Genomic DNA, 72,089 nt, shown 5'->3' with positions numbered 1-72,089 from the left:
GGGAGAGCATTGTTTTGCTGTTTTCTCTAAATAGAACAATTTATACTCTGTTTATATTTTATTATGCTAAGAATGTAGCTGGCATGAACCTTAACCCCAAAATTTGAGCAGGCAAGAAAAGTCACATAAAAATGTTTCTCTTTTGTAGTTGTAGTTCTGACTGAGCCCTCATTCTGCCTGATTTGATGGGTTGAGGGCAGGAAATTCAACCTCACACATCACAGGGGCTGTCTCCTCTTCTCTAGGGCTTGCACAAACATTGGGGGGAATGAGGAGTGGCTTCTGTGCTGCTAAGACACAGGAAAAGGCTTTTAGCTTTCAGTAGGTTCTATCTAGCTAATGCAGATCATCATCCAGGCCTCAGTGTTCATCTGAAGATGGAAGGCATGTGCTATTCACATCCTGAATGAAGTGGAAGAGGGTGGGGGTGAGGTGGGGTGGATCTGAAAATACAGAGAAAACAAACAGACATCATTATCTGAATAAATAACTTTTTGAAAACAATGTAACAAATAATTAAAAATTTGAACGGATAATCAGTTTATATATATATATATATATATATATCTTTGGCTATAAGCTAATATCTTCTAATTAGAGGATCTATGATAATGTATCTTTAAGAAGATGCATCATGCATCTATGATCCATGAATCTGCTCTTTAAAAACAACAGAATATTCAAGATGTCTTTAATTTTTTTTTTTTTTTTTTGAGACAGGGTCTTGCTCTGTTGCCCAGGCTGGACTATAGTGGCGCGATCATGTCTCACTGCAGCTTTGATCTCCTGGGCTCAGCCTCCTGGATGGCTGGAACCACAGGCGTGTGCCCCCATGTCCAGCTAATTTTTAAACTTTTTGTAGAGCTAGAGTCTCCCTATGTTGCCCAGGCTAGTCTTGAATTCCTGGGCTCAAGTGATCCTCTTGCCTCAGCCTCCCAAAGTACTGGGATTATACGCATGAGCCACCACACCTAGCCAAGGTGTTATTTTAATAATGGAGAATGTAGTGTATAAATGTTCATAAATCAAGAGCACAAACTGACTTAAAATATTTCAAGTATATTTTAAGCTACAAACATATTGGCATATAAGAGCAAACTATGCAGCTTTTATAAATGGAAGTGCATTGAAAAGCATAAAATGATGGAATATGTATTGGCAGTGCAATATAATGCTAAGAAAAAGTTGTGTCTATCATGAACATTGCCCTTGAAACTTGTTTGGAAGCTGAATCTGCTGCAAAAAGGGCATTTGGGAAATCTGTGCTTCAAAATCCATCCTGCCTACCTATTTGCAATTTTAAATGATTGAGTTTAATTTTTAGGAAACCCAACATCCTAGAGAAGTCCTTCTGCTTCTTTGTCCTTCACAAGATCAACTGAAGTTCTCTAGCTGTGTAAAAAGGCTGAATTTCAGGTAATTAAAGAAAGTTAAACTTTGGTTTTTTGAATTATTTTCTTGTTTAAATATAAGGTTTAAGTATAATGACAATTATTTTTAAATTTCTAAAATTAATTTTACTCAAAGATAGCATAACAATATTAAGGAAAAGGAAATAATACAGTCATCCATGATACTGTTGCCAGCACAATAATTTTTATTAATGCATATTATCCTCCCATGTATTTACATTCATATTTCACATATAATGATGACATTCATATAGCTTTTTTTTTATATTCCAGAAAATGTTATTTACTTGTTACTGACAAGTAACTCTTCTGTATCCCTATGTATAGAAAGGGGTATAGAAGAGTCATCCTGTTTTTTCTCCCACTGTTGTACTTTTTCTTTTCTTCTTCCACCTACTTAGATCCTTCACTTCCTCACCCTTACTTCTATATCACCATGTCAGGTAATGCATATTAACAACTTGGTAAATATCCTTCAGTTCCTTTCTTCAGCTCCTTTCCCAGGCACCCACAGGCATCCCTCACATACATCCTTCTCTGTATTCTGTTTTGTTCACTTTGCATGGGAATCCCTCTAAGTCAACCTTTAGACATCAAACTCATTTTTAAATGAATGCATAATGTTCTATATTATGCATGAATCATAATTTATTCAATTATTCTATTGATGGGCATGCACTCTGTTTTTCCTTCTAGAGTATGGCAATAAATAATCTTGTGTATATGTCCTTTCATTTCTTTGGTGTAGATATCAGTAGTAGAATTAAGGTCAAATATGCATATTTAATTTGAATAGATGTCAGCTCTACAATGCACATTTCCATCGGCAATAAATGATTCATTTCTTGCCTTTTACCTCTTCTGGGACTGTAGTGTTCACTGCAGTTTTAGTCCACGTGTTGGGTTTGTTGGTACTTTGATTTGTATTTCTCTGGCTACAGTTAGAGCATCTTTTTATGATGATGGGCCATTTGGATTTGTTCTTACCTGAATTGCCTAGTTATATATCTTTCAACCATTTTTCTTTTGAATAGTTTATCTTTTTTTTTTTTTTTTTTGAGATGGAGTCTTACTCTTGTTGCCTAGGCTGGAGTGCAGTGGCACGATCTTGGCTCCCTACAACTTCCGCCTCCTGGGTTCAAGCGATTCTCCGCCTCAGCCTCCTGAGTAGCTAGGATTACAGGCATGTGCGACCACACCCAGCTAATTTTGTATTTTTAGTAGAGATGGGGTTTTTCCACGTTGGCCAGGCTGGTCTCAAACTCCTGACCTCAGGTGATCCACCCATCTTGGCCTCCCAAAGTGTTGGGATTACAGGCGTGAGCCACTGCGCCCAGCTGTGAATAGTTTTTTTATCTGTGTTATACTTTCGCAAATTTGACTTTGCAATATATTTTGTCCAATTTTAAATTTATATATACAGTCCCTGACTTACTTTTTCAGCTTTGTGATGGATTTATCAGGGTATTAAATGTGTTTTCGACTTACATTTTTTACTTATGATGGGCTTATTGGGACATAACCCCATTGTAAGCTGAGAAGCATCTGTATGTACACACACACACATACATTTGTTATTTACTTGAAGTATATATTTTAAATATAGCTTGAGTTTTAAAAATTGACTAGGAAGGTCTGCCCTATCTCTAGATTTCCAGTCTCTTAGATTTTCTTCTAAGATTTGTATTGTTTTACTTTATAGGTTGAAAAAATTTCAATATATCTGGAAAGTGCTTTTTGCATGATATAGGGGTTGAACTTTTATTTTTATTGTCTTTAGACGGATAGTTAGTTGTGCTAGCATTTTACTGATATTATTTTCCACCGAAATATATTTTTGTCAGCTGGGCATGGTGGCTCACACTTGTAATCCCAGTACTTTGGGAGGCCAAAGCAGGCAGATGACCTGAGGTTGGGAGTTCACAACCAGTCTGACCAACATGGAGAAACCCCATCTCTACTAAAAATACAAAATTAGCCCAGGCGTGGTGATGCATGCCTGTAATCCCAGCTACTTGGGAGGCTGAGGCAGGAGAATCACTTGAACCCGGGAGGCGGAGGTTGTGGTGAGCCAAGATCATGCCATTACACTCCAGCTTAGGCAACAAGAGTGAAACTCTGTCTCAAAAATAAAGTAAAATAAAATAAAATGAAAAAATATATTTTTGTCATATATAAATTTGTCATATACTGGAATCTAGTTCTGGACTCAGTTCTACTCTACTGGCTAATCATTGTCATTTCTTCTTTCACTTGAAGATCATTTTGCTTAATTTCTTTTTTTTCTTTTTCTTTTTCTTGAGATGGAGATTTGCTCATGTTGGCCAGGCTGGTCTCAAACTCCTGATCTTAGTCCACTCGCCTCAGCCTCCCAAAGTGCTGGGATTACAGGCGTGAGCCACCGCGCCCGGCCCATTTTGCTTAATTTCAATTTCAGAACCTCACCCAAGCCTGGCATGGTGGCTCATGCTTATAATCCCAGCACTTTGGGAGGCCAAGGTGGGAGGATTGCTTGAGCCCAGGAGTTCAAGACCAATATCCAGTCTATTAAAAAAACAAAAACAAAAACAAAACCTCACCCAGTTGAAATTTAAATTGTAATCATTATACATTAACACGCTAATTTGGGGGAATTGATATTTTTATGATATTATCTTCCCATTCAACGTATTTATTCAGATCTTGACTTATGTCCTTCAATAAGATTTTATAATAGTTCTTTCTTAACCCTATACCTTAAGGCATTTAGTTTTTGTCTGTCATGTTTACTATCATATCAACTTCTCGGTATTTTTTATAAATACAAAGAAACGCTATTGATTTTTGGCATGCTTATCTTATATCCAGCTACTTCCCTAAGCTCCTGAATACTTCTAATAGATTTTTTTGAGCTTTCAAGGTATTCATTTATAATACATCAAAAATAATTTTATTTTCCAGTATCTGTATTTAAAATTTCATTCTTGTGATATAATGCATTCATTAACTTTATTAGGAGACTCAGCCCCTGTTTCATAGCATTGTTGTGAGGGTTAAAAAACACATGTAACGTGCTTAGAGCAATGGTGGCACATCTTAGGGTGTCCAAGACATAACTAGTATTATTATTTCTCAACTATCAGAACTTATCAGTTCTTTAATCTAGAAATGTCACTTTCAAGCTGTATCAAGCCAAATAACTGAATAAGTAAGCTATCATTTGCTGGTTTTTTCTTATTCTTTCATCATTCCCCATTTTAATTGAATTTGGGGAGCCTACATGACAGCTTTCTTAAACTTCTATTTGTGATTCATAGGATGGCAGAAAAGAAGAGCCGAGAAAGTCTGCATAGGGATGATTTCAGATTGTTAAGGTCATTTCTCTTTGGAAAAGAAGTTAATATCAAACTAGATTTAAGGTTAGACATTAAATCTGTTTTGGTTTAACTCATGTAGAGTTTATTTTGTGCAGGTCAGGGAGACCTGGTCACAAAATATCTTTTGCTTACTAGAATTTGTAACTTTTCTTTTTCAAAGTGAGATAAAGCAGTTGAACCAATTGTGACAAATTCCACTTGCTCCTCTGAGTGAGTTTTAGTAGTAACTGGGCTAAGAAAAAAACCCTTCCTTGTTATAATAGTCTTAGGGAGATCAACACTGTGCAACTGGCTCCTCTGACAGTATGGAGGTAGGTAGTGGTACTGTAAAATGTCTTAACTTGCCAGGGCTAACCTGGTTGGCATTCTGTATCCATCCTGTTTGGATGACATCCTGAGACCTGTCCTCTTTACCCTCCCTTGAACAAAAGCCTTGGCAGGGGGCCTAGGGCAACCAAGTCATTAATTCTGCATATGTCATCAACTACATCCTGCCAAGGAGAGAATGCCCTGACCATGAGAATATCTTGTACTGGTTCAGAGTGGAAGGATGGGGGTGGGGTAGTGGGCGCCACTTCTTTCTTTGCTGACATCCTCTGTGAAAGCATTGGTGGAATAAAATTAGTGGTATGATAGTGGCCAATGATGTCCTCTTATTTCTGAAAAATTAAGAGCTAGCTGTTAGCTATTTGCTAAATAGTAATTACCAGATAGTTCAGCTTCTACAAGGAGCCCAAGATGTATTTCAGGAAGTATTATTGCTTTTTATTCTAACAAAATAGACTATAAATCTCCAGTTGAAATCCTGTATGATCCAAGGCATGAAGTCATGCTTTACTAAAGTTGGAAAATGCAAAGGAATGAGTAAGTGAAGCGAGAACTTTTTCCACAACAGCTCTGATAGAGAATGACTGAATCGACTTCTGGGAACTGTAAGTTTGTATCTTAAACATGTAAAGCACACAAATGGTTACAATTTCCTTATACCGTTACTTGAAATAATAAATGAATAAAAAGGCTATCTGGAGAAGCCCAAATTCATTTTTGAGAAGTGATTACAGAGACAAGAAACCCAACCCTAATGCTGAATGTACTAACACATAGAAAAACCCCAAAACCCGTTGGGTTGAATTAATCTCTAACTTCCTCAAATGTTCAATGTACTTCATTCCAACGAGATGAGTTTTTATCATTTAATTCTGTGCCTGTCCATTCCTCCCACTTTTTTTTCATGTACCTCTAGATATGACACTCCTCCCATTTCTTAAAAAACAAAAACAAAATAACCAAGCAGTCAAGAAAACATTGAATTCAGTGCAGAAGCAAAATCTTATAAACACCACTATTTGGTCTCAGAAACACTACTTTTCTCTCATATGAATCACATGTGTCTGATTAAAAGTGTAACGGGTGAGATGAAGAGAAAACCCTCTAGATATGTCTGAAAATGAAAAACAAAGAAAATACGTTTGTTATATTACTATTAGATCTAAGTAAAAGGGAGGACGTTTCTGTCATCATTGATAAAATGTGTAGAGTAGGCAGAATATATACTGACACAAGTAGAAGGTAATTCTGTGGGATGACAATGGTTAACAGTATTCCATGCCTAGTGTGTTGCTTCTGGAATTGTAGAACTAGTCCATACTGAACCTTTGATGGACTTATTAAAGTCTCACCTGATCCCAGACTTCCCTCGGAATCCTTGTAGAGTAGCTTAATTCTGGGGCTTTCCTAAGTCCTCAGGATCTCTCTAGGGAGACCCGAGGGTCTGCTGATTCAGTTCAGAATGTTTTGAGTTACCCTGGAGCAGACCCATACTAGTCTTTGGTACTGAAAAATTGTTACAATGTTTTGGTAGGTTATTAATGGCTCCCAAAGATATGTCCACATCCCAACCCCCAAACTTCTGTTAACTTGATTTGAAAAAAGTGTCTTTGCGGATGTGATTAAGCATTTTGAGATAAGATTATCCTGAAGTACGTGGGTAAACCCTAAATGTCAAATCAATTGTCCTTGTAAGAGAAAGATTAGACAGAGGAGGAGATACAAAGATGGAGGCACATGTGATGTGGCATAATGATGTGGCCTCTAGGAGTACATCCTAACATTTTGATTTTGGCCTTCGACCTTCAAAACTGTGAAAGAGTACATTTCTGTTGCTTTAAGCCACCAAATTTGTGATAATTTGTTACAGCAGCCCTAGGAAACTAATACATACTTTTAAACTAGGACACTTATTTTTTTTAGAAAACAATAGAAATAGATCAACATATGAGAATCCAATTAAAAAGAATTTTCTCCCTAATATGTTGGGTAAAGCAACAAAATACCACTTATGAAAATTGAGAGAAAATGAAGTTTACATTACTGGGGAAGTAGAGAAATACTGCAAAGCCATATATTTGAAAGATGACTTGCTGGGCATGGTGGCTCATGCCTGTAATCCCAGCACTTTGGGAGGCTGAGGCCGGTGGATCACGAGGTCAGGAGTTCAAGACCAGCCTGGCTAAGACGGTGAAACCCCGTCTCTACTAAAAATAGGAAAATCAGCTGGGCGTGGTGGAGGGTGCCTGTAATCCCAGCTACCCGGGAGGCTGAGGCAGAGAGTTGCTTGAACCTGGGAGGCGGAGGTTGCAGTGAGCTGAGATCACGACACTGCAGTCCAGCCTGGGCGAGAGAGCGAGACTCCGTCTCAAAAAAAAAAAAAAAAGGACTTATCTTGTTACAGCTGAATTTTAAAGTTTGCCAATACCGGCTCTGCAACAGACTTTATAGTTGCTGCAGATATACATAGACCTGGTACTAATTAGAGGATGGTATTTCCAAAAACTATCCCATCATCTCCTTACATTTGTAGCAAATTCACCACCAAGTATATACAGAGAGATAAAAATAATGAAGCATTTTAGAGCATAAAATTACTGCTGGTTTATAGCATATTAGAAGAGGAACAATAGTATTTTGCCCTTTGCCATAAAGGATGCTGTATTCTCAATTGCTGCTCAGCTATTTGCCTTGTTCTCTGCCCGTGTCTTTGTAATAGCAATCTTTTGTACTCCAACCCTTCTCTCCATCCCAAGCCTGTTTAGGCCAGGCTTTCCTTTTTATTACTATTTTTAACCCCATGTAATTCTTATGAAAATAATTTCATTCACACTCATGGTTTCAGTTGCCTCCAATATGTGAATAACTCCAAGGTCCAACCATTCAAATCTGACTGTGCACTGAAAATACATGTTCAGAGGTAGCTGACAAACTGGCCGTGTTAATCCTGGCTCTACCATTACCCCTCTCTGGGTTATCTTTCACACATCTGGCAAATCTGTTGCTTCAGTTATGTAACATTTACTATTAGTCTCATTTAGAACAGTAGAGGGCTCCCCACAACTACCTGCTGTACCATACCCATCCGATTCTATTCCATTTCCAGTAGGGAAAGATACTTTCTTCTTTTTTAAGGGACAGGGTCTCCCTGTGTTGGTCTCAAACCACTGGGGCTCAAGAGTTCCTCCTGCCTCAGCCTCCCAAGCAGCTGGGATTACAGGAAAGCACCACCACACGCACTTATTTTTTTCTGCCAGCCACAGTTTTTCATCATTTGTTGATTTGCTCAGGAAATCTGACACTGACCTGTTAATAATCAACTAGATGTAATAGTTGGGAATATAAATCAAACAGTCCATGTATTTTACAAAATACAATTTTTACTACGGGTCACTTGTTTTAGTATGGATAATGGAACAAGAGCCACCTATGGTTAGACAAGTTACCAGATTTGATAGTTTATTTGACTGGTCTTTCCCATCATTGACTTGCCAGCAGAGACTGGATTTTTTTTTTTTTTTGCAAAGAGTCTCTGTTGCCCATGCTGGAGTGCAGTGGTGTGTTCTCAGCTCACTGCAATCTTGGCCTCCCAGGTTCAAGTGATTCTCCTGCCTCAGCCTCCTGAGTAGCTGGGATTAATAGGCACACACCACCACACCCATCTAATTTTTGTATTTTTAGTAGAGACGGGGTTTCAACATGTTGGCCAGGCTTGTCTCGAACTCCTGGCTTCCAGTGGTCCATCCATCTCGGCCTCCTGAAGTGTTGGGATTCCAGGTGTGAGCCACCATGCCAGGCCAGAGACTGGATTTACTATATCGTTTACTCCTTCCTACTCCCCTCTGCTCCAAACTTACTGCACTGCACATTAAAGAGTTTGACAGTAATAGAATTTCCTGTTCTGAAATCAGTGCTCACAGGGGACATAACTACCAGACTATAAATAGAAATTTGAACGGGTAATAATGACAGATGACAAAAACATTAGAGGCTTTTGATCTCTGCCTATTTAAAAACTGAAACCTGACTTGTGATTATTCACATAAAAATCCTGTAATATATGTATGTGCTGTTTAGTTTTCAGAAAAAAACCCTGCATTTTGACCCAAATGTTGAATTTGGATAATTGTCTCATTTATGTGGGTCTGTAAGGAAAGTCAGGTTAAACTAGGTTCACAGTAAAACATAGCAAAAACTGTCTTCATACCCTTTTGGAGAAATCAGAAAAAATAGATTATCTATGAATAAAAAAATTTATGAAAAATGATAGCTCACTTTTCAATCATTACAATTTTCTCCAATGGAAAGCTCTTAGAAAGTTTAACAAACCGTTACCAATACAGCTTTGTTCATTTGCTGTGTGTTTTCCCCATGTGGGCAGAAAATCCCTGCTGTACCTCTGATATTGTAAACAGCACCTGAAACACGGTAGACAATACTGAATGGATTTATTGATTCTTAGATACAAAAATCAGGTAGATATCCCTAATTTTGGATAAAGGTCAGTAACCTGTAATTCCTAAGGTCAGTAACCTACAGGCCACCAACAGGGATGTTTTAAGGAAGCAAGTTTAAAATATGTGTAACATGGAATACTTTTTTAAAAAAATGGCAGCATTTAGAATATAGACCTATTTAGCAATAAGCACTTCCACTTTAGCAATAAGCACTTTCACTTGTACAAAAATACAAAGATAAACTAATGTCAAGCCTAAGGAATTAGTTGATTAATCTGTTTAGTAGTCTTGTTTCAACAGGTATCCCAACACAGACTCATCCATTTTCCTCCCAATAGTCAAGGAAACATATAAAAAGTTTAGTTCTGTTCTCAATCTACCTTTCTTCTCTCATGTATTCTTGAAATATCAAATGTATTGATTAGGCTGGGTGCGGTGGCTCACACCTGTAATCCCGGCACTTTGGGAGGCTGAGGCCAGCAGATCACCTGAGGTTGGGAGTTCGAGACCAGCCTAACCAACATGGAGAAACCCAATCTCTACCAAAAAATACAAAATTAGCCGGGTGTGGTAATGCATGCTTGTAATCCCAGCTATTCGGGAGGCTGAGGCAGGAGAATCGCTTGAACCCGGGAGGCAGAGGTTGTGGTTAGCCGAGATTGCACCATTGCACTCCAGCCTGGGCAACAAGAGCGAAACTCAGTCTCAAAAAAAAAAAAAAAAAAAAAGGAAAATCAAATGTATTGATGCACTGTAACAAATAGAACAGACTTACTTTTGTTTTTTTCTAAGACAGGGTCTCACTCTGTTGCCGTGGCGGGAGTGCAGTGGCGCAAACACAGTTCACTGTATCCTCCATCTCCTGAGATCAAACAATCCTCCTGAATAGCTGGGACTACAGGTACAGACATGCACCACCATGCCCAGCTAATTAAAAAAAATTTTTTTTTTTTTTAGAGATGGGGTCTATGTTGCCCAGGCTGTCAGATTTATTTTTTTGAAAAAAAAAAAAATTTTAGTCTTACAAATCACAATGTTAAGGCTCACTGATAGAGACAAGCCTGCAAACACTTGTAAGGTTTCTAAGGTAATAGTTAAGAGTATTAATTGTAAAACACTGTAACTCCCTTTTACATTTCCAAGATTTAAAAAGAGACAGAATAGACAGAGATTAAATTCAATGAAAACACAGATTAAGAGTTTACCTCAAAGAAAAGTTGGGCCGGGCGCGATGGCTCACGCCTGTAATCCCAGCACTTTGGGAGGCCGAGGCGGGTGGATCACGAGGTCAGGAGATCAAGACCATCCTGGCTAACACGGTGAAACTCTGTCTCCACTAAAAACACAAAAAATCAGCTGGGTGGGGTGGTGGGCGCCTGTAGTCCCAGCTACTTGGGAGGCTGAGGCAGGAGAATGGTATGAACCCGGGAGGCAGAGCTTGCAGTGAGCCGAGATTGTGCCACTGCACTCCAGCGTAAGCAACAGAGCTAGACTCTGTCTCAAAAAAAAAATAAACAATAAAAAATAAAATAAATTCACATTGAACCATCTCCAAACTGTCTCAGGCAGAAAGGGATCCACCTTAATCTTCAAATGAGACATTTTTGGCCGGGCACGGTGGCTCAAGCCTGTAATCCCAGCACTTTGGGAGGCCGAGACGGGCGGATCACGAGGTCAGGAGATCGAGACCATCCTGGCTAACACGGTGAAACCCCGTCTCTACTAAATAAAATACAAAAAACTAGCCAGGCGAGGTGGTGGATGCCTATAGTCCCAGCTACTCAGGAGGCTGAGGCAGGAGAATGGCGTGAACCCGGGAGGCAGGGCTTGCAGTGAGCTGAGATCGAGCCACTGCACTCCAGCCTGGGCGACAGAGTGAGACTCTGTCTCAAAAAAAAAAAAAAAAAAAAAAAAAGTTGTAGTGATGAGTTTTGATTCTGTTTGCTATCCCACAATTAAAGATGGAATGATTTATAAAAACAAGGCAAAACTTCATTTTATAAATGGAATTTTAAAAATTTCTATTTGTAATGCCCACATATGGTAAAGATGAGCTATTTACATTTAAGAAACAACTCAACAAGAAAGTCAATACAGGGTTTTTACACTTTAGAAAAATGTAAGTGAAAGACCACTTTTTCTCCTAAAACTCCAGTTTCTCCGAGTATCCTTGGGGACATGCAAAGGAATTCATGCCTTTTCTGACTCAATTATTTTAGTATTTTCCCATTAAGCACCAGAAAAGTCAGTCTACATGAGTTGTGTTCCTAAACTGCAGTTACTATTTTGTATAGGAGAAAATGGTGCTTTTTGCCAAACCACAGCCTTATTCCAATCAGCATAAAAAAAAATTATATATAATATATAATGTATATAATATAGTATCTAATATATAATATATATTGACCTAGAGGATAGCACTGGCATTCATTTCACTCTTCTATGAAGTAGGTATTATCATTCTCATTTTACAGATGAGGAAACCAAGAAACCCAACCAAAGGCATATAGTAGGAAGTGGAAGAGCTGGGATTAAAAACCCAGGAAGTCTGGCTCCAAAGTTTATATTCTTATTCACTATAGTAAACCATCCACCTTGTAACCCTAACATTCATCTGTAACTCATGTGTTGTTTCCCACCAGAGCAGTAGTTCTTAACCAGGGTGATTTTGCCCTCCAAGTTCACCTCCCCTGTCCCCCAACAATCCAACTGGGGGACACGTGGCAATGTCTGGAAACATTTTTGGTTGTCACAACTTGAAGGCTGGGGTAGTGTTACTGGCATCTAGTGGGCAGATATTAAAATTCCTATAATGCACAGGAGAGTTGCCAGAATACATTATCAAACATAAAACATCGATAGTGCTGAGATTGAGAAACTCTTCAATAGAATATAAATTCTAGGAGGGCAGCATTTTATAGTTGATCTTGGTTGCTGCTACATCCTTAGGCCTAGAACAATTTTTACACTTAAGTACTTAATTTGTCCAGTGAATATTTAGTTGTTCGAGCCTACAACTGTGCCTGGTACATAGCTGGTAGGCAGCAAACATTTATTAAAAGTAATTATTGAATTAATGGCAGTATCAACGGATGTAACAGGACATACTATATTGAAGTAATTTTAGTGTTTCACAGTCCCAGTTTTTTGGGCTTAATTTTTTCCCCAAATGAATATAAATAAAACCAGTTCTGCCAAAACAAGTCTCTTTTGTAAAGAATCAGACTTTTGGCCGGGCGCGGTGGCTCACGCCTGTAATCCCAGCACTTTGGGAGGCCCAGGAGGGCGGATCACAAGGTCAGGAGATCGAGACCATCCTGGCTAAGACGGTGAAACCCCGTCTCTGCTAAAAATACAAAAAATTAGCCGGGCGCGTTGGCAGGCGCCTGTAGTCCCCGCTACTCGGGAGGCTGAGACAGGAGAATGGCATGAACCCGGGAGGCGGAGCTTGCAGTGAGCCGAAGCCTGGGTGATGAGCAAGACTCCATCTCAAAAAAAAAAAAAAAAGAAAAAGAATCAGACTTTTTTCTTAACATGAAAGCCTTTAAAAATGTATCATTCAAACAGTGTGTATTTAGGGGATTAGCAGATACCCCGCTATTAGATATTATCACTAATTAATTGCTCCAGTAGCTGGAAAATACTTTGAAAAAGTTTGTGTGAAGAGCTTCTTTACAATTTTTTTACATTTTTAAAATAATTCTGTAAGAATTCAGTTCTTACAGAAGAATTCAATTATAGCATATTTAAGAAAAATATCGATTCTCTAAAAAGTGCTTAATCCACATCACTCAAAGATTTTTATAACCACAATATTCTAACTTCATCCTATATTTTAAAAAATTCATAGTATAACATCCATCAAAGTATTTTAAATCGTTCATCTTTTACCTACCTCCTCAAAGAGCTACTGAACATTACCCAAAGGCTCTGTTCATAAGTAATACTGCTTGATTTACAAAATTATTTCTCAAGGAAAAGTTCAAAAGGTGGTTATGTGGATATTCGAACAATACCAGAAAACCCCCTGCTTACTTATTCCTGTAATTAATGAGTCTGGTTTGCCCAAATGTTAAATTATGAAACCACGCTGTGTAAAATGCACCTATTACAATTAAAACCAGGGTAAACCCATATTTATTTACTAGCACTGTTAAAACATTACACAAAACACATTCAAGTGGCAAGTAATTATAATGCAAGCCCTTGCATGGCAATCCAAATTTATTGAACTACTGATGCTAAGTTATACAAAATTGCACCACTTTAATTAAGGCTTTTAGTTTACATTTGGCCACCTCAAAGTAGTTGTAACATTAGGTTGGTCAATTTAAATACTGTGGCTCCCTGTTGGATAGACACACAATCTTTACATCCAAACCTTAATGCATACAAAGCAACAAGGCATTGTTAAATAAAACAGCAATAGTTACTGCAAATTAGGCCTTGTGACCAATTACATATGATTAAAATTACTTCCCACATTCACATCCACAGTACTCGTCCACCATTTAACATCTCAACCAAAACGTTACACATGTGAAACGATCACTAACAGGCAAAAATACTAAACCTGTATATTTGGTATTGCAAATACACTTATGCATGAGCAAGCAAGGGATTCACAGTGAGAATCTACAGCTGCAGAAGCCTGAAAATGATTTACAAAAATTGTTAAATCATTAAAAAATTGTTTGAAAATATACACTTCTTGTTGTAGACCCCCACTGTACACACGACTATAAACATTGTTCCCTATGTAAACAAAAAAAGGAAACATATAATAAGAGATTTGAAAAGTCTGGACATTTCCTTCCCAACAGATATTAAAGGCAACGTCTTTAATCTAAGACATTATACTGAAAGGACTATCATATTTTAAAGACAAGATCACTGTCTCCACAGGTTTTTTAAAAATTAAAAAAACTATATAGCTGTGTTAATCAAAGCGCTTATTTTGTACAATAATAATGACCTTGAATTTCTTAAAAAAAATTACAATAAGCTACAAGTATCAAAGAAGCGAAGTTATCTGGAGTAGTCTATATAGGAGCTCTTTGGACTTTCTTTTATTATGCTAAAATAGTGGTGCTTTTAGGATTTACATTATTGTACTCTCCAATACAAAGTATGGGGCATGTTAAAGTATACAGTACACCATTTTCATACATGTACAACATTGGTGGATGAAGAATGTCTCTTAGCAGTAATACTGGATGTAGCCTCTGGTTTTACCAGCTGCGTACTCTAGGACTATTATATAAGTAAAAATCTCTCTTGTGATACTGGAAAGTGATTAGAATGTGCAAACTGATATAGTAGCTTTCATCCGCCTCTTAAAGGGTACCACCACAGGAAAGTCCATTTAAGATGTTGGTAGGTTTAACAAAGTTGGAATGCTGGCACTGTTGAATTGGGCAACAGTTCTTCAGACCTGTCAAAAGGAAAAAAATTAATTAAAAACATGGGCTGGAAAAAGTAAAGACCCAAAAGGAAACAGTTAAGAAAACAGTCTTAAAAGTGTTAGAAATGAATATAATCTAGGCTCTTGTTCTAGGCATTACATTAGTGGCAACGTACCACAATTAATGGCAGACCTTTTCATCTTTTCATTCCAAAAAGGTGAGGTCTATTCTGTTGCCCTCTTGAAAGTCAGTTAAATGCAAATCTTAGGAACAGAAAGGGAAAGTACCTTTGTGCACATTTTTGTGCATTACCTTCCAAGGATTAGAAAGGAAAAAATCACATTAAAATTGTTAGTCAAGTCAACCTTACTAGAAATAGGATTAAAAAGTCAGATAGCAATATTAACAAAATGAGTGATCCTGTGTTTACACAATTGTAGTGTAATCCTAGATTTAGATCATAAGTATAAAATGCACATCTAACCAGTTTCTTTCTAGTATCAGATAATCAAGTTCTTCCTTACTCTTTCAATGAGAGTGGCTAAAAAGCTTGTTCAGAGAAGCAGACAAATAGAATTTATTTCATGATGGTGTTTTACAGATTTACAATCACATTATATACTTTCTAATTCCACATTTAAACATTCTATTAAGACTGATGTCAGAAAAAGCTGGTATTATACTAAAATCACATGTAAAGTTTTTAAAAAAGTAAACTTAGAACTGTTACATATGTACTTTGAATAATTTTCTACATACATGCCTGCACTAAAAAAATGTTTCCTATTTTATTTTCCTGGTGATCACACTTGTTACAAGCTCTGAAGAGTTGTTAATATAGACGTGGCTGCTGAAATAATTTTCACAAACGCCTAGAACTTTAGGTCTTCATTCTGAGTCTGAATGAGGTTTGCAATCAAGTTTTCTAAATCCTAGCAGACTTGCAAATTAAAAAAGACAGATGGAAGTGTGTGAGCTCAAGCACATGTGTGCTGCTAAGAATGGGCATGTGGTCAGGAATTACAGGATATCAGAATGAGATGATATATCACTAAACAGAAAGCCCTAGATGGAAGGTGGGAATAAAAACTCTAAAAAGATACAGAATCAAAGTGCTATGGCAGCACTGAGTCAATTAACATAGGAAGAAACAAAAGTCAGGAATATCAAAGGTTTTAAGAATAAATAAACAGTTTAACAATAGACAGTTTAATGACAGCTGAAGAGGAAACCATTATCATTGGCAAACAGCAGCTAATAGTTGAGTGTTAAGTATGTGCCAGGCAATGAGAGAGATCTGTGCAGCAAACCCCCATGATACACGTTTTCCTATGTAACAAACCTGCACATCCCGCACATGTACCCTGGAACTTAAAAGTTGAAGGGGAAAAAAAAAGTGGCGCATGATGAACATCTCAGGGGTGGGGGTGGGGTGGGTGGGTGTGTGTGTGTGTGTGTGTGTGTTTTAGGGATGGGGTTGGCTGGGCATGCTGGCTCACATCTGTAATCCCAGCACTTTGGGGGGCCAAAGTGGGCAGATCAAGAGATTGAGACCATCCTGGCCAACAATGGTGAAACACCATCTCTACTAAAAATATACAAAAATTAGCCAGGCATGGTGGCACATGCCTGTAATCCCAGCCACTTGGGAGGCTGAGGCAGGAGAACTGCTTGAACCCAGGAGGCAGATGTTGCAGTGAGCCGAGATTGCATCACTGCACTCCAGCATGGCGACAGAGCAAGAGTCTTTCTCAAAAATAAATAAATACATATAAATAAATAAATAAAATTAAGGATGGGGTCTAGCTATGTTACCCAAACTGATCTTTGACTCCTTGCCTGTGGCAATCCTGCCTCAGCCTCCCAAAGTTCTAGGAATATAGGCATGAACCACTGTACCTGGCCACGTTAGGGATTTTTATTAGCAACACCACCCTGTATTTATCTTAATACAGAATTTATCATGTTTTGCAATTAACTGTCTTTCTCGTTCAGTATACCTGAATTAGCTTAAAGTAATTAAGAGTCAAGGAGAGAAGGCTGGTCTTGTTCACCACTGTATTGCCAGCACCAACCAGTATACAGAATGAACTTATTTAGAATATTCACTTAGTCAGGTGTGGTGGCTCATGCCTGTAATCCCAGCACTTTGGGAGGCCAAGGTGGGTGGATCACTTGAGGTCAGGAGTTCGAGACTAGCCTGACCAATACGGAGAAACCCCGTCTCTACTAAAAATACAAAAATTAGCCAGGCATGGTGGCACATGCCTGTGATCCCAGCTACTTGGGAGGCTCAGGCAGAAGAATTGCTTGAACCTGTGAGGCGGAGATTGCAGTGAGCTGAGATTGTGCCACTGCACTCCAGCCTGGTGACAGAGCGAAACTCCATCTCAAAAACAACAACAAAAAAGAATACTTTACTCATGATGATAGGTAAATAATTATTTTAATTAATAAGATAGCATACCAACTCATGGATATCTTATAAAAATAAACCATTTATTTTTCAGAACCAACAAAAAGAATTCTATACTTGCTTTCTTGACAGAGTGCCCTTAATAAGGTTGAGTGATTAAAAGTTAGAGGTAAGATAAGTGAACATACCTGGCTCAGAGCTACAATGCATTTAGTATATTAAAGCAGCTGACATGATGACTTTTTGCGAGCCTTCCCAGGCACTGGAGTTTTTCTGTTAATTTGCCGCACTAGGTCATAAAAGATCTGCAAATACATTAATTTGTTTTAATTTACAGGAGGAACACCTCCCCACCAAAATTAAAAAAGTAAATTGAAAAAACAGAAATTTCTATGGATATAAATTAATCCCCAGAATTGTTCAGCTAAGGAATTAATCAGGTGTTATAACTGCCAAGCTCAAATTTTTTGGGGGGTGTTAATATTGTGCTCCTTAAAATACTTAATTGAAGGAGCTGCAGAGACCTTAACTTAGTTCAATTAGAACATTTACCATCACACAATGAAAAAATCCTTTTAAAAACTAAGTTTTTGCTCTACAACATGACTTGGAGCCTTTCAAGAACCATGCATGCCTTCTGGCATTTTAGTCTCTATTTTTTTCATAACATCCTTCATATTCCCTATCCCTGTATTTTCTGTCCAGTCTTCCTTTTTCATGGTACATATCAATGTACAAATATTTAATAGAGACTGAAATAGTATTGTTGTTTACATACTACATGGATACATTTAACATAAGAGGTTTTTTTTTTTGTCCTGTAACATCATTATGTACCCTGAGTACATATTAAGTTGGGGTTAAGACATTTTCTGTTCATCTTCAATGTTGTACTTGAAATAAAGAGCCACTGTAAGTATATTTGACCATACCTCATTAACATTTATTTTTGATTTTGCAGAAGATTCTAAGAATGCACAGTTGTTCCATTGTCTTGCTAGATTTTGACCTTGTTCCTTTCCTACAACTCTTTCATCTTCCAAGTCACACTTATTACCAACAAGAATCATTGGAACCTAAAAATACATTTGTGAGAGTAAAAATAAATAAGTAAATATGCTATATGAATTGAAATAAAAAGAATTCTAAGAGTCATATCTAAGAATTACTTTTCATATAATGCCACAGAAAAAAATTAATAATGTATAATAAAATTTACAGCCTTAATTTTATCTGTAACATAAACATAAGTAGTAACTTTGATGTCAATTATCTCCACTGCCTTCTCTTTTCATGGAGATGTCAAACGGTAACTCCAAAGGGAAGAAAAGAGAGAAAGAAAGAAAACTCTCATATGTTAAGTAAAAAGAACACAACCTAGTCAATGTAGAAATAAATAAGACACTTTTACATAAAATTTTGAGAAAACAAGCTATGATCCTGTATGAGAGATGGGGGGAAAACCTTAAAATTTTATCATAATGGACTTATAACTAATTATAGTAAGCAAAACATAAAACTTTTTAAAAGGAAGTACAAAAGGGTGTTACTGTGAAAATCCAATATATTTTAGCATTTTAAAATGTTTCTCTAAAGGGTGTGAATCAACTTCAAGTTTTCTGGTTTCCTGACGTGCATTTATTAAACTTAGCATTCTCAGTTGCACAACACGAAAAGGAGAAATTTGGAAGGCCCCCAAAGCAGAATTTTTAATTTCTCAAAGTCTTGTATTAAAAAACCCAATCAAGGCCGGGCACAGTGGCTCACGCTTGTAATCCCAGCACTCTGGGAGGCTGAGGCGGGTGGATCACCTGAGGTCAGGAGCTGGAGACCAGCCGGGCCAACAGGGCAAAACCTTGTCTCTACTAAAAATACAAAAATTAGCCGGGTGTGGTGGCACACGTCTGTAATCCCAGCTACTTGGGAGGCTGACACAGGAGAATTGCTTGAACTTGGGAGGCAGAGGTTGCAGTGAGCTGAGATCGTGCCATTGCACTCCAGCCTGGGCGACAGGGCAAGACTCCGTCTCAAAAAAAACAAAACAAAACAAAACAAAAAAACCCACTCAAACTTAATTTACTAAACATCAAGACCACTTACTAAATGGATTTACAAATTAAAAAATGTTCCCTGAGGTTGCTGTAATTATGTAGGGTCCCCCCAAATTCCCTTGTTTCAGAAGTCCAGAAAATAACAGTAATAATAATAACTGTTATAATAATAATAACTGTTATAATAATAATAATAACAGTAAAAATAATAACAGAAAATAACAGACACCATGGGTGTCTCCCAGCTCTCACAATATTTGCTATAATTAAACTGCAGTACAACGAGTCTTATTTATTTATTTTGAGACAGGGTCTCACTCTGTCACCCTGGTTGGAGTGCAGTGATGTGATCTCGGCTCACTGCCAACCTCCACCTCCCAGGCTTAAGCAACTGTCCCATCTCAGCCTCCCAAGTAGCTGGGACCACAGGCACGCACCACCACGCCGGCTAATTTTTTTTTTTTTACATTTCTGGTAGAGGTGGGGGTCTTGCTGTGTTGCCCAGGGAGGTCTTGAACTCCTGAGCTCAGGGGATCTACCCGCCTTTGCCTCCCAAAGTGCTTAGAGGTGTGAGCTACCATGCCCAACCTAGTTCTTACGGTATCCAGATCAGCATCACCAACAACACCCTGAAACTTGTTAAAAATGCAATGACCTACTGAATCAGAAGTTCTGAGATCTCAGCCCAGCAATCTGTTTTAACTGGTCCTACAGGTGATTCTGACGCAAAATCGATTTTGAGAACCACTGCTGTATTTAGTGTGATGAGGAATTAAACTCCATTATGGTAGACTCTGAAGGGGCACCTAAATTAATAATGTTAGAATCTAATGTATTTGTTGCCTTTCTTTAAAAACTATTATTATTGGCCGGGCACAGTGGCTCATGCCTGTAATCTCAGCACTTTGGGAGGCCGAGGTGGGTGGATCACCTGAGGTCAGGAGACCATCCTGACCAACATGGTGAAACGCCGTCTCTACTAAAAACACAAAAATTAGCCAGGTATGGTGGCATGCGCCTTCATCCCAGCTACTCAGGAGGCTGAGGCAGGAGAACTGCTTGAACCCAGTAAGGTGGATGATGCAGTGAGCCCAGATTGCGCCACTGCACTCCAGCCTGGTGACAGAGTGAAACTCTGTCTCAAAAAATAAAAATAAAAAAAAAGGCCGGAGACAGTGGATCATGCCTGTAATCCCAGCACTTTGGGAGGTTGAGGCGGGTGGACCACAAGGTCAGGAAATCGAGACCATCCTGGCTAACATGGTGAAACCCCGCCTCTACTAAAATACAAAAAATTAGCCGGGCATGGTGGCGGGTGCCTGTAGTCCCAACTACTCCCAGGAGGCTGTGGCAGCAGAATGGCGGGAACCCGGGAGGCGGAGCTATCACGCCACCGCACTCCAGCCTGGGCAACAGAGTAAGACTATGTCTCAAAAGAAAAATTAAAAAAAAAAAAGAAAAAGGAAGGGTATAACATTTAATTTTCACAGGATAATGGCAAAGAAGGAAATTTCTCACTTTCCACATGACATATATTTGAAAACATGTATGGGTATTTTTGCCTTTCAAGGAAAAAGTATACAAAAACCAACACCCACCTCCCCACCAAAATACATGAGCTTTAAAATGAATTTAAATTTAGACTTATACAATTATAATCAGAGTTTTGAAATAAAATATATTTATTAGGAAGTCAGCTTACATCATCAGTGTCTTTAACTCGAAGAATCTGTTCTCTCAGGTCTTGTAAATCGTTAAATGTGGACTGTGCTGTGATGGAATAAACTAATGCAAATCCTTGTCCATTTTTCATGTACAAATCCCTCATTGCTGTAAATTGTTCCTACAATAGAAAGAAAGGAACGTTAAAAAACAAGAATGTTTTGACAGTTATTTTTACAATTTCGAAGTCTATAATTATAGCTCAATGAAGAATACTGTAGTATTATGCAACTTTGTTAAAATTACAATCTATGACAAGATACTATTTGAAAAATTGGCATTTTAGTTCCTGTTTTTTGAGATGGGAGTCTCGCTCTGTCACCAGGCTGGAGTGCAGTGGCGCGATCTCAGCTCACTGCAACCTCTGCCTCCCGGGTTCAAGTGATTCCCCTGCCTCAGCCTCTCGAGTAGCTGGGACTATAGGTGGGTGCCACCATGCCCGGCTATTGTATTTTGGTAGAGACGGGGTTTCACCATATTGGCCAGGATGGTCTCCATCTCCTGACCTCATGATCTGCCCATCTTGGCCTCCCAAAGTGCTAGGATTACAGGCGTGAGCCATCACACCCGGCCAGAAATAGGTTTCTTATTTAAACATCATACACCAAAGTAGATTTATATATAAAAAATATACTCAAATGGAACAGAAATATCCCATCCCCAAAAGTTACTAAAGGCAGCTTTTAAAATACATCATAATGTGTAAGAGCACCCCAACTGTATCAGCCAAGTTAATCTATACAGCTATGACTCAAATGCTGTAGTTCTGTAGAGCTCCATCAGCACGATCTAGACCATCCCATTTTCCCATACTACTTTTTCTTCGCTAGACTGAGAGCATTTGAAGGTAAGAACACAGTGCCTGACGTGTATCAGGTATTCAAACATTAGCTGAATGACTACCATACACCAAGAACAAATCTTCCCTTCCTCTTCACATACCTACAAATCTAGTTTGTCTATAAATACCTTGAAGGAGAACAGATACCAATCAAAATATTTCTTTTTCTTTTGAGATGGAGACTTGCTCTGTCACCCAAGCTGGAGTGAGTGGTGCGTTATCAGCTCACTGCAAGCAACCTCTACCTCCAGGGTTCAAGTGATTCTCCTGCCTCAGCCTCCCGAGTAGCTGGGACTACAGGCGCCTGCCACTGCATCTGGCTAATTTTTGTATTTTAATAGAGACAGGGTTTCACCATGTTGGCCAGGCTGGTCTTGGAACTCCTGACCTCAGGTGATCCGCCCACTTTGGCTTCCCAAAGTGCTGCGATTACAAGGTGTGAGCCATCGCACCCAGCTTCAATCAAAATATTTCACACAGCTGCTGAGGAATGAATGTATGCCTGTATTATTTGAAATATGGTAATATATTGTTTTAAAAGTACTAGTGAGACTGAAAATTTTCCTTCTAACACATTTTCTAAACTTTTAAATGACCCACTGCAATTACAAAAAGTGCAATATGCTTTTTTTTGTTTTGTTTTTGAGACGGAGTCTTGCTTTGTTGCCCAGGCTGCCCACTGCAGTGGCGCGATCTTGGCTTACTGTAACCTCCATCTCCTGGGTTCAAGCTATTCTCCTGCCTCAGCCTCCCGAGTAACTGGGATTACAGGTGTGTACCACCACACCCGGCTAATTTTTTTATATTTTTAGTAGATACGGGGTTTCACTGTGTTGGCCAGGCTGGTCTCGAACTCCTCACCTTAAGTGATCCACCCACCTTGGCCTCCCAAAGTGCTGGGATTGCAGGCGTGAGCTACTGCGTCCGGCCAATATAAAACTAAGGATTCAACACAACAACAACAACAACAAAAAGATTTAAAGTTTAGCAACTAGTACTCTTATTTTTTTTTTTGAGACACAGTCTTGCTCTGTCACCCAGGCTGGAGTGCAGTGGCACAGTCTTCATAGTCTTGCTTCACTGCAACCTCTTGTCTCCTGGGTTCGAGGGATTCTCCTGCCTCAGCCTCCTGAGTAGCTGGGATTACAGGAATGTTCCACCATGCCCGGCTGATTTTTATATTTTTAGTAAAGACGGGGTTTAGCCATGTTGGCCAGGCTGGTCTCGAACTCCTGACCTCAAGTGATCTGGCAACCTTGGCGTCCCAAAGTGCTGGGATCAGAGGTGTGAGCCACTATGACCAGCTCCAAGCAGTACTTTTAAATAAGCTTAACTAATATTTGTCTATAGAGTACTAGCGTTTATGAAGTCAATACTGTACAAACGGTGCATATACTTTGATATTTAGTTTTACCTACCGTTCCTGCAGTATCCAAGATTTCAAGCATACACTGTTGTGCATCTACTTCAACTTGCTGGTAGAAAAATTAAAATACATGTTCATTTTTTAAATGTAAGACTACCTTAATATACACAAAAAAGCTAATATATCAAAAATAAGATACACAGATTATAACAACTTTACAAACTAATATCAAGCAATACTTCAACAAAGCAGGAGGAAAAATAGCTAAGTAATCAAGATTCAAAGACTCCCAAATTGTAATCGGGTTCAAAAGCCATGTGTTCTCAAGTCAACACAGGGAAACCTACAAGATCCAGTCTCAATATGATCTCTCAGCACTTAATTCTAGAGAAAAAATAGTTTCAAAATAGCTCAAATAAACAAACAAAACCAGCAACAGTTCCAACAATATCATAAGTAATTCTGTCTATCTCAATTCTCCCATGATACTTTCGATATACCTCATTTCTCTAGGTAACTATATGCCCTCACCATACTGGAACAAGATTTCTGGTATTAAGGAAGCAGAGCCACAGCTATTAAATAAATTGCACATATATCCCTGTTACCCCTTTCCATCTAATATTTCCTAGGGAAAAATAGGTATTTAGAATTAGATGTAGAAAGAAAAGAGTATTACTGTCTCACAGCTGGGGTGCAAAACAGTTTCCAGTTTTTTTGGTAGACTGTGGACATAGAGGGAGGAACGGAAACACAGTATTTGTACAACAGCAGGGCCAAGTTAGTTGCTTCATAAAAGCTGGGAAATACCTCTTTCCCTACTATGTTAAAAATGTCTACACATTGTTTTATTGTCACATAATGTTAGTGGACACAGGAATTCACCTTACTATAGGCTGAGCATTCCTAATCTAAAAATCCAAAAATTGCAATGTTCCAAATCCAAAATTTTTAAGCCATGTGTGGAACATCACGCTACAAGTGGAAAATTCCACAAATGAGATCACGTGACCAGTCACAGTCAAAATGCAGCCAAAACTTTGCTTCATGCTTAAGAATATTAAAAATATTACATAAGATTATGTGTATAAGGTGTATATGAAACCATGAATTGTTTAGACATGGGTCCCATTATATTTCATTATGTATATACAAATATTTTAAAATCAGAAAATAATCTGAAATCTGAAAACACTTCTGGTCCCAGGTATTTCGGATAAGGATATTCAACCCATATTGTGAGTGGTGGCACTTTCTCAAGAGGTTAGTAAGTAGAAAGCTTAGGAAGACTTGTGTCCACCTATTTCTAGGTTAAAAAGAAGGGAGCTTGAGAGTAATCAGTCTTGCTAGGTAGGGGATAGGAAGTAACATGGGGCTACTACTTGAAATGGATGGCCTGCTTTAAAGTTTGTGTGTCACATTATAACTTTAGGGTCAGGATAAACTTAAAATTTTGTGAATACGTGAGAGTATGAGGGTTTATGATCCTCTTAAACTGGTAAATATGCAATGCCAGAAAGTAATTGTAAACTTTTCCCACTAATTTTATAAATTAACTCTGCCTCCATCCTACTTTGTAATACATAAAACACTCAATAATTATACAGCTAAAATATTTATATTAAAATCAAAAGCAAAAGGCCTTCCAAAGTAATATATACCTTTCTATAAGAATCTTCTATCGTAGGATCATATTTTTCTACAAAAATTCCTTGAACAAACTGTACAGTCTGAAAAAAAAATTAAGAAACCATTATACTTCTAAAGAAAAGAGTACATTTAATCTTTAAATTGTAAACTGATTTCACACAAGGAGTTACACCATCAGTGAAAAAAACCACAGCCAATACTACATTTGAATGTATACATTTGGTAAGAAAATTACCTCAGAAAGCTGTTTTCTTTTTTATTTTTAAATAAATAATCACTATGCTCCTTATTGGGTAATTCTAAATTTAGAGATCATATATTTAAAAATTTTAAATGTCTCTTGTTTCAGTCTTTTATTTTTTTTCTTTGAGACACAGTCTTGCTCTGTCTCCCACGCTGGAGTGCAGTGACACAATCTTGGCTCACTGAAACGTCCGCCTCCTGGGTTCAGGCCATTCTCCCACATCAGCCTCCCAAGTAGCTGGGATTACAGGCATGCACCACCACACCTGGCTAATTTTTGTATTTTTAGTAGAGATGGGGTTTCACTATATTGGCCAGGCTGCTTTAGAACTCCTGACCTCAGGTAATCTGCCTGCCTCGGCCTCTGAAAGTGTTGGGATTACAGGTGTGAGCCACTGTGCCAGTGTTGTTTCAGTCTTAACAGCTTAAATTTGATTTTTAAATTAGAAATTGACTAATTGTTATGTATACACACATACATGCACAATCAACTGACCTCCCCATCACTTTGGATACAAACTGAAAAAGCAGTTCATTTCACATCATATATACTTCTCAGTTTGTTCCAAGCATGTTAATTCTCAGCTAGGTGGCCTTTCTAAGTGGCCAAGACGGTTTATCTTATGAGTGAGGCAGAAGGTCAATCTATTTGCTTGTGAGGCTTTGCTAAGCTCTGAACTATTCATCAAATTATTTTCCCTACGTTTTTCCCCTTTCCTAACCCTCATTACCAAGTTATTCTTGCTACACAATTCCTTGATGCAGAAAACATGGCCATTAAAATAATGTAAAACTGGACAGTCAAATGTAATATTTGAAGAAGACTTTTCATAAGCTTTGATATTTTCTAACATAAAATGTATAGGGTAAGACTATTTATAAGAAGAAAGAGCAAGCCAGGCATGGTGATTTATGCCTGTAATTCCAGCACTTTGGGAGGCAAAGGTGGATTACTTGAGGCCAGGAGTTTAAGACCAGCCTGAGCAATACAGCACGACACCATCTCTACAAAAAACTTTAAAAATTAGTCTGGCATGATGGCACATGCCTGTAGTCCCAAGCATTCAGGACGCTGAGATCACTTGAGCCCTAGCCTGGGCAACAGAGTGAGACTCTGTCTGAAAAAAAATAAAAATAAAAAGACCAAAACTTATTTCTACCTGGCTCTGAAATGCAAATGCAAAAAGACACATATTTGTATGCTCTCAATCTCTGTGCTTTAGCTCAAATTGTATTCCAGCATAATTCGTGTCATTCTGGAGTCAATGTTCCAGAGAGAATATGATCCACCCAGATATAATTAAAAGTTGAGTAAAATTACAAGAAAAATATTACATTGCTTCTAAAGTCATTAAGGGATTTTATCTTAACAAAGACTTATCAAAACCTAAAACTCAACAGAAAAATAACGTCTTGGAGTGAAAGGCTTAGGTAAAGTAAGAATGACTTACCAAAGCAGATTTTCCAACGCCTCCTGAGCCAAGAACGACTAGCTTATACTCACGCATGATGCAGGCTTGTCAAAATCTAGTACCTTATTAAAGAAAAAAAAAAAGAATTCTAAGTAAAGTTTTGTATTCCTGTGCTTTTCACAGAAATAAAACATTCAGGAAAATAGATTTATTTAAAATGATTACTATACAACACAAATACGGAGCACCCTATAAGGAGACTTACTAAAAGATGCTCAGAGGTAGAAGAAAACTACAGAATTACAGACATGACTTTCAGCCCAATCCAGGATACAGCACAGGTCTGAAAAGAAATCTAACCTATTACCTGTTTTGTTACATCAAGTTTTACTGAAACACAGCTATATCCACTCATTTGTGTATTGTCTGTGGTTTCTTCTGTGCTGTAACAGCAAAGTAGTTACAACAGAGCCTAAATATTTATGTATCTGGCCAAGCCCTGGCATACATAAATGGTAAACATAAATATGTTGGTAGAAGCAGCAGCAGACCAAATATTTATTCCTAAAGTGGGGGACGTACAGACAACCTGAAAATGGTCTAGAATCAGAGGCAGAACTGAATATGAGTCCCCAGACTGAAAAAGTCTACTTAGAATGTTTAGTATGATGAAATAATAGAAATAAAGGAGCCACCAGAACAGGTTTTAAAACTTCCAATCAAGAAATGACAGTTTTTAGGGTCATGGTTAACAAAGCTACTATAACTGGTTTAAATGATTTTAATCAACCAATAACCATTTGCCTTGGGGGATATGCTTCTACAAACTAACCAATTAATGAGGGTTCCTTACTTCTGAAACTCAGGCAATCAAAAATGGCCTGTTGAACAGATACATTCCAAAGCCAACCAATCAACAACTGTCTCATTTGAGTGACAGTGCTAACATTAACCTGCTCCTGTCTTTGAAAGTTTGTCAACCACTGAACTTCCTAATTCCCCAAAATCCTGTAAGATCAGCAGTCTAGCAAGGTTGGGGAAATTCAAAAAAGAGCAGAAAATCTGACCAGGACAGCTTAGGTAATCAAGAACTTGGCCAGACGTGGTGGCTCACGTCTGTAATCCCAGCACTTTGGGAGACGGAGGTAGGCGGATCACTTGATATCAGGAGTTCAAGACCAGCCTGGCCAACATAGCAAAACCCTCTTTTTGGTGGGGGGGGGGGGGGGGGGGGCGCTTCACCATGTTGGCCAGGATGGTCTCGATCTCTTGACCTCATGATCCACCCGCCTCGGCCTCCCAAAGTGCTGGGATTACAGGCGTGAGCCATCACACCCAGCTGCAAAACCCTGTTTCTACAAAAAAAAAAAAAAAAAGAAAAGGGACAAAAATTAGCTGAGTGTGGTGGCACACGCTTGTAATCCCAACTGCTCGCAAAGCTGAGGCATGAAAATTGCTTGAACCTGGGAGGTTGAGGTTGCAGTGAGCCGAGATCACGCCACTGGGCTCCAGCATGGGCAACGAACGCAGTGAGATTCTGTCTCAAAAAAAAAAAAAAAAAGATTTAACAGGATACAAAATAAAAAGTGATTTAAGGACATTTTCAAAAGTATTCTGGCACACACCCAATAGCTAAAGTAAAGAGATGGCCTTTCTTTTTGTATATGGGTTCAGGTCTGAAATAGGAAACTTAAAATGGAAAATTGGTAATCTGAAAAAATCTACAATGGTTGAGATTTTCAGTCTTACAAACCAGCTAGAAAAAACTAAATAAAAGGGTCTTTGTTTTCGAAGAAATGAAAGCCTACAGATGAAGCTACTTGTACAAACAGAGCCACAGGAGGAACTGATGTTGCATGTTCACTAAGAAATGGAAGTACAATAACCCCAAATCTGTTCAATATTGCTGCTCCAAGGGTAATATGAGCATCCAATTCTCCACCCTTCCTCCACTGGGGGTGGGAGTGGGACTGACTACATATAGTCACAGGAAACCTTTTGGGGGTGATGGAAGTGTTCTAAAAACTGGTTGTAGTGGGCTGGACTACGCCTGTAATCCCAGCACTTTGGGAGGCCAAGGTGGGCAGATCATGAGGTCAGGAGTTTGCGACCAGCCTGGACAATATGGTGAAACCCCACTTCTACTAAAAGTACAAAAAATTAGCAGGGTGTGGTGGCGGGCACCTGTAACCCCAGCTATTCCGGAGGCTGAGGCAGAAGAATCGCGTGAACCTGAGAGGCAGAGGTTGCAGTAAGCCGAGATCACGCCACTGCACTCCAGCCCCGGCAAGAGTGGGGGACTCCATCTCAAAAAAAAAAAAAAAAAAACCACAAAACAAAACACGCCAAAAACCGGCTGTAATGATGGCTGCGCAACTGCACAACTATATACATTCACTAAAACCTCCAAACATAACACAACTGACCGAAACAACATAAAAACTACAATTTTAAAATACTGAATATAAAAACTATACATTTATCAGAGGTGATTTTCTAAGAGACGTATGCCTTTATTTTCTTATTTCACAAAAGTGGCTGAGTTGGCTGTGGGAGTTACACTTCTTTAGTGAGATGACTGGGACTCTTTTTCCCAGCTGCTTCATTTATCCATGAATGAGCATTATTATTTGTTGCTAGAATGAGTCAGGTTAATCCATATTATTGTTATCTATCAGTAATTTGCTCCTTTTATTATTATTGATTAAAATATACCATATGAATACATGACATTTTCTTTACCCATTCACACCAGCTGATGAAAATTTGGATTGTTTCCAGTTGGAGATATTATCAGGGTATTTTTGTTACCTTAAAGAGCAAAACAAAACAAAAAAGCCCCAAAAGTACAATAGTCAAGATTTGAATCAATATTTTTTCAAATCTGTGCTTTCTACTACACCAGTCTTGAAAACACTGTTTAAAAGATTTTTTTTAAGACTGAAGGCCGGGCGCGGTGGCTCAAGCCTGTAATCCCAGCACTTTGGGAGGCCGAGACGGGCGGATCACAAGGTCAGGAGATCGAGACCATCCTGGCTAATACGGTGAAACCCCGTCTCTAATAGAAAATACAAAAAACTAGCCGGGCGACGAGGCGGGCGCCTGTAGTCCCAGCTACTCGGGAGGCTGAGACAGGAGAATGGCGTGAACCCGGGAGGTGGAGCTTGCAGTGAGCTGAGATCCGGCCACTGTACTCCAGCCTGGGCGGCAGAGCAAGACTCCGTCTCAAAAAAAGACTGAAATAACAAACAGATTTTTATGGTGAATGCCAACTCCGACTGACTGGCAACAGCCATTGTCCTGTTTTTAGGATGGTGTGGTTCCATCTAGTTTTGCAGAAAAGACAACTCTGCTCAATAAGCAACGAAACTGGCTTGTAGTGCTGGTAGGGACTGGGAAAGAGTTGTAGCACCTGTATCTGTGTAGTGTATTTGTGATCTCTAGGCATAACCTTTCTGTTCAAGTGTTCTTTTCCTGAAGTCCTTAGTTCAGGTTAAGAATGAGCATTTTGAAATATGTCAATTCCCTAAAATTTCATGCACAATTAAAAATGGGAATAGTTACATCAGATTTTCAAAGAGATTTGTGACAACTACTATTTGAGACATTGAGATTAATTGTTCTCTTTGACAGAACCCCATGACAGATGGATTAAAAATAATGTAAACTCCATAAGGATAGGGATTTTTGTCTGTTTTATTCACTGCCATATTCCCAGAACCTGAAACTGTGCCTGAAATATGTGTTCCATAACTTAAAGAAAGAATAAGGAAAGAAATGTAGTAATTCTTCAGTCACTGACACAACACCTTGCAATACAGGCTGGGCGCGGTGGCTCATGCCTGTAATCCCAGCACTTTGGGAGGCCCAGGCAGTAGGATCACTGGATGTCAGAAGTTCAAGACCAGCCTGGTCAACATGGTGAAGCCTCTAAAAATACAAAATTAGCCAGGTGTGGTGGCACGTGCCTGTAATCCCACTTACTCGGGAGGCTGAGGCAGGAGAACTGCTTAAACCTAGGAGGGGGAGGTTGCAGTGAACCGAGCGTGCCACTGCACTCCAACCCAGGCGACAGAGCAAGACTCCGTCTCAAAAAAAAGTAACTTTTAAAATAATAGTAATGTCAATGGTTTGAGCGGCCACTCAATACACTAAAGAGAACTGCTATTCGTTCAGTTAAGAATCACTGCTCGACTTCGTGTGTGTGTGTTTTTTTTTTTTTTTTTTTTTTTTTGAGACAGTCTTGCTCTGTTGCCCAGGCTGGAGTGCAGTGATGCAATCTCAGCTCAATGTAACCTCCACCTCCCAGGTTCACACCATTCTCCTGCTTCAGCCTCCCGAGTAGCTGGAACTACAGGCGCCCGCCACCATGCCCGGCTTATTTTTTGTATGTATTATTTTTAGTAGTGACGGGGTTTCACCGTGTTAGCCAGGTTGGTCTCCATCTCCTGACCTCGTGATTTGCCCGCCTCGGCCTCCCAAAGTGCTGGGATTACAGGCATGAGCCACCACACCCCGCCCACTGCTTGACTCTTTAATCTATAGCTCAATAAAACATATAAGAACCCTCCATATCAATATAAAAAAGCAAAAAGCTGTGCATACATCAGTATTTTGAATCATTTAATAATGTTCAGAGATAATAACTGGGAAATAGCCCTCTTTTAAGTATTTAAAAAACACATTACTAAACAAAAATCCTGTAATATTGGCGTTATCTCTGACCGTTAATATTAACCACAGAAGTCTTAATGAAATCTATTGTACCTCAAGTTATGCAGACTGCAATTCTGACAGCCTAGGAGGAATCTCATTATTGAAAAAATCTTGAGAGTATAATAGAAAATAAATTTCAATTCCCTGGAATAAAAAAAAAAAGAAAAAAAAATACACAACAAAGTGGTAGGATAGGGAATTGTTTTTCTTTTCCTTTTGCTTATTTTTTCCTGACAGTTCTATTATTAATAAATAAAAAAATATAAAACAAATGAAACAAAAACTGAAGTTAACAGAGAAATTGTGAAGTTGTTCTATAATTACCCCAATATTATAATAAGAATGCTGATAATTACTGGTATTTTTAAGAAGCAGACTTTAGAAAATTCAAAAATACCAAGTTTAGCCACTCAACTCATAGAGTAACTATATAACACTGATGTTGGAAAAGAAAAGTATTTCTTGGACTAATAAACTAATGGTGAGGGTACCTTTTTAAAGAAATAAGCAGGTAAGCATAAAAGAATCAAAGTTTCATTCTGTTCTTTAAGCCTTAATTACTTCTCAGAAAACACTTCTCAAAAAGGGCTAAGAGATGCTTAACTACTGAAAACTACAACATTAAACATATTTTAAGTGCTTTATAGAAAAATACTCTTAATGTAAATGCTGACATTTTAAACACCTATTTACATCAATGCAATATTTACCATTAATTAGCAAGCAAAGTTTATCTAGAATGAAAAGACAAATAAGGTAGCAAAGGACTTAAGTTAGTACTTTAACTGGTGTGCCACAAGCAAATGATTATATTCTGAGAAGCTTGCTCATTTTTAACTACTTGTACATCAGCAGAAGATAAGGATTAAGTCAAAAAGAGGATACAAAGTAATACCAGAATACCTGATATTACAAATTATTAAGAGTTCTGACTATCAAAAGGTATTACTGCCATGTACTACCATTTAAAGTGAAGAGATTTTGGAAGAAAAATAAAAACTATAATCAACAGAAAAATAAACTCAAAGAAATTTTAGAATGAACAACCTTCAAGAAGTTAAAGGCAACATAAGTTAAATGAAACTGTTATCAATGAGAGACATTGGCTAAATACTGTTCCTAAAATTATGGTGCTATTGGTCTACTGTGTAACATTCTAGTTTGAATTTCCAGCATAAGTGATGGGATTTTGTTCATATACGTGCGCTCTCTTTATGGTATTCCTTGTAAACAACAGCATTTGTAAAAACTGGATGCAGTTTGAAACTATCTGTACAGTTAAGAATTACTAGTTAACAATAATATGCCTATGTATGAATTAATCTGCAAATGTAGTACATTTGTATTAATCTTTAGTCTATGAAGTAACCAATTATACCAACTAATGAAGGACTCCTGGATCTTCATTTTACTCAACCCGTTAAACAGAAAAGACTGTTGCATATATGCAAAATGAACTTAATGTTATCAACAGTGCAACTATACGATACTTCATCAGGAAAAAGGTGCAATTTCTATATCAAGTAGGCACATACACAATTATAAACTTTATGCATGATTCACACTGCCTCTCCAACACAATCTAAGATTACAGATGAAGAAAATCAATTAAATCTCTAAAGAAAGCTATCAAAATACTAAAAATTCCACTATTGTTCAAACTTAAAGTACTTTCTACACTGATGTGTTTTTACCTTTGATTCAGAGGAACTGTGGAATGCACTGATTTTTTCAAATGCATAAATATTTCTGCTATTTGTCTGAATATATTTTTGGGGTAGTTTTTAGTATTAGGTCATTTACATTTAAAGATTCCTATTTGAGTTCCTTATATAATCACCTAAAATTTCCGTGACTACAACTAACCTGATTGATGAAAGTAACTGACAGCTTTTACACTTGGCTATTTACTTCTTGCAAAATACCTACTACTTTACTCATTTGTTTAAAAGTAGTTTACTTATTATTACTTCTACAACTTTTTCCATTTCCTCTACAGGCTGGAGTTTTACTTGCATTGGTTCTTTTTTATCAATTCAAAAAGTTGTTTAATTCTAGTTTCAGAGCAAACCACAGCAAAGACATGGAAAGACAAGAAAACAAAACCTCCTTTGGCATCGTCCAGAGTCAGGTTTCAGTGGCTGCTTCATAACTATATGAAATGAAAGTAGAAGAAGGGGGTGGTGGCTCATGCCTATAATGCCAGCACTCTGGGAGACAGAGACAAGCAGACTGCTTTAACGCAGGAGGAATTCAAGACCAGCGTGAGCAACATGGCGAAACCCCGTCTCTACAAAAAACACGAAAATTGGCCAAGTGTAGTGGCACACACCTGTAAGTCCCAGCTACTTGGGAGGCTAAGGTGGGAGCATCACTTGAGCCCAGGAGGTCGAGGCTTCAGTGAGCCATGTTTGTGCCACTGCACTCCAGCCTGGGTGACAAGTAAGACACCGTCTCAAAAAAAAAAAAAAAATCATATTCTATATTAAGTTCAGTAAATTTATCTAAGATAATATTTCATTAATCAGAAATTATTAACTATTATTTTCACAAAACAATAATGAATGCAATAATAATTCTGAGTTCACAGAAAATCCTGAAGACATGACTCAAAGAAAATAAAAACTGGCATTACCAGGTAGTTTTTTTTTGTCTAAATGTGTTCACTATATTAAACATCAAAATGCAAATAACTGATTTAATTATCCAACATTCTGGATTGCCTGCAACATTCTTCCTAAATTCAACTGTAGATATTACTGATCCAAATTATGAACAAGGGTTATTCTAAAAAATCAATGAGGAAACTAAAAAGCATAACAAAATGATAAATTTATGTATTAAAAAGAAAATTCTTGTTTACTTGGTGCTGAGATTTATTGAGAACATACTCCATCATCCCAAGAACTGTGCTGGTCAGAAAAGAAAATCTAAGAAATGACACCTTCCATTAACACTACTGTAATACAGCATTCAATATTCGACATCCATAAATAATACACCGAGTGTCTAATATGTGTTAGGTACTATTCTAGGCAGTGGGAATATAAAGCAGTGAACAAAATACCCTGACCTCAGAATTTATAATCCAGAGTGAAACAAAGTCAATATAAAGTGTCAGGTGTGATAATTAGTATGGAGGGGAAAAAACCCAATGAGATAAAAACAGATGGTTTTGTACGGGGTGGTTATGAAGGGCTTCTATTAAGGTGAATCTATATAGCTCAGTACACAGAGTCCTGTCAATGGATTGGTATTAAATTTTGTTTTTAACAAAAGACTACCATTAGGCTTTGTCCTGTTGAGCATTTAAAAAAATCATCTTTGGGCCGGGCGCAGTGGCTCATGCCTGTAATCCCAGCACTCTGGGAGGTTGAGGCGGGCGGATCACGAGGTCAAGGAGATGGAGACCATCCTGACTAACATGGTGAAACCCCGTCTCTACTAAAAATACAAAAATTAGCCGGGTGCGGTGGCGAACGCCTGTAATACCAGCTACTCAGGAGCCGGAGGCAGGAGAATTGCTTGAACCCAGGAGGTAAAGGTTGCAGTGAGCCGAGACTGCGCCACTGCACTCCAGCCTGGCAACAGAGCGAGACTCAGTATCAAAAAAAAAAAAAAAAAAAAAAAAAAAAAAAAACCTTTGGTGGGGTGACATGCTAATTAGTTAAATTTGGATTTGGGAGTCAGAGATTTATCCAGCCCCTTCCTCTGCAAAAAGGGGCATAAATGGGATTTCTGGAGAAGTCTAAATGTAGTTGGTCTAATGAGGTGCTGTTTTTCAATATGTACAAAATGCCCTTTGGTGATTTCCCGTGCCAGCTCTTTAGAGGAGGACATTTATCTCTTTTCCTCAACTGTGTAGCAAGAACAACACAGAATCAGGACAGCATATTTCAAGATGCAGTTCTTAGGAGGTGTCAAGGAAATGTCTCTGAAGCATTCTTGCACTAACTCAGCCCACAGTGATCATTCTCCTTCATGACAAGTTATACCAAATACTTTAGGACTTGATTATGTATTACCTTGTACTATTTTCTAAGGAGACAACAAGCTGTAGAAAGTAACATTAACTTTGAATTTAAGAAGCTCTATTTAAAAAGTTGTTTATCTTGAGATAAATCACTTAATTCTCGGTTTCCAGATTCCTTGTCTATAAAAAGACGGAATGAGGGAAGGGGGAAATATTGAACACTCAGATGCCTTACATCAGCCAGCTAACCATGTAAATGCCTGAAGCAGTAAGGTCTTATTAGGTAATAACGTGGACTGTGGTCAAGTAGAGAGTGAATGCTTTATAGGTAAAGTCATTTGAATTCTAAAAATTATGAATATTGCATAAACCAACAAAATCAATTTGAGAGATAAGAGATCTGAACCCTGGTCTAGCAGTTTTTGACTTCTAGACTAGATCCCTAAAGTCCCTTTCAATTATAAAATGTTTTGTTACAATAATATTACATGCACCAGACTTTGAAGAATTAAACATAAATGGAATTTTAAAAGCATCTTAGGTTGGGCATGGTGACTCATGTCTGTAATTCCAGCACTTTGCGGGACCGAGGTGGGCAGATCACTTTAAGTCAGGAGTTCGACACTAGCTGGCCAACATGGTGAAACCCCGTCTATACTAAAAAATACAAAAATTTGCTGGGCATGATGGTGCACGCCTGTAATCCCAGGTGCTCAGGAGGCTGAGGCAGAAGAATCATTTGAACCTGGAAGGCTGAGGCTGCAGTGAGCCAAGATTGCGCCACTACACTCCAGCCTAGGCGGACAGAGGAGACTCTGTCTCAAAAAATAAAAATAAAAAGTTGAGCAGTGATACTTAACTGAAGGAATAGCAGTTCTCTTTAGTGTATTGAGTGGCAGCTCAAACCACTGACATACTATTATTATGTCTCAAAAAAAAAAGTTATATTCCTTAATTACTATAAAAAATATAAATTGCATTGGTAATAAAATGTAATGATAATCTAAATATTCCTTCTCTAACTTCATAATGGTGGTTTGGTATTATAGATATATTAGGGTCATTATCTTTCAAAAACAATACACATTTTAAAAAGGAGTGAAAATAAACATAAGACAACATCCTTACTCCTAAGGTATGCACAACTGGGAAAATCCATTAAGATTAGTGGGCATTCAACCAGGACAAGATGCAACCACATTTTCTTTTACCTTCTCGCAAGCTAGTCCAAGATGCTTTATGCAATAAAAGCAATATAACTAAAAATTAGGGCACAGACATGACATCCTCTCTCAGGAAACACACTTCTCTTCAAATAATACCACAAATAAAGAGACTGCAAAGGGATTATACAAATTGGTTACAGAGATTAAGACTGGGAAGTAAAATATAAAAAGTAAAAACAAGTGACTACCAAGGAAAAAATCTATATACCAAATATACAAAAAATGTGGACTAGTGAGACAAGTATCACCATTAAAGCCAACAACAGATTACCTTTAAAGACTGCTTTAATCCTATCCAGGATAAAACACAGACCAGTGGAATTGTAAAAACTTTAAATTTATATTAATCCAATTAACAAAATTTGCATCCAAGGTTACCTTAAAAACTTTGAATCCAAAATCTTGAAAAGCAAACAAATTAAATCATACAAAAATGGACCCATATTTAAGTAACATAAAGCAATTCTACATTTTAAGAAGATGAAACTAAGTAACTGACATTTTAAGAGTGACATTTTAAGAGACTTCCTTAACCGAGTGAGGCTAGTTCACAATTGGTAAATAAAGAAATCGTGGGACTGGTTTGAGGCCCAAACTCAGTTTTTCCTTATACACTTAAAAGTAGATACTATATCATCGTTGGAGCTCAGGGTGGTAAAACATGAAATCTGGAAATAAGGAGACCAAAACTAGCTACGTAATTTACCAGGGGGTGGTCATTTATTTCTAGGCTGGCGTCTTTTATTTATTTATTTTTTTTGAGACGGAGTTTTACTCTTGTCGCCCAGGCTGGAATGCAGTCACTGATGTGATCTCAGCTCACTGCAACCTCAGTCTCCCTGGTTCAACTGATTCTCCTCTCTCAGCCTCCCAAGCAGCTGGGATTACAGGTGCGTGCCACCACACCTGGCTAATTTTATATTTTTAGTAGAGGTGGGGTTTCACCATGTTGGCCAGGCTGATCTTGAACTCTTGACCTCAGGTGATCCACCTGCCTCAGCCTCCCAAAGTGCTGGGATTACTGGCGTAAGCCACTGCACCTGGCCTCTAGGCTGGTGTCTTAATCTGTGAAATACGGACAATAATAATATTGACTGTACAGAGTTGAGGGACAGATTAAATAAGAATGTACACTGTTGATAAAAGCATTAAATGTTAGTTATTACCATCATCAAGCAGCTGCAGAGTAGTCCTTATGTTGGTGTACACTATTCGGTCTATAAATGTTTGCTGAATAAACATTAATAATTCATTTCCAGCAAATGACAGAAGTATAGACTTTTAAAAGATGAGTAATAAGTTATCTTTTTATAGGTAAATTGCAATTTAAGTTCATATCAATTATTGATAGATGTCATGAATCCCAACTGAAGATGAAATACACAAATCTTGGCATTAAAAAAAGTAGGGACAGGCCGGGTGTGGTGGCTCACGCCTGGAATCTCAACACTTTGGGAGGCCAAGGTGGGTGGATCACCTGAGGTCAGGAGTTCCAGACAAGCCTGGCCAACATGGTGAAACTCCATCTCTACTAAAAACACAAAAATTAGCTGGGCGTGATGGCATACACCTGTAATCCCAGCTACTCAGGAGGCTGAGGCAGGAGAATTGCTTGAACAGAGACTCTGTCTCAAAAAAGAAAAAAAAAGTAGGGACAGGCATGGTGGCTCATGCCTGTACAACTCCAGCATTTTGGGAGGCTGAGGTGGGAAGACTGCTCAAGACTAGTCTGGACAACACAGCAAAACCACACTTCTATAAAAAATTTATAAAGTAGCTGGGTGTGGTGGTACATGCCTAGAGTCCCAGCTGCTCAAAAGAATGAGGTGGGAGGATCACTTAAGCCCACGAATTGGAGGTTATAGTGAGCTATGATTGCATTACTGCACTCTAGCATGGGTGACGCAAGACCTTGTTTCTAAAACAAACAACAAAAAAATAGTTCTTACACTTGCCTTCTAGGAATTACAGTCCAGTAGAAATGCCCTGCAGCAGAAACGCTAGTGTTAAAACCAACTTCTGGGTTCCAGAGACAACTGCTCTTAACTTTATAACCTAATTTATTTAAATCTCATTAATAAATGAAAAAGTAGCTTATAAGAATCAAATCCTTGAAAAGCAATAAGCAACATTTAAAAAGCGTGATTTCTTTCCCTTAAAATATGCCAAAAAATAGCTGAGTGCAGTGGCTTATGCCTGTAACCCCAGGACTGTGGAAGGCCGAGGCAGGCAGATCACCTGAGGTCAGGAGTTTGAGACTAGCCTGGCCAACATGGTGAAGCCCCAACTCTACTAAAAATATAAAACAAACAAACAAAAAATTACCCAGGCGTGGTGGCGGGCACTTGTAGTCCCAGCTACTCAGGAGGCTGAAGCAGGAGAATCACTTGAACCTGGGAGGCAGAATTTGCAGTAAGTAGAGATTGCGCCACTGCACTCAAGCCTGAGCGACAGAGCAAGACTTGGTATTAAAAAAAAAAAAAAAAAATCTCTGCATGGGTATAACCAAAACGGAAATTTTGCAAAACACTGGTGACAAGCGGTTCTCCAATCTCAAGCTGTTTAGCTACTGCACTCACCCTCCCAACGCCAGTTTGAAATTCTGTGATCCTAAATTATAAAAAGAGGCCTAAGTAGGCCAGGCACACTGGCTCATGCTTGTAATCCCAGCACTTCGGGAGGCCGAGGTGGGTGGATTGCTTGAGGTCAGGAATTCAAGATCAGCCTGGCCAATGTGGTGAAACCCCGTCTCTACTAAAATACAAAAATTAGCCAGGTGAGGTGGTGAGCCCCTGTAATCCCAGCTATTAGGGAGGCTGAGGCAGGTGAATTGCTTGTACTCAGGAGGCGGAGGCTGCAGTGAGCCAAGATTGCACCACTGCACTCCAGCCTGGGTGACAGAGTGAGACTCTCAAAAAAAAAAAAAAAAAAAAAGCCTTAAGTACTGGTTCCTGAAGTCAGGTAACATTACTTCTCTCACTGCACTTTCTGGAAGAGAAGATACTTGATTTCTCCTTTCCACCTCCAACTCCAAAAGTAGTATTTTAATAGCTAAAGAGGATAACTGTGTTCTCTTCTCATTCCCAAATAAAATCAACTAATTCAACTGTCAGATGGACCTGTTATGAATCTGTTGAACACAATGACAGACTTTAAAAATTCTTTTTGAAGGAAAAAATAAGGGGCCCAAACACTACCTCTCCTACCCTCTTTTAAAAATAAAACTTCTAACAAGGAACTATAAAATAAATAGAAAGCTGCTAAAATGAAGACTGCTTATCATATTTACTTTGAGTTGTCTGCCTCTCTCATAATGAGGACACATGGAAAACGTTTCCAATCTTACTCATTCTGCCAAGGAAGATCTCCTGTGAACAAGAATTCTAAATCTAGAAAGTGCAAAATTTGTAGATATTCAGACTGTTTATAGCATTTTCTCTATTCTGACCATATTTATAATACCTCAAGTAGGAAAAAATTCCCTTGCCCTTTCCATGGATTAACACTGCTAGTAAATCAAGTTTTTTCCATTAATTACACCAACTTTCTCACTGAAATATTCAACAACATATAATTTGACATGCAACGTAAGGTTAACTTTTACAGTTTTCTTTCTTTTTTTTTTTTTTTGAGACAGAGTCTTGCTCAGTCGCCCAGGCTGGAGTGCGGTGGCACGATCTCGGCTCACTGCAAGCTCCGCTCCCAGGTTCACACCATTCTCCTGCCTCAGCCTCCCAAGTAGCTGGGACTACAGGTGCCCACCACTATGCCCAGCTAAGTTTTTTTGTATTTTTAGTGGAGACGGGGTTTCACCGTGTTAGCCAGGATGGTCTCGATCTCCTGATCTCGTGATCCGCCCGTCTCGGCCTCCCAAAGTGCTGGGATTATAGGCGTGAGCCACCGCGCCAGGTCTTACAGTTTTATTTCTATAGTTACCTTTTCAGTTCAGAATTTGGTCATGTATGGTAGAATATAAACAATTTATCAATAATCTGACAAATGCAGAAGAACCAGTTTAAAAGATTTCTCACCTGACACAATAGATAAGCAAAATAGTTAAGTGATTTTTTAAAAAAGGAGAGACCAATTTCAAAAACAGGTAAAAAAAAAATAATAATGTAGGCTCAAGATCACCTTATTAGTTTCTATCAGATCTTTCCAAATAGGCATATTTATGCAGAACTCCTCCCTGCTCCCAATTCTCTAGAGGTGACAAAAAAAAAAGTCATTCTTTTCCTGTCATCTGAACTAGCAGTAAAATCTATAGGGATGCATACTGACTCAGTATAGGCTTTAGATCCCATTGTCTGGGTTGGAATCAGTTCTACTAAGTATTAGTTGAGTGGCTTTGGTTATGTTATTTTAAACTCTGTCTCATTTCCTCATTTGAAAATGGAAATACGAGTATCTACTTCTTACGGTTTTTAAAGACTCAAATGAAATAACTTACCCTATGCAAAATGTGTAGCACAATGAGTAACACATAGGAAGTAGTTGGTAAATGTTAATTTGCTATTTTAAAAAATTACATCTATCCAGGTGTTTACAGTGCTTAAGACACCTAAAGGACTTCAATAGCATACTATTTTAATAGGTAACTCTATACCCTGGGAGTTGTCATGGAATCTTCTCTTCATTATCAAGTCTGATTCATTCCACCTTGGTGTTTCTGGAATCAATTCCATTCTCTCTACTACACTACCTTACAGTGGGCCTTATTATTTCTTACACAGGAAAAGGAGGATACAAGAGGCAATGAGAAAACATGAATTTGCTTTACACTTCAATTTCAATGATCAGATTAGAGATGTTTAGGTTTTTTGAGACAGAGTCTTACTCTGTTGCCCAGGCTGGAGTGCAGTGGCATGATCTCAGCTCACTGCAACCTCCACCTCCCAAGTTCAAGTGATTCTCCTGCCTCAGCCTCCTCAGTAGATGGGACTACGGGCACACACCACCATGCCTGGCTAATTTTTGTATTTTTTTAGTAGAGACGAGGTTTCACCATATTGGGCAGGCTGGTCTCGAACTCCTGACCTCGTGATCCGCCTGCCTCAGCCTCCCGAAGTGCTGGGATTACAGCTGTGAGCCATCGCACCAGGATGAGATATTAGTTTTAACTGTAACAAAGAGGTTGTGTGGCCCAGAAATCAGAGGAAAAACAAATGTGACAACTACATATTAAGGCCCAGAAGACACTCTGTTTTATAAATTAAAATGTTCAGTATTTGCATTGTGTTAGCTCACAATCAAGCAGGGTCTACAGAATAAAGTGCTTGCTTTGGATGCACAGAAGAGAACAATTATCTACCTATAAAGAACTATCAGGCAAGGCTTCCTAAGTGGATATTTAAACCAGACCAGTGGATATATAAATTATTAGGGAATAGGGGAGTTCACTTCGAAAGTGAGGGCACTCTGGGAAATGGGATGAGTATGACTGAAGTCATCAAGTCATGAGTGGTGGGGGGGTTTGGTGGAGGTGTGAGGGAATTTATTCTGTGATAATAAATCTCAACTTAGTTTTAAGGTTTTAGATGTAAAGTGTCATCCCAATGAACTTTGATGATGTTTTTCCCAGCTTATGAGAAATAGAAATATGAATAGAAAAAAATACTGCACAAAACTGAAAAACTTTATAACTTAGTGAGCTTCTCACAATAAAACACACAGTGAGTAGCTTGTATTGTACAATAAACCATAACATATAAAAATCACTTGCCAGCTGGGCATGACAGATCACATCTACAGGCCCAGTTACTTGAGTCTTGCTTGAGTGGGATGATTGCTTGAGGCCAGGAGTTCCAAACCAGCCTAGACAACATAGTGAGACATCATCTCTAAAAAAATCATTAGCCCACACAGTGCCTATCATCTCTGGACTTGCTCCCATTTCCTCTTTATCTGAAGCCTTTGGTAAAAAGGAGAGTTACGTTATCTTACATCCTATTTTTAATTTCTCTAGCAATAAATACCACTGTTGTGGTCAAACCACTGCCACCATTTACTCCATATTCTTTTAGGTTCTACTCTAAAAAAAACTATGTCTACTAAACATAAACCAAAACTACCGAAGAGTCCCTCTATGAAAAGGACATCGTTCTTTTTCAATTTTCATCAAAATTTTCCCACATTTTGGTCTTTTTTATCATCTGAATCTGATCTTTACATTTCTACATATGAATATAATCTTCCAAACATTTGCTTAAAAGGCACAAGTAATTTTTCTGTCAATCAAAAAAAAAATTTTTTTTGTTTGGCTGGGCATAGTGGCTCAGACCTGTAATCCTAACACATTGGGAGACTAAGGCAGGAGGATCACTTGAAGCCAGGAATTCGAGACCAGCCTGGCCAACATGGCAAAACTCTGTCTCTAATAAAAATACAAAAATTAGTCGGGCATGGTCTCACACACCCTGCAGTCCCAGCTCCTCAGGAGACTAAGGCCCAAGAATTGAACCTGGGAGGCGGAGGTTGCAGTGAGTCAAGACTGCAGCTGCACTCCAGCCTGGGTGACAGCCAAACTGTCTGAAAAAACAAAACAAAATCCAAAACCCAAAAAACACAAGTTTTCTTCATGTTCATTTTATGTGTTTATTTTTTAAAAAGAAAAAAAAAACCTGCAGTAAAGCACTGATATGCAAAAAAGATGGCTACATCATAAAGTGCAATCAGGGTGACCAATGGTCCAGGTTTAAGCACTGAAAGTCTCATGTCTGAGGAAACTCTCCATCCTGGGCAAACCAGAATGGTTGGCCATTTTAGGTGGAATACGTTCTGACAGGAATTTGCTTCTTATTTCATATTCTTAAAGATGGATGAAGCATACCTGCTCTCAAAAAGCTTACAATTTTGTAGGAAAAAATGGAGACATAAAAATATGAAAAATATCATGGGATGTACAAAATACTATGGGAGTTCAGAAGGAGAGATTAGGAGATTTATGAAGAAGGTGGCGGAAAAAAAAAATGTTACAATATTTCAATAGGAAAGAACATACCAGGGATAAGAAAAGTGAGAGCAAAGGCACAAAAGACAGCATCACATGGGAACATTAATTAGACTATAGTGGAAAAAGCAGTCTGACTTGCTCACAAGGCACAAAGGAATAGGAAAATAAAAATAGGAGTCTTCGGTTAAGATTAAGGAGATCTCTGAGTATCAGTGAAGAGCTCTGACTCATTTAATAAGCAACAACAGACATTTTGAAGATAAACACGAATACTAAGAAAACTAAAGATACTTTTAAATTAACGAAAGAAGTTCTAACAGTAGAAAGCTGAACAATGTATCTAGGCATGGTAAGCATTTCATTAAAATATGAGTAATATGTGATATATTTTTAAAATGTATAAGGCTGATTTGCAACAAAAACATATATTAAAATGGTGAAAAACAAAAAATGAGGTCAGAAATAGCATACCAAATGAAGACACTGCAAGAAATTGACATAAGGGATAGTTAAGAAACTGGTAATTCCAGCTTTATTCAGTATTATATGGACATTAAGTATCTGCTATGTGCAGCCAGTATAGATATCATATGCAAACATTTTTGGTTCCCTATTTTTTATAACACGATATTAATTTTGATACTACGGCATCTAATATCTAAGACATGCTGAAGTTACACTTAGTTATACCACTATCACAGAATATAGCACTTGCGGTATTTGCCTATGAACTCACATGTATTAACAAATAAAGCAGATGCATGGGGCAGGCCCCATTTTTCCCTCAAAAAAGTACTTCGAATCTGCAAAGTGCATGAAAAAAACCATATTCAGGCTGGATGCAGTGGTTGACACGTGCAATCCTTGGGCAACAAGGCGAAACCCCACTCCTACCAAAAATACACAAAATTAGGTAGGCGTGGTGGCATATGTCTATAGTTTCAGCTACCCGGGAGGATGGGAGGTCAAAGGATCACCTGAGCCTGGGAGGCTGAGGTTGCAGTGAGCTGTGATAGCGCCACTTCACTCCAGCCTGGGTAACAGAGACCCTGTCTCAAAACAAACAAACAAACAAAAAAACACCCCAAAACCAAAAAAAGCAAAAAGCCCCAAAACCATACTCAGTTAAGGGTTAAATACCTCATGACCTGGGGCCTACATGTAATGATTATTGCTATATAATCAAAACTTAACACAGTGCCCAGAATATGGAAGACATCTAATTATTTGTTGAATTAATCAAAACCAGTTTCTTGCCCTAGGAGAGGTCGGCAAACTAGAACTCCCAGGCCAAATCCCATTTGCTCCCTGTTTTTTTTTTGGTAAATAAAATTTTGTTGGAACACAGTCACACTCATAAAGTTGTAATGGAACATAGTTCATTTGTTGTGTCTTGTCCATGGTTGGCTTCAGGCTACAATAGCAGAGGTGAATGGCTGTGATAAGAGATTGTATGGTTAACAAGACTTAAAATAGTTATCTGGTCCTTTACAGAAAAAGTTTGCCAACACTTTCACTATAGGCAAGAGCCTGGAAGAGATGAGGACAGACCCTGCCCATTAACTCAGAGGTGGCAAACGGGTTTTAGCTTAGTCATCAACTCAAAATGTTAATAGCTACCTGTAGCTAACTGCAGTGTTGAGAATGATTTTTGAGATCAACTAACACTCAAAGGGAAAAAGAACCTAGTTCTCAATTACCAATGGCTAATGTGGTTTAAGTGAAGGAGAGACACGGTTGTATTAATGATTCCAAAAATATTTGAAAATTTCTGCTGTAGAGTATTTTAAATATCTAGCACTGTTGTCTGATGGTTTTACAAAAATGAATTAATTAGCTGCAAAATATATGCCAAACAATCCCCTCAAAACAAATCAAAACACCTATAAAGAATTACTGAGAATGATCATGCTGAATGCTGAAGTCTATCTACCAAAACCAGTGATTTCTGGCACAGATAGCTATCATTTTTATAACATTCATTCAACATCTCTATGTGACAGGTACATTATTCACTTAGTTAACAGATTAAGATCACTCATGAGGATAAAATAGTATATATAAAGGGAACCTACAAGAAGAAGGTTTAAGTCCCCAGTATACATAAAAACTTTAAGATTTAAAGATAAATCGAAAAGGACAGCTTGGTAAAACATATTTTACATTTAAAATGAAAATCTAATCTGTCAATTTCGTGCATTTAGATTCTCCAAGTGGTTAAAATACACATGGTCTAACATCAAAGTATTCACGCCACTGGGGTTCTGAAGTTTCTCTTCAGATTATTTTAGAAAAATCTATTGTTAACCAATAAATATATTACTAATCTGGAACAATTACATGTCTGTATGGTGCTTTTAAAGCACTTACCATGTCCTTTCATATATTAAATTTCATTCAATCTTCAGAACAACAATGAAGATAAGGTATTGTCTTTAGATAAAGGATTTGGCTGGGCACAGGGGCTCACACCTGTCATCCTAGCACTTTGGGGGCTAGAGTAGGTAGATGGCTTGAGCTCAGGAGTTTGATACCAGACTGGGAAATATTGTGAACCTTTGTCTCTACAAAAAATACAAAAAATTACCTGGGCATAATGGTGCATGCCTGTAGCCCCAGCTACTCGGGGGGCTGAGGTGAGAGGATCACCTGAGCCCACGGAGACCGAGGCTGCAGTGAGTCGTGATTGCACCACTACACTCCAGCCTGGGCAACAGAGTGAGACTTGTCTCAAAATAGATAGATAACCAAATAACTAAATAACTAAATAAATAAAAATAGATAAAGGATTTGAGATTCAGATTACTTACCTGAGGTTGCAGAACCACAAGACTGTCGATTTTAGGATTAGAATACAGACTAGCGCTGTCCAACAGAGATTCCTGTGATAATGTTCTAGCTGGACTGCCCAGTATAGTAGCCACTAGCCACAGATGACTATCAAGCACTTGAAACGTGGTTAGTGTAACTGTAAAACTAAAATTTTGATTTTATTTAATTTCAATTATAACTCTTTCTACACTTTTGGATTTCTGCTTATGAAACTACTAAACAAGGCATCCAGAGCTTCAATATTCATGAAAAGCTTGGATCTACCAAAAGTGTCATCATCAGGGCCTATTTCTGGAAAAGCAGCTTGCGCCAGTCTCGTTGTACTTTTCTCTCACAACGATACCACTCATTTTCTTCACATAAATATCCCTTTGAAAAGTTTTTGCTAAATTTTCTAAAGTCATGCATCGGACAAGGTTTCCTCTGTTGAAAGTTATACAAATCACATTTACATATAAAAATAAGTCATGAAAAAATATCAAGCAACTTACAAAATTAACTGTGGAAACTAGAGAATGAAGGTGGAAGCTACCATAGCCACAGACACCCAAAACCATATTACAAAATTGGCCAGGTGAGGAAACTGCTGTCACATCACTAATAGTAGATGCTTCAGTTTATTATCAGTTGTTTCTGTAGCAGAAAACTGATTTGTGGTGTACATCAACCAAGAGGAAAAGAGAAATCCATCAGAAATTTATCATCTCTTCCGTCTCAAGTTAAAGTACGTGTAATTTTGTGGGGCCTATGTCAAGTACTTGTGCCCTAGCTGCAAGGGAGGCTGTAAAAGCTAGCATCTGGCATCTTCATTTTCTTCTTTTTAAGAGACAGGGTCTCATTCTGTTACCCAGGCTGGAGTTCAGAGGCGCAATCATAGCTCACTATAGCCTCAACTTCTGGGCTCAAGCGATCTATCCACCTCAACATCCTAAGTAGCTGAACTATAGGTGTGTGCCACATGCCCAATTAATTTTGTAAAACATTTTTTGCAGAGACAGGGTCTTGCTATGTTGCCCAGGCTGGTCTCAAACTCCTGGCCTCAAGTGATCCTCCTGCCTTGGTCTCCCAAAGTGTTGGGATTTCAGAAATGAGTCACCACTGTCTGGCCCATTTTCATATACTATAAAGCAAGGCTAGCTACCAAAACTTAGGTCTGTTTTTTCAGTATACTGGGGAGTCACTCTAAAGATAAATTAACGTACCCTGTACATCTATCTACATGATAAAAGATGCTTTTAGTCAGGTATTATGTTTCTGTTAGATGTAGTCTGGCTGGTATGGGTCATATTCCAGCATAACGTGAAGTAAGGAGCTATGCACGGGGTATTTCGAAAAGTGCATAAAACAAAGTCACTGCTGGGAATAACGAGAGGGGAAGTTTCAAGGTCAGGTCAAATTTAAATGTGAAGGCCCAAAAGCTCGGGAGAGCTAATCAATTTTAAAGTAGTGGTTGGCTACCAAACCATTTACACTTCTAACACTATTATTAATAAAATCTCTCATTCTAGTAGGGATTGGGTGTATGCGTGTGTTTTAAAAAACACCCCGCTGCAGCCTATTAAGCCAACTGAGTTTCTTTCCTCATGGGGGCCCAGTGTGCAATGCTGCAAACAGCAACTTCCTTGGTAGTGTATGCAGCCTGTTTGTTGTATGGATTGCTTTAAGGGACCTTGGAGACCCTCCTTTCAGATGGATGTTCATATGTCTGACCTTGCACTACCCCAATGTAGGCTCCAAACAGGCATGTGAGGTACCTTTGGAAAGCCCCAGGGCACCGTGGCCAGGGTTCACATTGGCCAAGTTATCACGTACATCCGTACCAAGCTGCAGAACAAGGAGCATGTGATCGAGGCCCTGTGCAGGGCCAAGTTCAAGTTTCCTGGCTGCCAGAAGATCCACATCTCAAAGATGTGGGCTTCACCAAGTTCAATGCCAATGATTCTGAAGACATGGTGGCTGAAAAGCGGCTCATGCCAGATGGCTGTGGGGTCAAGTACACTCCCAACTGTGGCCCTCTGGACAAGTGGCAGGCCCTGCACTCATGAGGGCTTCCACTGTGCTGCCCCCTCTTAATACTTACCAATAAATTCTACTTCCTGTCCACCTAAAAAACAAACAACAACAACAACAAAAAACACCCTGGAAAATTCTGATATTACCCTCCCTCTTCCTTAAGACCCTTACCCCTAGCCCAAAAATATTAGGGGCTGTCTACTAGGGCCATTTTATTCATCTTTTTGCCTGTAAACTTCCCCAATTTAGTCCAGAAAAGGGTGTCTGCTATTCCTCAGATCTCCAGATATCAGATTATTTAGTAATTTAAATAAGCTACTCAAAACGCCTTAACTTCCACAAGTCACAGATTAAAAATGAGACACTACCTCCAAAAGCATGACTTGAGACTGGGGGGGAAAAAGGTTATCCAAGATGGTTCTCTATGTGCAAAATTTAAAGATACCGCCAAAGCTGTTGGGGTAGAGGTACAAGAAATCAGAAGTGACGAACTTTAGAGTTAGTAGATAACGGTAAGAACTCCAGAACAAAGCATACCTGTTTTCATGAATGGAAGAATGCCATAAATATTTTCTCAATGTAAATGCTTAAATGGGGTGGTCTTTCGCAAACCACCACCCTCCACAAGAATGGGTGAAGCTTTTTTAAAACATGATTTTACAGTCTGTTTCAACACAAGGTCGAATTCAGAAATAAACAATTAGTCTTTCATGAGAGGAGAAACAAATGGCTCAGAAAAACATTTTATTTCATTTTACTGTTGACCTCATAACCAGGATCAGATGACAAGCTTAATATGACCACTCCTGAATACACCTGAAACTTTTTTTTTTTTTTTGAGACGGAGTCTTGCTCTATTGCCAGGCTGGAGTGCCGTGGCGCTATCTCGGCTCACTGCAATGTCCGCCTCCTGGATTCAAGCAATTATCCTGCCTCAGCCTCCCAAGTAGCTGGGACTACAGGTGCACGCCACCACGCCCGGCTAGTTTTTGTATTTTTAGTAGAGACGGGGGGTTTCACCATGTTGGCCAGGATGGTCTCGATCTCTTGACCTCGTAATCCACCCACCTCGGCCTCCCAAAGTGTTGGGATTACAGGAGTGAGCCACCATGCCCGGCCTCATCTGAAACTTTTTAAAAGAATGCCTTGATTTTAGATTGTGGGTTCATAATCTGTGTGACATTATTACACATTCAAAATGAAACTTCAGGACCAGAATATTCCTAATGGAAAATTCCCCAGTAAACCTGCCAGAAGTTCAGAGGAGAAAAATTAACCAAATAACAAAACATAGTGGAAGCATAGGTACTTCCTATAATTTTCTCTAATAATTATGTTAGTATCTCAACCTAAGCATTTATACTACCTGCTTATGCACACACTGGTTTATGCAGCTAATTGTGTTATAAAGTTGTTTTTGACCAATTTAACAGTTCTTCCTTTTACAATCTACCCTCTTCAGTTTATTCAAAGATCCATTAAGTATTCCGTAAAATAAAGACCACTTAGAAAAATGAAAGGCACACCACACTGCACTGGAAGAAATAAATAATGCTTACATTGGGCTTTCACATACGAATAAACACTTAATTACTTACTTGCATAATTATTAGGCCAGTAAGCACTTAAAAAAAAAAGTAGCTCCAAAAAATGCCTATCTTGGCAATTCTGCAAGTGATAAGATGGTACAAAAAAATCACACACATTAATGTGTGCATCGTTGAACATTAGTATATACACCAAACAAATGGATAAAGGCAATGAGAACCAAAGTCTGGGTGGCTAATTACGCTGTTAAAATAACCAGAGCATCTGAAGAAAACATGGAAAGGGGGCAGTCACTTCCTGTAATCAATTCTGAGTTTCTAAGCAGCCTCTTCTGAGATTTACTTCAATCCTTGTCACTACCAAATGGTTCCATTGAGGAGCTTTTGTTGTTGTTGAGACGGAGTCTCGCTCTGTCGCCCAGGTTGGAGTGCAGTGGCATGATCTCAGCTTACTGCAACTTCTGCCTCCCAGGTTCCAGCGATTCTCCTGCCACAGCCTCCCGAGTAGCTGGCACTACAGGCACACACCATCATGCTCTAATTTTTTTTATTTTTAGTAAAGACCAGGCTTCACCATGTTGGCCAGGCTGGTCTCCAACTCCTGGCCTCAAGTGATCCGCCCCTTTGACCTCCCAAAGTGCTGGGATTACAGGTGTCAGCCACTGTGTTTGGTCCAAGGATTTTAAAATGAGAATTACATTAGTCCTGTTTATAATATTCCTATTCTAATCTTCTATTGTATTCTTACAATTAAATGTATCAAATAATTCTTAAAAACATCTATTAGGAGACAAACTGCCTAATATCGTATAAGACTAAAAAAATCACCAAGATGAAACTGTGGTTAAGATATGAGCTCTCAATATTTAAACATTTTAAAAAACTGTGTTTGTCAGGCACCAACCTGAACTATTTCCAAAGATTTAACTGGATTCTGCAATTATGGAATTAGGTGATTCTCCCATACCCTAAAGACTCATCACCCTCAGCAGTGCATTCCATCCTGAGTCACGGTCAAACAGAATTCCTTGGCAGAGAGGGTTTGGAAAGCTAATTGCTTCAAAGTAACATTTTCAGATCCTGGTATCTTCTCCCAACAGTAATGAATAAAGCCTTTTTTTAAACTCATTTGAAACCAATTTCTTTTCTTTTTTTTTCTTCCTGAGATGGAGTCTCACTCTGTTGCCCAGGCTGGAATGCAATGGCGTGATCTCGGCTCACTGCAACCTCCACCTCCTGGGTTCAAGCGATTCTCCCGCCTCAGCCTCCCGAGTAGCTGGGACTACCAGCATGCACCACCACGCCCAGCTAAGTTTTTGTCTTTTTAGTAGAGACGGGGTTTCACCGTGTTAGCCAGGATGGTCTCGATCTCCTGACCTCGTGATCTACCCACCTAGGCCTTAAAAAGTGCTGGGATTACAGGCATGAGCCACTGCACCCAACCTGAAACCAATTTCATATAGAACTTCTGAAATCCTAAAGTCTCTGAAAACTCAAAAGTTCTACAACTATTTTGGTGGCAAATCCTGACCTGATATATAATGGCAAAACTTCATCTGAGCACTGATGGGAGACTATTTTTACCTTTTAATTCTCTCACTTAATGTGACTATCCATGTTTCACATTAATATTGTGTTTGATTACTCTTACTAAAATCTAAAACAAATATTTCCTCAAAATTCTGAAATCCAAACCTGGCACCAAAGGTTATATAAAGGATTATGGCCCTATAATCAATTTACAAACATCTACCAGAGCAAAACACTCTTGAATTTACTTCAATTTCTGTAGTGTTGCTCACTATAATTCACAGTTAATCTAAAACTCTTTTAATATGCAGATTCTGCCTTATTTTTACTGTCTTTTCTAACTACTAGATCCTAACGGTTTCACTTCTTTCTTTAATAAGCACTCATTTATATCACTCATTTGGATATTTTGAACTGCTAACAGCTTTATATTGGTTAACTTTTCACGTCTTTGCTAAAAACCTTTTGTGCAAAATTACTCAATTTAATCTTAACTCATAGTAACTAAGAACAATTAGCTCTCAACAACATGCAATGAGATCAAATAGTCCTCAAGAGACAGATGACCTAAATAAAAAATGAGGAATTATAGTTGGACATAGATATAAAACTTTAAAAATTAGTTTAAGGCTGGGTGTGGCAGCTCATGCCTGTAAATCCCAGCATTTTGGGAGGCTGAGGCAGGAGGATCACTTGAGCCCAGTAGTTCCAGACTAGCCTGGGCAAGATTATGAGACCATGCCACTACCAAAAGAGTAAAGAAAAAAACAGTTTAAGGAGTAGCTTATGGGAACTGATATGGACAAACCATTACACACTTTACATATTTTTTTAACTAAAATAATTATCTTGAGCACTAGGCAGTTACTGGGCTAACCATTTCAGATAGTGGCAGAAAAGTAACATGATCTTCCTGTCCTCCTGAAACTGTTTAGAGGGGACGAGAGGTAAACAAATGGATAAATATAATTATTGATTATGATAAGAACTACAGACGTAATGAAGAGAAATGCTCCTTTATATAAGGTGATCAGGAAAAACTGTGACATCTGAACTGAGATCCACTGTTGAGACTGAGGCAGAATTGCAGAGAGCTAGCAAAAGATTGTCACAGAAAGAAGTACAGCTGGCTAGAGCTTAGTGAGTAAGAGGGATAAAGTTGTGAAGTAAGCAAGAACTGGATTATGCAGTACCCTGTAGGCCTTAATAAGGAACTGGTTCTTAAGAGTAAAATGGAACCAGAGGGTATTATTACACGATCTGATTTACATTTTTACATCTTTTTAAAGGTCACTTTGTATTCTGGGTAGAAAATAATGTGGGGAAGGACAAGAATGAAAATAAATTAGGAAGTTCCTGTGAGTCCAGACAAGAGATGACTGTGGCTTAAACAAGGGTGGTATCACAGAAACACAGGATTTGAAAGCCCGAAAGACCTTAACAGCTATTTAGTCAAACTTTCTCTACATAAAGATAAGGTCTTAAGAGAGGAGTTAACTTGTTCAAGGTTTCATGACCAGTGCCAAAGACTAAACTGAAGCCTGTCACCCAGGTCAATGTTATTACTACTAAACCATGCTATTTAAGACAACAGGCCGGGCGCAGTGGCTCAAGCCTGTAATCCCAGCACTTTGGGAGGCTGAGATGGGCAGATCACGAGGTCAGGAGATCGAGACCATCCTGGCTAACACGGTGAAACGCCATCTCTACTAAAAAAAAATAGAAAAAACTAGCCAGGTGAGGTGGCGGGCGCCTGTAGTCACAGCTACTCGTGAGACTGAGGCAGGAGAATGGCGTGAACCCGGGAGGCGGAGCTTGCAGTGAGCTGAGATCCAGCCACTGCACTCCAGCCCCGGCGACAGAGTGAGACTCCATCTCACACACACACAAAAAAATAAGTAAGACAACAGAGTACAATAAAAGGTCTAACTACTTAAAACAAATACCTGAGTTCTCAGATTTAATTTCACACCCAATGGAATGAGCTAAAACATATGAGGACAATGAAATAAAGGTGTGATTTGAGCACCTGAAGGTCCAGAGAAAAGTACACAAGGGACTACTGGGGAGCAGAACTAGTGAAAGGCTCTCCAGTCAAACTGCTTAGTGATGAAATTTCAAGACTATAATCTCTAACTCAACTATAATGCCAGTTTATCCTCTACATAGGACCTTCTGATGGGTAAGATGTATCAACCACTAAAGCATCACAAGCGTTTTTCAATGTTGAGTTTATCATTCCTGTTGACCAGAACTGCGAAGTGAATTGCTTTTAACAGTAGTCTTGCACTTAACAAGAACCTCTTAATAACCATCCTCACTCTCTTTTCTGGTCTACTTCCTGCCCTTTCACCTCTTCATTGCCTATTATCACCATCATTAACCATCATCACTTGCATCTAAACAGAGAAATGTTATAAATGCTTTTTCTGTCCTTCAAAGCTTGCAAACCTAGTCTTACTTCTTTTTTGTTGAAGGATAATTAAGTTGAGAGCTCCTGGAAGAAAAAAACACAAGTATAAACAAGCTAAAATAGAAGGATTTAATGCAATATTTTCAACTAGCAACCACAACTCTATAAACAACAGTCAGTGACAACCCTGTGACTAATTTGGATGTACTGGACATAAAATATGATCTCAGTATGTTCCCTAATTCATACTGCTAGAACAGCTGATCAGTTAATTATTTAATATAGAGAGCACTAAAGCTTCCTGTTAATTCCCTTGCTCTCTTTGGGATTAGCTCATGTAGGCAGGAATTCTATAATGCTTAATCCCCGAAGCTACCCTGAAGTTAGCATTTTCACATGTATTCCTTCCCTAAACCTTTTTCTTCCTCTGGTGTCAACTTTGTTCTTTGCAACACTGGTGGTGTTCAGACTGAATTAACTCTTTTCTTTCCATTTTAATCTCTCTAGGGAAATAACTGGCACTAAATTTCCAAGAAACTGTGCGCAATACAAACTGTAACTTAACCATCTTTCTTACCACTTTCCTAATCTGAACTGATTACTAAATCCAAACACAGTCTAAAAATCCTTTAAAATTTGGAACCAGACCTGTGTGGTGGCTCACTCCTGTAATCCCAGCACTTTGGAGGACTGAGGTGGGAGAAGTGATTGAGCCAAGGAGTTTGACACCAGCCTGGGCAACATGGCAAAACCCTGTCTCTACAAAAAATACAAAAGTTAGCCAGGTGTGGTGGCACGCGCCTGTAGTCCCAGCTACCTGGGAGGCTGAGGTGGATCAACTGAGCCCGGGAGGTCGAGGCTTCAGTTGAGTTGTGGTTGTGACACTGCACTCAAGCCTAGGTGACAGAGTGAGACCTTGTCTCAAAAAATAAAATAAAATAAAATTTGGACTTATCCCATGAGTTTATAAAAAGTTTAACAAAGATTGCTACAAATGTTTTTAAATTAACATAAAAAAGAAGGCCTCCCAGTGGCTTACCCAGCACTTTGGGAGGCTGAGGTGGGTGGATCACCTGAGGTCAGGAGTTCAGGAACAGCCTGGTCAGAGAGAAACCCTGTCTCTAAAACTAGAGAAATTAGCCAGGCATGGTGGTGGCGCCTGCAATCCCAGCTACTTGGGAGGCTGAGGCAAGAGAATTGCTTGAACCTGGGAGGAGGAAGCTACAGTGAGCTGAGATTGCACCACTGCATTCCACAATCCAGCCTGGGCAACAAGAGACTCAAGTGTCAAAAAAAAAAAAAGAAAAGAAAAAGAAAGAAAAAAAACTTACGAAAAAATGAAAATATAGGGGAAATGTACCAGTTTTTTTAATTTAAATTCCCTAAAGTAAAAATATTTACAGTATGAATTGCAGAATTTCCATCTGGTTTTTATTGTACAGGAAGACTATATTCTGTAATATCAGTATGCAACTCAAAATACAAAAAATTACCTGGGTGTAGTGGGAGGTGTCTAATCCCAGCTACTTGGGAGGCTGAGGCAGGAGAATCCCTTGAACCTGGGAGGTGGAGGCTGCAGTGAGCCGAGATCGCTCCCCTGCACTCCAGCCCCGGCAACAGAGTAAGACTGTCAGTTTTAAAAATTCTGACCCTCTACTGATTCAAAGGAAAAAAAAACTTTCTAAATTACTACTTAAATAATCAGTTGCTACTGTACCCTTGATTTGACCAACATTAGGAATAGTCCAGTGTTAAGAAATACAGAATGTAAGTGATACTATTTTTTGTTGCTAGTGAATTTTAAAAAGTGATGTTTAAGGCAGCACAAAAGTTCCTGAAAACTTCTCTTGTTTAAAACAGAAACTCTCTATGACCAAAGAGATTTGTTTTAGAATCCGGTGCTCAACTGGGTTCCAAGTACAACAGATTACATACAAATCAGTTTTTACTGCAAATGGATAAATTCACCTATTCTTTGTAGCTACTGCTTCCACTGCGCTCATGAGATTTACAAAAAACTTAAGACCTCAAATGGTAATTAGTACCTTTCAATACCACTGCAAAATATCTATGAACACAGAAAAACATTAGCTTCCAGAGCCATGATACAGTACTGCTGTTTATAGATGACTGAACTAAAAATTTTGTCCAATGTTACAATGAATCATTGCATCAGCCAAAATGTCTTAACTTGTTCTAAAAGAAATTTAATTTGAAAAGGTTAACAAAAACTTCAGCCTAATCTCTTAGACCATGGAGTCCTCAATGACAGGAGGGGGAATATTTTTAGTCACAATCTATGTCTAGGAGGGGGAATATTTTTAGTCACAATCTATGTCTTAGAAAGTTTAAGAAACATTAAGTTTACCTAACTTTTTTATAGAGTGAACATGTGACATCACTGTTACAAAACAGCAGTAAATAGCTAAATCATAAATGCTAAATTACTCCTAGTGCCAGTCAAATCTAGACACTGCAGATCAATACCCAATCTCCTCTTTAGCAACACAAACATACAGAGAAACACAGTTATTTTACATCTTTAAGGAAATGATGCAAATCAGTAAGATCTGCTTGATAATCGATAATAAAACAGCCTATTTAAACAATACTTATGGGGAAAAAGTAAATGGACACCTTGTAAAATTGGTCAAATTTTCTGTATCAGATCCACTTTCAGATTTATTTCACTACCTCAATAAGTATTTATCGAGTACCTACAACAAAAGGCAAAGAAACCTGAACGTGAGTTTTTTCATCCAAATCTTAGACTGCATTTAAAATAACATGTCTAATCAGTTACCATGTTATCAATCTCTGCATAGACCTTTCACCAATCTTGAATTAGATAGGAAGATACACTTGAAAGGATCCTTACAAAAATGGATCTAGTTATTTTAACGATTAATTCTTTGCTATACCCTCCTTACATGGTGGCTCTTTATTATGGGAGAGGGTCACATTACCTTTATACAGCTAAGAGAAAATATTGGAATTCTGAAAAGGATTGAGGATAAAACGAAAATTAGTTTGTCAAGTAAAAGAGATTCCAAAGCCAACATGGAAGTGTTTCTTTTTAAAGGATTACAATGTTCTCTTCAAGTATCCTCTCTTTGAATGTTCATTATCATTAATCCCTAAATTCAAACGCTAACCATTACACTGTGCCCAGGCAAAGCGATAGGAAGAATACTGTGAAGAATGAAATGGATCAAGTCCCTACCCTCATGGTACTTACATTTAACTGGTGTTGAATGTCTATTGCAAGGCACCATGCCGGTGCTTTAAGGCATACAAAAGAATACATATCTTGTGGTTGGGGTTTACAATACAATGGAATAAATAATATACAACGGTAACAAGAGGCAGGAAGTAATGTGTGTCATAGAAGGTAAGAGATAACGTCTTTTACGCGGTCAGGGGTGAGTGGGAGAACGTAAAAGAGAGCAGAGCAATCATTTTCTTTTTTCGTTTTCTTTTTTTTAATACAGGGTCTAGCTCTGTCACCCAGGCTGGAGTACAGTAGTGCAATCTCGGCTAACTGCAGCCTCCAGGTTCAAGCGATTCTCATGCCTCAGCCTCCCGAGTAGCTGGGATTGCAGGCGCGTGCCACTACGCCTGGCTAAAATTTGTATTTTTAGTAGAGACGGGGTTTCACCATGTTGCCCAGGCTGTTCTCGAACTCCTGACCTCAAGTGATCCGCCTGCCTCGGCTCGGCCTCCCAAAGTGCTGGGATTACAGGCGTAAGCCACCACGCCCAGCCAGAGCAATCATTTTCATGCCCCATATCACATTTTGAAATTGTTAGTTTAGTATTGGTTCTTCAGTTGTATTTTGATACCTGGCATATTAAAAACAACAAACTGGTTACATGTGTTCCAATGATTTACTTTAGGACTTCCTCAGATAAGGCAGCTTCACAATTTATTGTCAATGTCAAACAAGGAAATGCAAGTGAAAACACCTAATGTAGTACAGATTAAAAGCAAAGGTGGGCTCAAATAAGACTATCATTCAGGCTCTGTGTGCTTAAAGTTATTTAGTCTGAGTATCAGTTTCCTTACCTAAAACCTGAGGATGAAACTACCCAAGTGGTCTTTCCTCCTATTTGACTAAGGTACCCACTTTTAAAAAGGGCGATATGGGGAAGAATATTCTTTTGTAAGATGATAATTCACTATGAAAATGTTGTATTTCTTTCTCCAGGTTGTCTCTTACGGATAGACTACTGTCCTAAAGGTCAGTGGACCCACTAATTGGTTATCTTATCTAGGCCTCAGTTTCCTCCTCCATAAAATGACAGGGTGGGACTGGATGATCTAAATAGTCCCTTCCGGCCCTTAAAAAGTCCCATGACTCCACTATGACTCAATAAATACTATTTCAAGAGTCAGCTTTTAAGAGTAATATGGGCTTGAAGTTAAATGAATGTCTCCCTTTTCTATTTGTATAAGTTACTTCTTGTTAAGATATGGTCTTGTTGAGCAAGTCCAAATAGTATTCTAATTACAAATACAGAGAGTTGAAAAGTAAATTTACGAGTCAGAGCTTTAAATTGTTAAGTACTCAACATATATTTGATGCCGCCAGCAAAACCAAAATCCAATTAGACGAATTAATTTTAAAATACTAAAATCACAATCTTCATTTAGTGTCAACTTTCTACCCCGTAAAAATGTGATTTCCCGTTACTGCAACACAGAACTGCTTCTATTCATATCAATCAGAAGTAACACGGCCAAAACGTTTTTCTAAACTATTAAAGAGAGTGGGAAGAGGGGGTAAAGCGAAGGGGAAGGAAACCATCTGCTTTAACTTGCAAGAATGATCTTTTCTCCAAAAGACATCAGTGTTTTTCAGAAAAAAACTCCAGAGGGCCCGGTTCATTGGGCGTAGTTTTAAATAAAATTCATGGCGCTGATAGTTTTAGGATTAGACACCCCGAGATGGCGAAAAAGAGAAGAGGACAAACTTCCTGGATTTTCTCTCCCTCTGTAAGATAAAGAGATTTCCTCTTGCTGACGAAGGGAAAGGCCCCTTTAACAGTTTTTCTCTGCACGGTGGCTGCTGCCAGACTAGGTGGGGCTCCCTCCGCTGCCTTCCTCCTGCCACTTCCCGCAACAAATGGAGCAAGCCAGCCCCGTTTCAGGCAAACTTTTCCCTGTCAGGCTCAAGCCCGCGGGGCGCCGGGGAGTGGTTTCCCCCGAAGGCTCCTCGCCCTAGCTCGGGGCTAAGGGAAGCTGGGTCTTCGCAAAGGACAACTTTATGGTTTCCGTTCTAACTTCCACCCATACCACGGAGGGAACCCAGGCGACAAGCGAGGGGACTCGGGGCGGGGAGCGAGTCTTCGGGGGAGCCGGCGGGGAAAGGAAGGCGGCGGGAGAAGCTGCGGCGGCCGAGGGCTGAAGAGAGCGGGCGGGTGGGGGGGTCCTCGGGCTCTCACTTCCTCCGCCATATTTCAGACATTTGACCCCTTCCGCAAAGCGCGCTGTTCCCCCGCGGCGGCGGCGGCTCCTCCTCGCCGGCCCGCAAGGCAGCGCGCTAGCTGGCCGGGCGCCTGGCCCTCGCGCCACCTGCCGCGCGCCGAGGGGCTGCCGCCGCCGGGGCCCCTGACCGCCGCGCCCGGCCCGCGCCTCGCCGCACCCCACCCGCTCCCCTCAGCCGGCCCCCGCCCCGCGCGGCCGCCGCCGCCGCTTCCCTCAGCGGCCACGCACTCTGCGAACCTCTCACGCTGTCACCGGGTCCCCGCAGCCAGCGTCGCCCCGCGCTCCCTCCGGGTCGCTACTCTCGGCGCCACGGCGGTCCTGCCGCTGCTGCCGCCGCTCCGGCTGGTTTACACGCCTGACTCTGGGCGAGGTTTGGCGATGTCGCCTTGACGTCAGGCGTTCAGCCTCGCTCCAGCTTCCGCCCGCGGGCGGGGCGCGCGGGTGCGCGGCCCGGGAAGGGGCGGGCCCTAGGGGGCGGGGCGAGGGGGAATCGAGGGGGCCGGGCTGCCGCGCGCCGGGTCCTCTGCGCCGGTCTCTCGCCGGCCTGCGGCGCAGCCGGATCGCAGGCCCTGCCTACGGGCCCCTTGGCTGCCTCTGGGCGACCTGAATGCCAAGGTTCTCTCTAGCTGCGCCGCGCCTTCGGGCTCGCATCCCCAGGCTGTCTGTCTGGTGGGCGGAATCCGCGCGTCGGTGTTCCTGACCCTCGTAGGTTCCAGTGGAACCCTCCGAAACCCAAAAAGCGCCGCCTCTTAATGCAAACTGTAGTCACCGACTCGTCCAGTCTGTTGGTATTCGTTCGCGTCGTCCTTTGTGCTGGGCAGTAACGGAGAAGTAACGGAGAGCGCGCAGTTCCTACACCTAGAACTCCCCGAGGGAGCCCGAGCCAGCAAATCTTTCCATTCTTGAGATGCCTTTTCTCCGGGATTGACAAGTGTTTCATCCATTGGTGTCTTAACCTGGGCGAACTCTTTCCAAATTACCCTACCAAACGCAGTTATCAAAACTATGATTTCCAAATAAGTTTGTACCCTGCACCTAAACCAACGCCATTTATATAACTAAAATAAATTGCGTATTTAAATGCGTGGCCTGGACGCTTTATTCACTTCACAGGATTACCCATAGGCAGGTAGGTTTATTGTGTGACTTCAGGGCACCAGAAAACACTTTCTGTACCAAAATGCCTCGTTCCAAAAAGGGCGGGAACTTAACACGGGAACTTACCATTCTTACTCTTAGTACAAGAAACTTATCAGAACTTTTTCTTGAAGCAGTTTTGATGGGCTAAGAAATTAAGAGCAAAGTGCAGGAAAAAGTGGGGCTTGAGGATCGTTTAAGACTATTTTTCTTGGTTCATAATTTAATTAGGCCCTGTACAAATTATTCTTGAAATAAATCTAAATAAACGTTGATAAATTTGGAAGATAAATGGAATGTGACCAATTTCACTCCTTTTAAGAATATGTAGTGATTCAAAACTAAGCTAACCTGAGTTAAACGAATAGATGAGAATGAATTATAACAGTTCTCTGTGTTTTATAATGTTTTACAATTTAGGTTAATTGAATATATTACCTACTTCGATAATTTGTATTTCCTCAGAAAAATATTTTTTAAAAACTTATTTACTGTCTACATTTATTGTGTATACAACATGATCGTTTCAAGTAATGTATACATTATGGAATGGTTAATCTAGCTAATTAACATATTACCTCACAGAGTTATTTTTTATTTATTTATTTTTTTGAGAGTCTTGCTCTGTCACACAGGCTGGAGTGTAGTGGCATTATCTTGCCTCACTGCAACTTCCGCCTCCCAGGTTCAAGCGATTCTCCTGTCTCAGCCTCCCTAGTAGCTGGGATGATGGGCGCACGCCACCACGCCCAGCTACTTTTTAGTAGCGATGGGATTTCGCCATGTTGGCCAGGCTGGTCTCGAACTCCTGACCTCAGGTGATGTGCTCGCCTCAGCCCCGCAAAGTGCTGGGATTACAGGTGTGACTAACCGCGCCGGCTTAGTTAGCTTTTTTTTTTTGAGACAGAGTTTCGCTCTTGTTGCCCAGGCTGGAGGACAATGGCGTGATCTCGGCTCACCGCAACCTCAGCCTCACCGGGTTCAAGCGATTCTCCTGCCTTAGCCTCCCCAGTAGCTGGGATTACAGGCATACACCACCACGCCTGGCTAATTTTGTATTTTTAGTAGAGATGGGGTTTCTCCATGTTGGTCAGGCTGGTCTGGAGCTCCTGACCTCAGGTGATCCGCCTCCCTCGTTCTCCCAAAGTGCTAGGATTACAGGCATGAGCCACTGCGTCTGGCCTTGAGTTAGCATTTTTTTATGAGAACACGTAACATCCATTCTTTCAGAAAACTCTTTTTTTTTTTTTGAGAGGGAGTCTGGCTCTGTCGCCCAGGCTGAACTGCAGTGGCCGGATCTCAGCTCACTGCAAGCTCCACCTCCTGGGTTCACGCCATTCTCCTGCCTCAGCCTCCCAAGTAGCTGGGACTACAGGTGCCCGCCACCTCGCCTGGCTAGTTTTTTGTATTTTTTAGTAGAGACGGGGTTTCACCGTGTTAGCCAGGATGGTCTCGATCTCCTGATCTCGTGATCCGCCCGTCTCGGCCTCCCAAAGTGCTGGGATTACAGGCTTGAGCCACAGAAAACCCTTTTTAAATGAAAGTTGCAAAGGCAAATTTCAGAGCAGTCCGTTGGAATTCTTGTAACTTCTCAATGAATGAGTGAATTACAAATAAATTTGACTTTACTAACTTCAATTATTGCATAAAAATTTGATAACTGAAAGTCTGAAACTTTGAGCTCACAGAAGTGTTACCTGGGAACGCTGTGCTTTTTCTTTCTTTTTTTAGAAAAACTCTTTGTCCTTTGGGCAATTGATTTTTTTTTTTTCCAGAAAGAAATTGGTTTTAGAAAATGGAAGCTAGAATTTTTAGAGTTTGAGAGAACGTGTAAAATAATCTATTTAATTAAAAACACATTTTCTCTTATTAGACTGGAAATCATTGTATTCGTATTAAACTGCTATCACTATGCAGAGAATACCATAATCTGCATCTCTTAGAACTGAACTCACTTTTTAGTTTGAGCCTCTTTTCCTATTTATTTCCTTGACTTCTTCTCCAGGATATTCCACTGGCAATTTGCACTGGTCATGTGTGCAAACTGAACTCATTGTCTTTGTAACCAAACCAGTTTCTTTTCCTTTTCCTTTGTAAATTGGTATCACCATCTTTTAAATTACCCAATCTTTAAGCCTGACACTTAGCTCTCTGCTTTTCTTAAATAATCCATCAATTGGCATATCTATTAGACAGTAATTCTACAAGGTCTTTCATTGTGTTTCCTCTTTTCCATTTCAACTAAGACCATACTTTTAGTATGGTATTTAGTTGCCAAATTTAGTGTGGTTTTCAGTATGGTTTTTAGTTGCCAAATTTAGGTTGGCACAACTCATCTCCAGGACCTTTGCAGCCTGGTGGCCTCCAGTCTTTTCCTGCTGTGATCCATTCTACACATTGTTGCCAGATGATTATCTTAAAGCATACCAAGCAAGTCACATCCTTCTTCAAAGAGCCTTCAATTACTCCCCTATTCTACCAAAATAAAATTAAAATCCCTGTGTCTCACTTTTTTCTTTCACTTAAAAACTGATTTACAGTCAGAATGGACAGTGGACTTTCCATCTTGCCCAAATAACTTGCTTCCCCATCTCTCTGTTGTGCATAGGTGAATGATTTCCTCTGCCTGGAATACCCCTTCCCATTCCATCTCATTCTGGAAATACCTTGCCCATTATTCTAGGTTTATCTACTTTCTCTTAAGAATGAACTTCTTGACCGGGCGCAGTGGCCTATAATCCCAGCACTTTGGGAGGCAGAGGTGGGCGTATCACTTGAGGCCAGGAGTTCAAGACCAGCCTGGCCAACATGGTGAAACCCCATCTCTACTAAAAATACAAAAATTAGCTGGGTGTAGTGGCGTATGCCTGTAATCCCAGTTACTCGGGAGGCTGAGGGAGAAGAACTGCTTGAACCGGACCCGGGAGGCGGAGGTTACAGTGAGTGGAGAGCACACCACTGCACTCCAGCCTGGGCTACAGAGTGAGACTCCGTCTCAAAAAAAAAAAGAAAGAAAAAGAGCTTCTTTTCTGACACTTCTAACCTTATGTGTTCTCTTCTCTTTTGAATCCCCGAAACATTTTATTGCTGCTTTCCTTTGTCACTTGTGTTTGACCTTCCTATGAATAGGGATTTGCAAACTTTTTCTATCAAGGGCCAGATAGCAAATATTTTAGGCTTTGTAGGCCAGACAGGTGGTCTCTGTTGCAACCACTCAACTCTGCAATTGTGGGACAAAAGCAGCCATAGATAATACATACAGAATAGACCTGGCTATATTCTAATTAAACTTTATTTATGGACACTAAAATTTGAATTTCAAGTAATTTTAATGTGTCACAAAATATTCTTTTTTTTTTTTTTTTTTTTTTGAGACGGAGTGTCGCTCTGTCACCCAGGCTGGAGTGCAGTGGCCAGATCTCAGCTCACTGCAAGCTCCGCCTCCCGGGTTTACGCCATTCTCCTGCCTCAGCCTCCCGAGTAGCTGGGACTACAGGCGCCCGCCACCTCGCCCGGCTAGTTTTTTGTATTTTTAGTGGAGACGGGGTTTCACCGTGTTAGCCAGGATGGTCTCGATCTCCTGACCTCGTGATCCGCCCATCTCGGCCTCCCAAAGTGCTGGGATTACAGGCTTGAGCCACCGTGCCCGGCCTTTTTTTTCTTTTAACCATTTAAAAATGTGAAAATTGGCTAAGTGTGGTAGCTCACGTCTGTAATCCCAGTGCTTTGGGAGGCTGAGGTGGGAGGATCACTTGTACCTCAAGAGCTGGAGACCAGCCTGGGCAACATAGTAACAAGTAAGACCTTGTTTCTACAAAAAGAATGTAAAATTAGCCAGCCGTGGTGGCACATGCCTGTAGTCCCAGCTACTTGGGAGGCTGAGGTGGGAGGACGGCTTAAGCACAAGTCGAGTTCAAAGTTACAGTGAGCTATGATCATGCCACTACACTCCAGCCCTGGTGACAGAGTAAGACCCTGTCTCAAAAAGAAAAGAAAAGAAGTGTCAAAATTGTTATTAGCTTATAAGTGCACAAAAATGGGGGCAGCCTGGATTTGGCCAGTAGGCCATAGTTTGCTGAGCCCTGTACTCAGGGCCAGTTTCACAGGCATATGACCCATGCATGCAGTTGTACAGAGCCCTGTACTTAGAAGGGTTCCATGATTGGTTTAATGCTCCAATGTCACTATCTTGATTTTTTGTTTGTTTGTTTTTGAGATGGAGTCTTGCTCTGTTGCCCAGGCTGGAGTGCAGAGGTGTGATCTCAGCTCACTGCAACCTCTGCCTTCCGGGTTCAAGCGATTTTCCTGCCTCAGCCTCCCTTGTAGCTGGGATTACAGGCGCCCACCACTATGCCTGGCTAACGTTTTGTATTTTTAGTAGAGACAGGATTTCACCATGTTCGCCAGTCTGGTCTCGAACTCCTGGCCTCAAGTGATCCGCCCGCCTCAGCCTCCCAAAGTGCTGGGATTACAGGCGTGAGCCACCGGGCCTGGCCATCTTGATGTTTTCAATAATTTTTTGAATAAGAAGCTTGAATTTTCATTTTGTACTGGGTCCCACAAATTATGTAACTGGTCCTGCCTATACTAGAATATAAAATCTAGATCAGAATGTGTATGTGTGTATGTATATTTCTTATAAGATCAGGATTTTCTTTCTTTCCTTTCCTGCTCTCTCTCTCTCTCTCTCTCTATGTATATATACATATATATTTTCTCTCTCTCTATATATATATATACACACTTCTTTTTTTGAGACAGGGTCTCACTGTTGCCCAGGCTGGAGTGCAGTGGCATGATCATGGCTCACTGCAGCCTCCACCTCCCAGGCTCAATCAATCCTCTGCCTCAGCCTCCCAAGTAGCCGGGACTACAGGCATGTGCCACCACGCTCAGCTAATTTTTCTATTTTTTGTAGACACAGGGGTCTCACCATATTGCTTAGGCTGGTCTTAAACTCCTGGTTCAAGCGATCCTCCCACCTTAGACTCCCAAAGTGCTGGGATTACAGGTGTGAGCCACTGTGCCGATTATATTTCCTATCTTTGTAAGAAATACAGCTTAGTGCTTTCCACATAATAGGCATTTGAGATGTATTTGTTGCTTTCGACATAATAGGCATTTAAGATACATTTGCTGAGTTTTCTTTTCCTAAGCTGGTGTGCAATAGTGGAGAGGGTGAGAATCAGAGTCCAGCTCCACTACTTATTAGCCTAGTGGTCTTGGAAAAATCCCATAACCATGCTGAATGTTAGTTTCCTCATCTATAACATGGGATGATCACATCTGCCTTACAGAACTGTTGTAAAATAGTGTATAGGAAATAGCAATGTCTCAGTCTCTGGGACAAGAAGAAGCTCAAAGCAAGGTTTTCCCCTTTTAGAGAAAGTGAATTAATAGTGTCCTTAATTATTTAACCTGATAACAGTATTTCTAATTTTTCATATTATTTAGCTCCTTAAAAGTTTCACTCTCTTTTTTTTTTTTGAGACAGAGTTTCACTCTTGCCCAGGCTGGAGTGCGGTGGCACAATCTCGGCTCACTGCAGCCTCCACCTCCCTGGGTTTAAGCCATTCTCCTGCCTCAGCCTCCCAAGTAGCTGGGATTACAAGCGTGCACCACCACGCCTGGCTAATTTTTGTATTTTTGGTAGAGACAGGGTTTCACCATGTTGGCCAGGCTGGTCTCAAACTCCTGACCTCAGGTGATCCACCCAGCTCAGCCTCCCAAAGTGTTGGGATTACAGACATGAGCCACTGCGCCTGGCCAAAATTTTACATTTAAGGAATAACATCTATGCTTCATTGGTTTCACTTTAAAAAGTCCATATGATTGGCAGTCTTATTGCAGATCCAAAATTGGATTTTTAAAAGACCCAAATTTGTAATTTTCCTAACTGACAGTTAATGATTATCAATGTAAACATTTAACTTCCAATTTATCATGGTTATCAGTAACATTAATGTTCCTTAACATTAAACATTAGTATATTATTTCATTTACAAATTAACAATATTGAATTTGATCCTTTCAAGGCACTTACTAGCTTTTCCCTCTGTTGTGTGTGTGTTTATGCATGCATGATATAAATCCATGTATGTGTATATAGTATGGTATATAAATACAGTTCTGTACCTTTGCAACACCCTGCGTGGCTGGGTTGGGAAGTTGAAAACAATAAGAAGACTGCTTATTAGATGAAAAAGAGAAAAAATACATGGCTTACATCTCTAGTTATTAGTTTGTAGACAGCTGCTTTAAAAAAAAGCAAGAAAAAGAAAAAAATACATCTTCAGTAGTTTCATTCTATTTTCTTGACCAAACTCAATGCAGTTATTTTATAAATTCTACCACTTAATCACACAGGAGACCAGGTAAGAACATTTTAGACCATTACTATTATGAGAAAACAACTCAGAACTCATACTCTCCTAGGATAGTTTGTGTTCCTTTAAGATTTCTGTTTGGGGAAACCATGCACTTATATATAAGAAAAATGAAGCAGCTTGGCATGTTTCTACTCTGTGTAATAACTGTAATAACTGCTTATTTGTCTCAAGATATATTTCAACTTCTGTCTATACTCAGTTTCAGCAGTTGTGGGCTTGACCACCAAACCTGCCTACACCACATTAAATAAATCTAACAGCCCTCTAATTTTGTCATTGCTAAGGTCTGTGATGTAAGGAACAGATTATACTTAAAATTTCCCCATCTCAAGCCTTAGCTGAGAAAAACCATAAAAATGAAAATGGCATTACCAGAGCCATCATGTAAATGGGTGTTAAAAGCACAAAACTATTGGAAAAATCAACTTCATACAATATACCCTATTATGAAATTTTCAAAAGAAATTTTAAATTAAGAAAATCTTCAAAAACCACGTATACTTGCAGAATCTGGGCTATCCCCAAAGCAAACAGCTAATATGCCCAACATGCTCAAGTTAAGCATTTCTTGGGACCTTATTATTAGGATAGTATTTAGCTTCTGGTTCCAGTTATGGCCAGGTCCTGTGTATGAGTCACATATCTCAATAATAGTTATCAAATTCCAAGAGGTAGGTTTTAATGACCCATTATAAAGATGAGAAAATTTCTTCTATTTTGTATTTATCTAAATCTTAGTCATTCTTCAAGACCCAGTGGTCCCTTCCTTCTCTGAATTTCCCTAATAATTGTTGTTTGTACCACTCATTTGGCACTAATCATACATTGCCTTACTTAAGTTGCTATTGTCTTCTTTCCATTCTGAGATCCTCAAAAACTGAAACTGTATCTTAAACTTCTTTGTACCTACTATACTGCCAGGCATTAAGATTAGAATCAAATGTAGAGGGAGGTCTTTCTAATCTTGGTTAGAGTCTCCAAATTAATCATAGTGGATTTGTGACTTCTGGCAGTTATTTAGCCTTTGCAAGTTTCTCTTTATTAATCTTTATTCTTTTTTAAATTTCAAGACAGGGTCTTGTTCTGTCAGCCAGGCTGGAGTGCAGTGGCATGATCACGGCTAACTGCAGCCTCAACCTCCTTGGCTCCAGGAATCCTCCTACCTTAGCCTCCTGAGTAGCTGGACTACAGGTAGGCACTACTGTGCCCCACTAAATGTTTAAATTTTTTGTTTTTGGAGACAGGGGTCTCACTATACTGCCCAGACTGGTTTCACACTCCTAGGCTTGAGTAATCCTCCTGCTTTGGCCTCCCAATATATTGGGATTCGAGGCGTGAGCCACTATGCCTGGCCTTTTTATTAGTCTTTAAAATGCACATAACAATGTTTATAATATAGACCTTTTAAAAGGATTTAAAATAGGTCATGCATCAAAATGGAAGTAATATAGAGTAGTGGTTGAGCGGACCAGCTCTGATGCCATACTGCACATGTTGAAATACAGTCTCTACTCATCCTGAGGAATTTACTTCTGGTACTTCAGTTTTCTCATTTGTAAAATGAGTACAATAATAGAACCTATGTCATGGGTTATTGTGAGAATTAAATGAGCTCACAATACAAATAGAATAGTGCTTACTGCAGAGTAAGCACTCTATTAACTACTGGCTGTCACCATCTAATGGATTATCACTATGTGTTGCTTTCTGCTACATCCTCTGGCACAATAATACTTTGTGCAAACATAGTAAGAATTCAACAAATGTTTATTAAACTTTCACATTGCTTTGCTTGTGACAGTTCTCAAAAATTGGTTGTGTTTATGCCAGTAGTTTGCAACTTGAAAATATTTCTGCAATGGAAACAATGCCATAAAGTTTATACCATGAGTACGTTAACATGCTACTCAATTATTAGGGAAACTCAAAAAAAGTCTATTTTAGGCCAAGTGCAGTGGTTCATGCCTGTAATCCCAGCACTTTGGGAGGCCAAGCCGGGCAGATCACCTGAGGTCAGGAGTTCGAGACCAGCCTAGTAAACATGATGAAACCCTATTTCTACAAAAAATACAAAAAAATAGTCAGATGTGGTGGCAGGCTCCTGTAATCCCAGCTACTCGGGAGGCTGAGGCAGGAGAATTGCTTGAACCCAGGAGGCAGAGGTTACAGTGAACCGAGATCGTGCCACTGTATTCCAGCCTGGGTGACAATAGTGAAATTCCATCTTAAAAAAAAAAAAAATGAAAAAAAGAATGACACTGTTCCCTTAGTTTTTACAACACCACATTCTCATGGTTTCCTCCTTTCTCTGGCTGCTCCTTCTCAACTTCTCTTTGGCCTATCCCTTCCTCTTCCTGTCCTTTAAGGGTTGCAGTCCTTCAGAATTTGATCCTGGACTTTTTTCTTATATATTTCTGCTGGGCAATTTTATAGTCTTTCCCATGATTTTACATGCTATCTACTAGCCAGTAACTCATAGATCACTATCTGCAGTTCAGACTTCTCTCCTGAGCTCCAGTTGCATAGAGCCAGTTGCCTCCTGGAAAGCTTTCCTTGATGACTTCCTTCAAAACTGCTCTTCCTCCAGGAATCCTCCTATCAATAAATGGCACCAGCTCCCTGAAACAGAAATCTGACACTTCCTTCTACCTTATTCCACATAGCAAATTCTTCACCAAATCCTATTGATTCTACCTCCAAAGTCAGTCAGTCAAATCTAACCACTTTTCTTTATTTTTATTGTCTGGTTGATTTATTTATGTGCTTTCCTTTGCCCTTCCTCTCATCTAGTCTCTAAATAGCAGTGTTAATTAAAAAAACAAACATTTTCTTATGGCAAATTTTGAACATACATAAATAGAAGAGTTTAATGAATCACTATGTCCTCATCACTCCATTTCAACATTTAACCTCAGTTTGCTAATCTTGTTTCATCCATCCTCTCTATTTTTCTGCTTGGAGTAGTTTAAAGAAAATCCAAGACATCACTTTGTTTTACTTATAAATACTTCAGTATGCATTCCCCACAGATTAGAACTTTTAAAAAATATAACCACGTTGTCATTGTCACATGTAGCAAAATTAAAAATGATTCCTTCCTTAGGAGGCCAAGGTGGGCGAATCACGAGATCAGGAGATCGAGACCATCCTGGCTAACACGGTGGAACCGTGTTATATTTGTATTTTGTACTAAACTGTACAATATTTGTATTTTGTACTAAAAATACAAAAAATTAGCTGGGCATGATGGTGGGCGCCTGTAATCCCAGCTACTTGGGAGGCTGAGGCAGGAGAATGGCATGAACCTGGGAGGCGGCGCTTGCAGTGAGTGGAGATCGCGCCACTGCACTCAGCCTGGGCGATAGTACGAGACTCCGTCTCAAAACAAAATAAAATAACTAACTAACTAAATAAAAATGATTCCTTAACACAATCTAATATCCAGGTCATATTTAAAATTTCCTGATTATATAAAAGATGACTTTTTACTGTTGGTTTGTTTAATTCATAATCCAAACAAATCCAAACATTACATTTAATTGTTGTGTCTCTTAAATATCTCTTATTTATTTTATTTTATTTTTTTAGAGTCGAGGTCTTCCTCTGTAGCCCAAGGCTGGAGTACAGTGGACAACTGCAGCTCACTGCAGCCTCAAACTCCTAGCCTTAAGCAATTCTCCTGCCTCAGCCTCCCAAAGTTCTGGGATTACAGGTGTAAGCCACTGAGCTCAGCCCTTAAATCTCTTTTAATCTCTAACAGTCTCTCCTCCTTTTGTTGAGTGAATGGCCATTTGTATTTTTTCTGTTGTGATGTGTCTTTCCTTATTTTTCAACTTTTGTATAAATGACATCACTTCAGGTCAATACCTTCATAAGCATTCCGTAGCAAAAATCCAATGGTTTTTACTTTACACATCTTCATCTATAATATAAATACAAGACTAAGAAAGTAAGGACCCCTCTTCTATACACACATATTTTTATTATGCGAGGAAAACATGGACGGTAGATTGAAAATTCAGACAAGAAGTGAGTTAGTAATTAAGCCACTGCTACATACTAGGAACTTATCTCATTTGATCCTTTCAAAAATCCTTTCAGTTGGGTATTTTTATTTCCATTTTCAGAGTAGAAAACAGGTTGCTGGAGGCTAATTTAGAAATATGGGGCTACAACGTCAGCCTGAGGCAGAAGCCCAGGTCTCCCTTTCTGGGGATCTCATGTTCATTCCTTTCCATCTGGTTACAGTGTTGACTACAGCAGGGTAATGAAGAATGTAATGAGGTAATGAAGGATGGTTTAAGTAGGAAGAAAGCTACCAAAGGATAGTTCTGGTAGATGCTTTACCAAATCAAAAAGAAAAAAAGAGTCGTACCTGGATGTGTGTTGTGGGCAGACTATTTTGTCTGAAGGTGAATATATTTGAGAAAACAATTACTCAGTGGGGTTCTGATAAAAGTGTAACAAAGTTTAATAGTGGCAGAGCAGCATTCTAAGGGCATATATCTTTCAGTGCCCTGTGCTAGCTGATTCTGTCCATTTCTTTTTTCTTTTTAAAATTACATCCTGGCTGGGTACAACACTTTGGGAGGTTGAGGTGGTAGGATCTCTCAAGCCCAGGAGTTTGAATGGTAACATAGTAAGTCCCACTTTCCATAAAAAATTAAATTAAAAAAATTAGGCTGGGCACGGTGGCTCATGCCAGTAATTCCAGCACTTTGGGAGGCCGAGGTGGGCGGATCAACTGAGGTCGGGAATTTAAGACCAGCCTGACCAATGTGGAGAAACCCCGTCTCTACTAAAAATACAAAAATTAGCTGGGCATGGTGGCACGTGCCTATAATCCCAGCTACTCGGGAGGCTGAGCCAGGAGAATCACTTGAACCCGGGAGGCAGAGGTTGCGGTGAGCCGAGATCGCGCCATTGCGCTCCAGCCTGGGCAGCAAGAGCAAAATTCTGTCTCTAAAAAAAAAAAAAAAAAAAAAAAAAAAAAAAAAAAAAAAAAAAAAATTAGCAGGGTGCAGTGGCACACACCTATAGTCCCAGTTACCTGGGAGACTGAGATGGAAGGATTGCCTGAGGGCCTGAGACAGGGAGGTCAAGGCTGCAGTGAACCGTGATCATTCCTCTGGGTTCCAGCCTGGGCAACAGAGCAAGATTCCGTCTTAAAAAAAAAATTACATGCTTTTGCCTCTTTTAAGACTGACTTTAACATC

At 39.4% G+C, this 72,089-nt stretch overlaps 1 protein-coding gene and 1 non-coding gene across 2 annotated transcripts; one reads left to right on the top strand and one right to left on the bottom strand.

The window, feature by feature from the left end:
- Window positions 1-13,671: 13,671 nt before the first annotated feature.
- RAP1B (RAP1B, member of RAS oncogene family) lies at window positions 13,672-59,785 on the bottom strand. The gene is made up of 8 exons (XM_023195344.1): window positions 59,585-59,785; window positions 26,698-26,780; window positions 25,015-25,083; window positions 23,406-23,462; window positions 21,127-21,267; window positions 18,306-18,449; window positions 17,562-17,678; window positions 13,672-14,986 (listed from the first exon to the last, which is right to left on the bottom strand). Exons 2-7 carry the CDS (start codon window positions 26,752-26,754, stop codon window positions 17,592-17,594), a joined length of 555 nt encoding a protein of 184 aa, XP_023051112.1. The 5' UTR covers window positions 26,755-26,780; window positions 59,585-59,785; the 3' UTR covers window positions 13,672-14,986; window positions 17,562-17,591.
- On the top strand, window positions 47,906-48,039 carry LOC111528628. The gene has a single exon (XR_002727097.1). It is a non-coding gene; the product is annotated as a small nucleolar RNA SNORA70 (small nucleolar RNA).
- Window positions 59,786-72,089: the final 12,304 nt, after the last annotated feature.

The sequence above is a fragment of the Piliocolobus tephrosceles genome, chromosome 10 (genome assembly GCF_002776525.5).
Source record: "Piliocolobus tephrosceles isolate RC106 chromosome 10, ASM277652v3, whole genome shotgun sequence".
NCBI classification, from domain to species: Eukaryota; Metazoa; Chordata; class Mammalia; order Primates; family Cercopithecidae; genus Piliocolobus; species Piliocolobus tephrosceles.
The sequence above is the reverse complement of the archived record's forward strand: the minus strand, read 5'-3'. Positions and strand labels throughout refer to the sequence as shown.

Bases quoted from the DNA above. Each gene is read 5' to 3' on its own strand.
- RAP1B (XM_023195344.1), bottom strand. From the start codon at position 26,754: ATGCGTGAGTATAAGCTAGTCGTTCTTGGCTCAGGAGGCGTTGGAAAA. The intron at 23,463-25,014 runs GTATATATTACT...TTTTTCTACCAG, and splicing joins TAGAAGATTCTTATAGAAAG to CAAGTTGAAGTAGATGCACA. The intron at 18,450-21,126 runs GTAAGCTGACTT...ATGTATTTTTAG, and splicing joins GAGTTAAAGACACTGATGAT to GTTCCAATGATTCTTGTTGG.